We start from the raw sequence: 64363 nt of genomic DNA, 5'->3' as shown, positions 1-64363 counted from the left end.
AAAAAAAAAAAAAAAAAAAAAAAAAAAAAAAAAAAAAAGAGAGAGAGAGAGAGAGAGAGAGAGAAAACAATATGAAACTCAGAAACTATCAACAGTTTGGATGCCCCAGACATGTTTTTAAATTAACTCAGTTTTTCTAATGCTGTTTTCTATCCCATTGCTGCTGTAGTTTGAAGCGGAGAATGTGGTGGACTTTAAGCACTAATAAACAACCACAGAATTCCATTTGGCATCTGCTCCCATGAGCCTTGCTAGCCTAGGACCGCAACCCCAGGCTTCTCACCTTACAGGCAGAGGGTAGCTTTGAAAGAACATAATGTTACTCAGAGCTGTGTTCTCATTTTCACTGTCTGGGAGAGGAAATGAAAAGACTCCAATGCTCAATCTTGGATAATTTATAAGAATATCTCATCTCTGCTCTGAAACTTATTTATAGAAGTTGAATCTTTATTAACTTGCTGTGTGACCTTGAGCAAGTCAGTTAAACTCTCTGGGACTCCTGATAAAGTCTAAATTATATAAAATTTACTTCATGAGACTATTGCTGGGCTTCCATGAAAAAAACATTTAGTAAATAAATGATAAATTGCAGGGGCAGGTCCAAACTTTCTGGGAACTGAAGCTACTAATATCATTTTGAGGGCCCTCTTTTAGAAAAGGAATTTAAAATTCTTAGGCAAAAGAATTTAGGAGGTGTCAATATGAGTGAGAGTCTGAATCTTAAGCTTCATGGCAATTCTCTCTTGGGGAAAACAATAATAAGATTATAATTATTATAAGAATTATTAGCACAAACTCATTGGGATTTCCTGGAAAGTATAGGCTAGAAAGGAGATTTTTTTGACCATGCCTGCAGTTGCTCAGAGAAAAGAAACTGCATTTCCTGGGATGGTCTGCATGACCTTTGCTGCCTGAAGATCCCTTTTTACTCAAGCTGGCCTCAGACTTTAAGTTCTTTCCTGTGTAGACAAATATTCTCAGAGTGTGATTTCAGTTGAGTCAATCTAGTGCATGCCTCTGGCATATACTTCAAGAAGACATGGTGGTTTTCATTGTGACTGGAGCAAGATCCAGAAGGAACCTGGATGGGCAGGGTTCCTGAACTCAAAACTTGCAGTCTGCCTGAGGAGAAAACCTAGATACACATCAAATAAGTAGAGAATATGATGCTAAGGTATCATGGCAAACTGCAATGGTGCTCATCAAATTCTCACCCTCTTTCTGAATAAGCTTAAATCACTCTTACATTATAAAGTGTGCCCTGAGTACCCAGCCCACAAATTCCCTGCCTCCACCCAACACATGGTACACTTAAGTTCAAGAATACATATTTGGCATCTTCTATAACAACTCTTGCATCATTCTCTTGCTATTTAATTGCATGTGGGGAGTGGGAGTGGTGGGGGTGGTGGTTGTGGTTGTTATGATGATGTTTCCTCAACAAAATGATCAGCATTTTGAGGGCAAGAACCAGGTTATTTACTTTCATATGATCCTGTGGGCTCTGCTCTGTCCTACTAAGTGAGGGAATATGTATCAAATATTGAACTGGACATTCCCACTTAGCTTATCACATGCCATGGGCTGATACTGATAGAAAGAGAAGAGAGGGATGCTGGTAAGAGGTATAGGGGAGGCAATCAGGAAGGTTAAGTTCAAACTTCATAAACTTCATTTTCTCAGAGTTAGTGTACTTCCCCCTAGCTCTGCAGTTCAGCATCCCCATTTTTCAGCCTCATGTACCAGTTAGGGCAGAGGCAGCAGGGTGATTTGCCAATATAAGAAGGGAGGTTTTTCAAATAAGGAAGTGACTACAGAAAGGTGGCAGCAGTAGATATTGGAAGAAGATAGTTACTACACTGTTTTCATCTTCTTTGGAGAAACGGGGATAAGCCAGCGATCAAGAAGTCGTGAGACTTTAGGGGGTCTGGTGAAGGCCAGCGGTGAGACTATGGCTGATGCCTTAAGGGCAAACAGCTGTGAACTCAATACCATGCTGAACAGAAATGAAGGGCCAATTGCGTGGCAACCAGGTGAAGATGGATTTTAGGACGGCAGTGATCCACTAAAAGCAGCCACAGCCACAGCATCCTCAGTGACTGCTGCAGATCAGAGCACAGGTGCCAGAGGCTGACTCAGTCATCATTCCTGCTGGCTCCTGAGAGGACCTCACCCTCCAGGCAGAGCCATGTCCTGCTTATGGATGGGCCTGGCTGCAGGTAGCCTTTGTACCTCCTGATGTCAGTACCAGGAATGCCTTCTCACCTCTCATGGTCACTCTCACACCTCCTGAGATACCTCTTCTGATGCCCAGCCAGTCCATCTCAGTCTCTGCATCCTGCATCGTCAGAGGGCTCGCAGGGAAGCACAGCTCCCATAGCACTTACCTAAGATGACCCTTTGCTCTCATGGAATGGTGCCCTCTGTGAGCAATGGAGCAATAGAAAAAAGAAAGGGCCACCAAGCCAGCCAATTAGACCAGCTGGATAATCAACCCTGGCAAAGACGGCATGACTGACAACTCTGTAAGATGAAATCCTTTCCTATCTCGACCCAAGATTGTCTCTGCCCCTCATATTTACACGTAATACTACACTTATTGGTATTGTTGTCTACATATCTTGATGCTTAGGCACATAATAGGCACTCACCAAATCCTCACTGCCTGAATTGGGAGTAGGGTTCCATTAGCTTTTCCCCAACAGGGGAAAGATACAGGATGGAAACATCCCCTGTTGTGGGAAAGATTCAATTTCTCAGAGGGATGATTTCTTTCTGGGTACAGAAAATCCTGCTGCTGAGACAGAGCCTCCTTTTAGACCCCAGGGCTAACTACCACTTCATGGACTCCACCCCAGAAGGGCAAAACTGTCCTTTAATGAAACCTCATTTGGCATTAGGGAGCCCTGGACATTCCCTTTGCAGTATCTTCCTGTTCTGATTGTCTCTTCCAAAGGGACCACTGGGGACTGCAAGAGAGGACTGTCGACAACTGATAAATGCAGTCTTCAAAGCCACTCATCCATTCTTAATGGACAGCCCGTTAATTTGAGGTCTAGGTCATGAATTTGAATGCTATGCACTGAACACCTCTTCAGCAAGAAAACCTGGTTTTGCCTCAGGGTAAATGGTGATTCATTAATTGTAATTAAATTAGGCTGGTGGCTTAAACTGGATGTGACAAAATGAAAATCCCCATATAAAACCTGAGATGCATATCGCAGGCCTTCTGTCAATAACATCTAGTTTTTGTCTAAGTGGATTTAAAGGGAACAAGATGCCTCTTCTTTAAGAAAAAAATAAAATAAACTGCCTTGGTTAACTAGGGAAATAAATAACTTCTGAATGTTTCTCTATTTCTTATTCATTCAGGTCCTGGTATAGAAACCTCAAAAGACTAATAATAAGGGCTTGAAGTCTTCCCTGCCCAGCTGGGAATGAGCAACGTCTCAAATTTCACCCTTGTGGGTAGGTCAAGAAGTTGATTTTTCTGCTCTTGAGTTATAATCTGGGTTCTATTGGCCCAACAAATACAATTGCCTCTTAAGACTGTGGGTGTATGGCTAAATCTTTAGATGGAAGTCTGCTGTCCTGAGATCTTATTGGACCTCACTCAGTAGGTAGGTGTCAACTCTGAGACCCTTTGTGCCTGAATTTCCTCATCTGTGAAATGAAAGGGTTAGACAAGGTCTTCCTTTACAGAAAAATAAAGTTCAGCAGAAACCCAACATGAAACAAGTAATGGGAAGCTTCTCTGGTTGAACAAAATGGAGGAGCCTCACCTGCTGACACCCACAGTCTCATCTCCAAGACCAGAAGAGTCTCAAAGGAAGTCAGATGACAGTAGAGCAAAGTCTGAAACTGGCCAAGTGGGTATTGTCTCAAGACCCTTCTAACTCCAAAGCTTGTGAAAAGCATAATTTCCATCATGCTCTTTTATTGACTTAATGTTCTCCTTCTGGGGGAAGTACCTGAGTTTGTTCACAGTGAATGAAGTATGGGTGTGATTCTCTGCCTACTAAGGATGTAATACTAACTTTAATACAGAATAGTTATATTAATGAGATACTAGAACTTTGTCACAGGTCACTCAACCAACTTGAAAATGTTGTTTGATCTATGTCAGGCAATAGAACAGAAATCATACCAGACCTTTAAAGAATGTCTCCAGTCTAGGAGTCACAAACCCAAATGATTTGGGGGATCAGACATAAAATATAAATGAGTGAAAAGGGCCAGTTGGGAACTGCAGCAAATGGACAGTGCTTGCATCATCCTGGGGAACAGGTGCTACTCTCCTCCAGCTAATTGTGGCCACAGCCACAGGAAGTGTGGGATCAGCATGATAAAGCCTTCTGTCATGAAAAGCTGTATATTCAGATTATCAAATTTTAAATAAAAAGCAAAGAAAAGTGTATAAGTCAGAGTCTGACCACAGAAGCAAAACCATTCTCAATAGTGAAAAACATGGGATTTTTAACTGGGATTAGATCTTACACAACTCTGAGAAGTGGTGAAGAAGTCTCTGCAAGGGTATTGCACCTGGCATTGGGCTGAATTTACTACTGGTCAGCTGTGATAGCAGCTGGGGAGAAAAAAAATGTACATGAAATAAGAGAGAGCAAGGGCAGACTGGAACTCATGTCTGGCTTTTAATGACTAATCTTGATGAGGTGGGTGACCTGCAGAAGGTGGCACCTTCAGCCCTGGGACCAAACCCATACCTGACCCAGGAAGGTGAAGGAGGAGGTCTGCCAGGAGGGAGGGAGGCCTGCGTGCGGGCCAGCAGATCTGCAACAAGGTGCAGGAGCTGTCTGGCTCCCTGCAGCCACTTTTGGTGCTTGAAAAAAGGCTGCTGCTTAAATTCACCTTCCAAATCTTATGTAAATATCTCTTGTGACCAGCCCTAGTCCAAAGTCCTATAGGACAGAGAATTCTGGGAAACAGCTCCAGCTTAGCAAAGTTGACAAAATACAAAACCACCTTGTCAACATGTCCATACATATTTCCTTAACCACACATAACTTCCAAATAAAGACAATAGCAAAATTTTATTTACAACTAACATGATGCAACTATTCTTCCTGCAATCAAAACACACTCTCTATACAAAGGGAAAACAAAGTCATTCTACTCATAGTTTGGCTGATGTTCTTTCCTCTTCTGAGTCACATTCCCCTTTTGATAGCCTGACATTTATACTGAACTATAAGGTTAACTATTGTTAACACATTTTTTTCTATTCTCATTGCGTTATAATTGACATATAACATTGTCTAGTTTTAGGTTTACAACATAGTGATTTAGTATATGTGAATACTGTGAAATGATCATCACAATTAGTTTGGTTAACATCCATCACCGCACATAGTCTCAATGTTTTTTTTTCTTATAATGAGGTGAACACATCTTACATTTGAGAAATGGGAAAGGGAAAGACAGAATTGGCTAATATATATGCAAATATATTGAGACCAAAATATGGAAGAAATGTTCATAACCATTATAGTCTTTGTTTCTGTAACTCGTCACATGGTTACACTTAGTATTTAGAACTCCGTTATCCCACTACCCTTTTCATGTTTTATTACCTTTGATAAGCACCTTGGCTAGAGGTGTTCCTAGTCTGGTGGGGTGACATAATTTTTCATGCCTGAAGAGTCTGGGTCCTGCCTCTAGTGAGCTGTCACTGTTTTCCATTGACTTTTGTCACAGAGAAGTCCAGGAGGGGGATTTACAGGATACATTTTTGGCAGTGCTGCAAGCTCCTTCCTCTAGGGGATTCAAATGCTACTTCATTCCAGGGACTCCAGGTCTGCACTCTGGTTCAGGTACAGGGTGTGGTGGGGTTGACACTTTCCTGCTATGGTGATTTCACCCAACTTTCAGTTACCAGGCTCAGGATGTTTCCTCTTACACAAATTAAGTAGACTACTCATCCAATTCAGCACTAGAGAGACACCATAATCAATTAGCCAAAGTCAAAGACATCCTGTGTTCTACATTTACAAACAATGTAATGATGAAAATCCTTATGTATGCATCTTTCATACTTGCATACTTGTGCAAGTATAGGAAACATTTATAGACAGAAAGGCATAGAACATTTTTGTTCAGCCCCTCCTGGTTTTATCATACAATGCTTAGCCATTTGTTCATCTATCTCAAAGTTCATTCTTCTAGGTTGATGGTAATAATTTAAAAAAAAATAATAATCATTGCTATTTTTAACATTTACTGTTGGCTAACTAAGCTTTTTCTCCCTGGAATCTCATTTACTCCTTAAAACTAGGCAAGTGTTATTATTCCCAATTTACAGATGAGGAAATGTTCACAATTCCAAGAGCACACACAGGTATAAGATCTGTGATAAAAAGGATGCAAGAGACTTGAGCCAGATCTCACAGTCAATGATTGACATAATCAAAGTTTAAGCTTTCTTTTTCCAAAAACCATTTTTTCTCTATATTGTGGCCCAGAGAAAAGATAATGCACATATCTGTTTTAATAATTTTAAAAGTTAGTTTTATGCCTTGTCATGGGCACAAACCAGATACCAGAGGAACAATGGGAATTTTGAAAGCATGTGGACCAGACAGTTCAGATAAATGGTTGCACGAGTAGTTAAAGATGTTCAGAAACTGGGAGGTCTCTGGGAATAAGGGGAACATAACATGGTGGAAGAGAAAAACTGCAGCTGATCACTACTGGTGTAATTTTAGCACATCAGTAAACCTTCATTGCCTCATCTGTAAAATGGGGAAAACAATAAAATATATTTCATAAGAATGTTGAACAGAGTCAACAATATGTGCAAGGGCCTAGTAGTTATTGCCATAGTTCACCAGCAAACCAAATAACCCAACCTCAAATTAGCAGTAATTACAGAGGCCATACGTGTATCTCCTAGATTGGCTAGGGTATTCCTTATTTAATACTCTTGACACAGGATTCCATTTGGTTTAACATTTCCATGCTCTGAAAAGTAGTCTGAATTGAACAATAAGTTATATGAAAACCAAAGGATCAGTGTTGGAGCAAGCCAGCCAAGGTGAAGTAGCCTGCTAGCACAGTTTCTACTCTTGGTTACTCCTCTTCTCCTTGGAGAGAACTAAATCTAAGTAAGCCCAACCAAGGATATGGATTTCAGAAAGCATGCATGGCTAAAAGATAATTCCCTGACAGTCTAGCTGATTGCCCACTACTGGTTGGTAAACCAGACCTGGCAAATAGCATGCATTACCAAATAGCAAGTGCTTATGTTGAACTAATTATATGCCAGGCATGGTTGAAAGTGCTTTATATTATCAACACATTCAATCCTCACAACAGCCCAGTAACACAGGTTATCATCCCCATTTTACAGATGAGAAATGGAGAAATGGAAAGTTAAGTAAAGTAGAACCTTGGTTGTGAGCATAATTTTTTTTCAGGAAACATGCTTGTAATCCAAAGCACTTGTATATCAAAGCAAATTTCAACAATCATTGGCTCAGTTGTGATCATGTGACATTCAGTGTCACGTAGGACTCCTATTGCAAGACATCACTCCTGTATCAAGTTAAAATTTATTAAAAATGTTTGCTCATCTTATGGAACACTCACAGAACAAGTTGCTCGCAATCCAAGGTTTTACTGTACTTTCTCCAAGATGACAGAGCTAATATGTGGCAGAGACCAGAGTTTGGGCATAGGCAAACTAGCTTCAGTCTGTGCTCTGCACATGCAGTAAAACCTCTCTCTCAGCCACTTGAGTCTAGAGAAGCAGAGTAACAAAGGCCACACAGGGAACATACTAGAAGCAAAAACTCTTCATTTCTCCCTAGGGAAAGCATGTAGTGGAATTTCAACTTTTGAATAGACAGTAGAGATTCCTTCCCATTAGTGGGCTTAGTACTCTGCAACATGTGCTCAGTACCCCCATGTGTAATGAGGTGCTGAGGTGTCTTACAAGGATTTGGAGCACCATGAGTAGGAGGATTTGTGAAAATCTTTCCTACACTGATATAAGTATGTCAAGGTAGGCTATATTTCTAATCACATCAGTTTCAAGAAAACTTTGTGACTCATTACTGTGGAAGGTCTTGTAGACAGAGAATGGAGTAGAAGGCAGATGGACAGCCCATTACTTGGTGTCCAGATCAGGAATTATTTGGACAGGAATTATTTGGGTAAGATGGATTATAAAAGAAATGAGAAAGGTGGTCCAGTCTTGCTAAATTTAGATCCTGAGAGTCAGGGCATCTGGGGAATCTGGGAACATTTGGGACATTTGGGACATCTGGGTGATTGTTGATTGGCCATGTGGTATCAGATACCCTGTGTCAATCATTCAAACTCTCTGTGTACTTCTGTGTACTTCCTAGCCCATAGGATTTTTCTGAAAAGCAAGGACAGAATAGATGAAAAAAGATTTGAAGAAAAATCTTAAATGCCCTAGCAATGTAAAGACTCTGGATAAAACTTCCAAGAAGGGAAAGAGGAAAGATAAACTTATCAGAAGAGTTGTGTTAAAATGGATCAGAAGAGGGGCGAGTGGGTGGCTGAGTTTAGTAAGGGTCCAACTCAGGTCATGATCTGACAGTTCATGAGTTCAAAGCCCTCATCAGGCTCTATGCTGACAGTGTGGGGCCTGTTTGGGATTTTCTCTCTCTCTCTCTCTCTCTCTCTCTCTGCCCTTCCCCCATTCATGCTCTCTCTCAAAATAAATAAATAAACTTAAAAAGATTAAAATGGGTCAGAAGGAACTGGGGATTGAGTTAGCATGACTGAAATCCAGAGTGTTACATTTTCTTTTTAAAATGTTTACCTTATCAGGCATGCTTGGTGCAAAGAAACAGAAATTTCTGGTAATGTCACTCAGAGCAATGACTCTGAACAGAGCTCCATTCACCAAGCCATCTTGGACTGCCTCCCAGTTGACAGTCACATCCCTCATATTGTCAGACCACACCTCTCACACAGATAACCCCTAACTCTCCTCTCTCACCATCAGCTTGTGTCAAAGCAGCCAGGATGGCCTTCCTACCAAGAATCCCCCCACCTCCACACTACACCTACCTTTAGTTAGAATGAAGCATTTGCAGAACTCTACCTGAGGGACCTGTGAGAACAGAAGGCCAATGGTGGGGCAAAATGAAGCAGCACCCCAGGATTAGTCATCTTGCATGTGAGCGGCAGGATCAGCAGGCAGTTCTGGAAGAGGCTGAACAACTATGAGCATGCCTGAAGCCAGGTGGCCACCCAGACCCCCAGCATCAGCTTGTTGCTGGGAAGTGGCTGCCCAGCCAGGAACTATGTATCACAGTGGCCTGGCATCTAGATGTGGCTGTGCAACTAATTTTCATGAATGGAATGTGAATGGGTCTCAGTGGATAAGAAGTAGGTATGTCTTCCCCTTGCTTTGTTCCCCACCTTTCAGTGGCTAGGGAAGACTCTGAAGCCCTAAAAGAAGCAGAAACCACAAGGTAGAAGGAACCTTGGTCTCTGAATGATCATGTGGAGTAAAGCTGCCCTCCAGACAGGAACATCGGACTTTTGCATATATGACAAAAATGTATGTTGTGCTAAACCACTCAGGGCTTTGTCTGTTATTGGGCTGAGCTACTTCAGTCACTAACACTTAGGAACTGAACCCTGTAGGCCGCAGTGGAATTCTCACCTTTGCCTTTGAAACAAATGAGTTCTGGAAACCTAAAATCTAGCATAGGGATTACTTAACCACACAGAAATGGCAAGGGCCTGTATTAAAGAATCCCCATTTTCTAGGGTGCCTGGGTGGCTCAGTCAGTTGAACATCCAGCTTCAGCTCAGGTCATGATCTCATGGTTTGTGGGTTTGAGCCCCACATTGGGCTCTCTGCTGACAGTGAGGAGCCTGCTTTGGATACTCTCTTTCCCTCCCTAGTTGCCCCTCCCCCCTCAAAAATAAACATTTAAAAAAATCCCCATTTTCTCTAGCCAATATAATGCCCCTTCTCTCAAGCTTCTGTTAGAATCTTTTAACCCATTCTATGCTGCATAATGCAGACGGCAGAGGAGAATGTGGAGTCCTCACACAGGAATACTCCAAGAGGAACTTGAACCCTCCTGATTACCAGGGTCCCCCTGGGTCTGACAGTGTATGCTCCTGGGCAGCCTGCATTAATATTCTGGCTGTCCCTGAGGGAAACCTAGGTGAAGATCATTTCTGTTAAAATCTTTCCCATTCTCACTAAATAAGCTGTTTGGGGCCCTATCTTTTGGGCGTAGCTAATTGGAAGTGGAACAGACCACCAATTATTTTTTTTTACTTGGTTTGGAGAAAAAATTAAGCCTAGATGGAAGAATATCAAAGTGTGAAGAGGATATAATATTATTCTTCTGAGTTGATTTTGATTTTGAAAAATGTCCCTGCTAGGGAAGATGTCTAAGCATCATCTTTCTCGTTTCACCTCCAGCTCCTGCAAGGAGTACAGAAGTGATCAATACCCTTCCAGCTCCTTCCTGGCATAGGCCTTTCTCTGCAGTGCAGCTCAGACCCTGGGTGCTGGCCCGTGAGGCCTGTTGGGGCCAGCACAGTTTACATGTGTCCAGGTGTATGGGACACCCTCTTATTGCAGCTGCCCATGACACTCAGGGCAGAGCAGCTGCCTGACTTTTCCTTACTAATTTCTTCTCCATGCTGAGCTACATGGAGGAGAATAATTGCCTTCACTCTGAGCTCTGACATTCCCGCATTCAAGCACCTGCTCTCCCACTGTTCTCCCAATAGGAAGACAATCTCTGCCACACTTGGTGTTTCCTTCACAGCAAACCTGCTTATTAGAGAGACTCACATTAGAAGGGACAGTTGGGGGCCTGTGGATGTGGCAAGGGCCAAAGTGGCATTTTGAAAGTCTCACCAGTATTTTTCCCCAGTGAAATATGAACTATGGTGGGAATTCCCCTGAGATGCTGGGCAGAAGGGAGAATTTTCTGGAGCTGCTCAGACCCATCTCATTCTCTGAAAAGGTCCCAGCCCTGTCAGCAGAAACAAATCAGGGAAGCCTAAATCCAATGAAAAGGAAAACTAAGTCACCACCATCCAACGATATCATGTTGAACTTATCAGAAGCGTTCTCAAGATTCTCTGAGTTATTTTACTGCTACTAAGAGGGTGGGATCAATTGATTCCTTTTAGAATGTGTATTTTCATTCTAGATTATAAGGTGTGATACTGTAGCAGTTATTAGTCTCCTCAGGGTCAGGGGCCAGTATAGCAACATCTCATGGGGGGAGGGGTAGGAAAATCTTAGACTCTAAGATTCCCCTCTCTAGAAGTAAGCCACTGCCTTAAGAAAATATCTCTTATTGTCTCCTTTTATCACCCGCACAAGAGCCAATCACTAGGTCTTAATTAAGATTACCAGGTTGTCTCAACTTCTTAATCATATAGGTATTAGACTTTCAGTGTAGAAACATTTTAAAGCAGAGGTTGAGAGACTATGATCTGCAGGTTAAATCTGGTCCTCCAACTGTATTTTTAAATAAAGTATAAATACAGCCACACCTATTTGTTTAGTATTGTCTATGGCTGCTTTCACGCTATAAGTTGAGTGTTGAGTAGAGTTGAATAGTCGTAACTCTGGCCTGGAAAGTCATATATATTTACTAATTTGGACCTTTACAGAAAAGTAAAATAAGAAAAATAATAGAAAAATAAATCTCTCATAATCCCACCACTCAAAAATGGCTAATGCTATATTCTTTCCTCCCTTTTATTCCTGTGGAAGTGACTCTTTGGAAAAACAGGATGGAATGTTATGAATTTGATACAGATGTTGAAACTAATGATGCCACACACGCGCGCGCACGCACACACACACACACACGCACACACACACACCAAGAGGGTATAAAAGCTTTATTATTTATATATTTGAGACTTTTCTGCGAGAGCAGGAAATACCTCCCAAAATGGGCTGACAATCACTTGAGAGCAAGAAGAGGAGACCTGCTGGGGGTTTCACAATGGTTGGGGATGGGGCCAGGGTGGGAATTCCCACCAGAGGGATATCATGGCCTGAATCTTCCACTGATGCGAGCCTGCTCAGATGTGGGGCAGAAGGGAAAGAGGTAAACAGGTAAAAGCCGTTTACAGTCAAACATCAAAAGATGGAGTCAGACTCCTAATGACAAGGCTACATTCCCTGTCACACTGGTTCTTCTACTCTAGGCATGTTTCCTCCTTCTGAAGAAGGAAACCTTCTGGTTTATAACAGAAAGCAAATACATGGTTTTAGCCTAAGCTTCCATTTCTTCTGGAAAGAATTCAAGGTTCCTCCCACTGCCATCCCCTGATGTGTTGCCTCCTCTCAGGAAGAGGGTAACAAGAATTAGAACATTGCCTCGGCTGCCTCCAGGTGGAGTGAGGAAAGGAGGGAATAAAACTCAGAATCTCTTGAGGAGTTCTCTCATTTACTCCTCATGGCTCCCACACTCCCCCATTTTATGGCTTGTTTCTTGAGAGCCTGGTCCCTGAGAAAAGGCAGGCACTGTCCCCTTTTGGGGACAAGGGGCCATCTCTGTGGCAGTCAAGAGTGAGCAGCTGAGCAGAATTCCACTCTAGGCCCTAGGGAAAAATTCTTTCTTTCCCTCTTCATTCTCTTCAGTCTGTTTTTCTTCATCATCAGAGTTGAAGTATCTACCTATTCAAAATCAGGATATGAGCCCAAAGGAAAGACCCAAGAAGTTACTTAGCTGGCTGAGGTTTTAAGTCTGCCTCTGGCCTATGGAAGGTGCCCTGAAGACTCCACAGAGGGCCAGGTCCCCGGTGCCTTCACTGGGGTCTGCATTTAGAGTCCTGAACTTATAACAAGAACTCCTTTGTCTGATGGTGTCCACCTTTCTAGGTCTTCCTTGGGGTCCTCACTAAGGAGCATCTGAGGGTAATGCAGAGGTCCTGGGGTCCCAGCTATATTTCAGTCACTCCCTACCTGAGGAACACCTACCTGAAGGCTAGGAATGACTAACCATGAAAGCTCAGAGGATGAGAAAGAGAGAGAAGATTGAGTGGGAAGGAAAGAATTGTCTGCTATGTGCTAGGTGCTTTATACACATTCCCTTTTATAAAAAGATTTTTATTATGAAAATGCTCAAACATACACAAAAGCAAAGAGAATAATGCAAAGAACCCTGTGCATTCATTATTAACTTAAGTACTTAGCATTTAATAATACTTTATAATTAGTACAACAACCCTGAAATATGGGTATTAATCTTAGCCATTTTTAAAGGTTTGGGGACTTCAGGTTACTTGCCTAAGGCCACGGAGCAAGTATACAGCAGAGAAAACAGTGGTTCTCATCTAGCTCTAAATGCCACACTTCCGAGGTCATGCTGCCTCCAGGTAAGGCTTTGTGAAAGACAAAAAACTTAACCTGAGCCAGAAATGTCACAGAAGTAGGAGGACATATTCAGAAGGACTGAGAAGGTGAGTCCAGGTCCAGTGGCAGTGATCGAGAGGGAGGCTTGGCATAGACACTGGCTGGGAGCCTCAGAAAGAACCTTCTGGGCTTTGCTGCTATAATGTTTCAAAGACTCCTCTCACTGCCCCAGTCACCATGAAGACAACCAACCATCAGGTGGAACCAGGAATGGCATTCTTTAGGCCCCCACCTCCCTATTGCAGTACTGTTTGCTAAGTGAGGTTAACCCTTCCTTTTAGATGGAAAGACACACTAATATGAGCCTTGTTATAAAGTCCCAGAGTGGATGTCCTTTCTCCACTTCCTGAGTGTATATGGAAGTGGTGTCTCATCACGAGCCTAATTTTATTTATTTATTTTTTTGCCACCAGATTGAATACTGCTCAGCCATTTCAGAGGGGGCTGTGTTTGCTGCTTCCTGCTTTACTATTAAGTGCTTCCAAATAAGGAACAAGTGTCTACAGGAAAGGGAAATGAGTCTTTGAATCTGCCAGAGGATGCCAGAGGACATCTTCAGCAATTTTAATAATAGCTTTGGAATAGATGCCTGCATGATCTTGAAATGATGACCACTAAAATCCTAAAGAGCTTTACTGTCTCAGGGAAGGAATAGTAAAATTGGGGAGGATGAACATAAAATAAATAGAATAAGAAGCTGAAAAGCCCACTTTTGTGTTGGCTTTATTAATTTGTTAAATAAATTAAACAATAAATAAGGACATATGTCTACTTTTAAATTCCAAGATATAGATATCTTACATATAATTCATGTATAGTGTATATCATTTAAAAAAATTGGCCATATTTATGTTTACCCTAAATATGTTCAAACTTTGAATTCATATATGAAAAACAGAAAAGCAAACAGTCCTTTACTTTTTAAATTCTGGGATAAAGTTGGGGCGCCTGGGTGGCTCAGTCAGTTAAGCACCTGAGTTCAGCTCAGGTCATGATCTCATACTTTGTGGGTTTAAGCCCCATGTCAGGCTCTGTGCTGTCTGCTTCGGATTCTGTGTCTCCCTCTGTCTCTGACCCTCCCCACTCATATTCTGTCTCTCTTTCTCTCAAAAAAATGAATAAACATTAAAAATTTAATTAATTAATTAATTCTGGGATAAAGTTTTGTGGGATGTGGGGTGCATGGGTGGCTTAGTCGGATAGGCGTCCAACTTCAACTCAGGTCATGATCACACAGTTTGTGAGTTCAGACCCCTCATTGGGCTCTGTGCTGACAGCTGAAAGCCTGGATCCTGCTTCGGATTGTGTGTCTCCCTCTCTCTCTGCCCCTCCCCCACTCACACTCTGTCTTTGTCTCTCAAAATAAATAAACATTGAAAAAATCTGAAAAAAAAAAAAAAAGAAATTGTGTGGGATGTGACTCCTTGGCCACATTTATTTTTATTTTTTTATTATAATTTCTTTCTTTTTTAATGTTTATTTATTATTTTGAGAGAGAAAGAGAGAGAGGGAGTGTGTGTGTGTGTGAGCAGGGGAGGGGCAAGGAGAGAGGAAGACACAGAATGTGAAGCAGGCTTCAGGCTCCAGGCTGTCAGCACAGAGTTGGACGCAGGGCTTGTGCCCATGGACTGCGAGATCATGACCTGAACCGAAGTCGGACGCTTAACTGACTGAGCCACCCAGGTGCCACTCCTTGGCCACATTTAAATGAGAAACATCTCTGAGATCCAATTTATTAAAGGCATCAAAAAAAAATCCTATTAATCATCTGCCAGCAGAATTTAAATTTTTTCAGTACATTTTAGTTAATTTCTATTTGGAAAGTCCATAAACAAGTCTAGTCAAGTTTAGAAATGTACATTTTGGAGAAAAGTATGAATATCATTTTCAGAAAGTGAGAGGAACCTCCATGCCCATGTCTCAGGGAATGTTAGTTGTGCAAATGAAGACAAGTGTCTCTGTAGTGACAGGATTTGGGCTTGAGATGGATGAGACATATATGGAAGAGAAGTACACAGTAGGGGAAGAAAAGGAGAATAATGTCAGCTCCAAAGTTTTCTTCCTTTACGGTTCTGACCAAACAGAAACTTGTGAGCTGCCAGCCATGGTTTATTGCTCATCTTTTTACCCTAATTAGAAAGGAGGCATATGGTAAAGGACAATGCTTTTTATGCAAGATTTCAATCTTGCTTGGGTATTTAGGGATTGTGTATGTCCTTCAAGAGGGCCTTTTCATATATTTCTGTAAGGACAGAAAGAGAAGGATGGCAGGTTGAACAAAATGCTATGAGCCAAAATGACACACAGGAGGCAATTTAGCATCAAGCTTGTAAGTTTTCTGGTGGGACCAAGATATTTGACATAGACACAGAGCCACATGGGACCAGCATAAATGAGTTTCACCGCCACTGCTCCAAATTGCCAAAAAGCTGCAGTATGAAAGAGATTGAGCCTTTGCTACGATGGCAGTAGATAGGTATAACTGGCAACACACCAACTCCCAAGCATATCCAGAATGTTTAAGGAGTGTGGTGGCTTGGTGGCTTGGCTCCAGAATCCTTGAAGAAATGATAATCCAAATGCTGTCCATTTACATGAGCTAGTCCTTAATCTTACTCCAAATAGTACTGGTTTCATGTTCCTGCTGTTTTAGTGTCACTATGACCTCATGGTCACATCTTAGTATGATGTGACAAACACAAAAGGCTATATTGAAGTTGATATTTGAAGTCAGAATTCAGTAATTCTTAGGAAATATACTACCACTATCAAATGACTAATGGCATTCTGCTTTACTGTATCAATGTGTGTTTGTACTTTTCATTTCCTATGGAAATAAAGATTCTACATTTTTAGGCCTCCCGTATTGAATTTTTAAATATGGGCCAATGTGGAAAAACTTTTAGATTTCTAATTAAATGTTTATGAAATGTTTAAATGTTTCAAAATATTGTTCTAATACAATAGAAGAATGAACAAAAGACAAGAACAAGCAACACACACACATATACAAATACAAATGGCTACAATGCATATACAAATATGTCTAATCTTAATAGAAATCAAATAAATGTAAATCAAGACAATGATAAGTACAGATTTTCCTTATCAGATTGGCAAACATAAAAAAGAATAATACCGGGAGATGGTAGGTGTTGAGAGAAATGGATATTTCTTTCTCTGGTGTTAGGAATATAAATTGTACGCTCCTAGAGGATGATTTAAAAATACATGTCAAAATGTAAATATACATACTTTTTAACTTAGTGAATTTGCTTTTAGGAATTAATTATAAAAATAAAATCAGACAATATGTTAACACACTTGTTTACAAAGGCTCAATATAACAATGTCTATAACACAAAGTAATAGAAACAAGTTAAATGTTTATTAATAGAGGATTGCTTAAATATATGGCACAAGCCAAACAATAGAATACTATGCAACCAATATAAAGCTATATTATGGAAAACACAGGCTTGTGAAATAGAAGGCACAGATTAACACATTCACTTTTTTGTGGAGGGAAGGATATGTACCAAAAGGAGCATTGTTACAAGTGTCTTATGCAGGTAGAGAGAAGGATTCAATAGATGTTTTATTTCTCTTCTTTATATCTTTCTTAATTGTTTAGGTTTGTTTCCTTACTTGTTTACCTCTATGTTCTATTTATTCACAAAATTAACTGAGCATTATCGTGTGCCAGGTACTGTATTAGACAATGAAGACAGAGCAGTGAACTGATACTACTAGATACAATTCCCTATCTTCTTCATAACATTTGCATTTTATTGCAGGGAAAACAGAGAATGAAGAAAGTAAATATAAACGCAATGCTATGTTAAATGATGTTAAGTACTGAGGAGAGAAAGACTTTGCTAACACAAAGGCAAGGAACAAGGCAGAAAGCTTATCCATCTTCTTCTGTACTGGCCCTGGCCCTGGCACAGTTTATGGTCCAGAGTAGCAGTCAATATTACTTGCTGAGTGAATTTAAGCAGAGGATTCCAGTCAGGGCACTCTGTGGCCAGGGTACCATGCTGAAGATACACTATAAGACCTCTACCCTTGGGTTCTCCTTTCTTGGGTATATGCAGATGGTCTGTCTTCCTTCAACCCACACATTTTTTTTTCTCCAAATCCAGGTAACATTCAGCTCGTCTTATCCACACCTTTCCTTATTTAATAACATTCTAGTCTGGCTTCTCTCAGAGTAGTATATGTTCCTTGGACTAACCTGATTCTTTCACATCCGGTTATTTCCCAATAATTTTGAAGATGGGATTATCTTATTGCATAGCCAACCTTTTTCACTATATGCCGATGCTTCATAATGTCACATAGTCTACTTACTTTGGGGATGTATCATTAAGTTTCTCCACATAATTGCCACAAATCAAACACATCTGACATTTATAAATGTGTTCTTTCTGGGTGCCTTCCCTTATTTCCTTTGGCTTTAGCTTGTGTTTCTTTGAATTCTGCTATGGTTAATTCTCTATGATTTTCTGTCCCAGGAAAAATTAGTCAGAGTATACAAAGGGGCTACAGCAAGTTAGAAAGGCAGAAGAAATAGTAACTAATGAGCATCCCATTATATATATATATACATATATATATACACACACACATATATATGGTATATATATATATATATATATGGTGTATATATATATATATGGTGTATATATATATGGTGTATATATATTTAATATATATATATATGGTTTCATCTGTTAGTTCTTATGTGCACAGAGATAAATGTCAAGGGCAATTTGGGTCTTTAAGCATGACAATGAAATTTAGGATATAGAGAACAAAGAAATAAACATTTGGCATTATCTTCCACCTGTCTTCACAAATGAAGTGAGTGAGATCTTAATGAGGGATTCAACTGCTAAGAGTGGCAGATGAAGGACTAGCATATACATAGATTAAGATCAGAAATGATCATGATAAGCTTAAAGTATTAGTAATGATCACAACCTAATGCCTTTTTAAAGTAGATAGACATGAATTCAGTTTTTGGAATTGCATAATGATGACTAAGGATATCCTCATAGGAAATTTATTGTTTAAACATTTGAGGTTTCTGCCACAAGAAAAACAATAAACGAGTACTTTATCAGATCTTAGAGCCACGCAATGAAATAGTCTATCAGTGGTTCTGGTTTGCAACAATCACAAGTCCCCCTAATAAACGCAGGAGGGTATGTCATATTGCCCCCAAATTCCCTACAGATTCATTTTCAAGTATGTCACTTCTATCTGAGTTTGAGTTTCATTTATTCTGAGAAACGGCTTCCTTACCAGTATAATATATGCATTAACATTTGCCACCAAACCAGCTCTCAGAAATGATTTGTGAGGTAGAGCGTATTCTCACTAAATTTCCTGAGTTTCCCTGCTTAAAAAAAGATTTTATTTAATTTTTTTTAACGTTTATTTATTTTTGAGACAGAGAGAGACAGAGCAAGAACAGGGGAGGGGCAGAGAGAGGGAAACACAGAATCTGAAGCAGGCTCCAGGCTCTGAGCCATCAGCCCAGAGCCCGACGTGGGGCTCGAACTCACAGACCGTGAGATAGTGACCTGAGCTGAAGTCGGACGCTTAACCGACTGAGCCACCCAGGCGCCCCCAAAAAAGATTTTAAAGCACACATGATGAGCTTTTCAATAGCTTTGTGACAGGCAAATAAGCTTCAATGATGAAGCTTTCCATTGGTCTCAGAAAATGATGCAGATATTTTGCATACATTATTTTACTTAATTATCACCACTCTGTGGAAAAAGTAACTATTATCGTAATTTCATAAATACAATTGAGACTCAGAGTCATCAAGTATCTTGTTCAAGGTCATGCAGATGGGAAATGACAGAGTCAGAATTCAAACCCTGACTTCATTGATGCTACTTTATGTTTTTTTACCTAAAAGAACAAACTTTGTTCCACTCAAAATGATGTTCCTTTGGGCTGTGTCACCTCCCCATATTCCTATCCTCAAATTTTAAGTCACCCACCTCTATTAGTAGGATATTTGAGGCTTCCAATTAGTTTGTTAGGTTATAAGCACAATCCCAAGCCTATCTCAGCACAAGGACTTATCCATTTTACCAGGCAGTTTTCTTCTGTGTCTGAGTACCTTGTCTCTCCTATTAGAGAAGAAGAGGTAGGTACAAAGACAGGCATCAACCCTAAACTTCAGTATGCACTGATCCTCAAGCAAGCATGCCAGTAAGATGGAACAAATAGAAAAATATCCCCAATTGAGAGGCTAGCTCTGACTTGGAAGCAATATTAAGTACATCTTGTTCTGTGTTTTGAGGTTTCAAGGGACAGATGTTCATTCAAACCAGCTCCAGACAAAGAAGGAGACATTTTTCAGAAGTTCCATGAGAAAGAATCTGAACAAAGCTGAAAAACTGTGGCTATAAAAGCATGAGAGCTAGGGCTGCTTTTTCTCTCTCTTTCCCTTATAGCACGTCCTGCCTTGTAGCTGCATTCTCTTGTCTTTCTGAGGGTAAGCTGTTTCATCTTACACATGGTCAGTAATGGCTGCCTCACCATATCCCTATAAAACCTCTTGCCTTGAGTACATACCCCACAGGCAACTTCTCATTCATCTCTCAGTTCCATATTTCAGACAAAGAGTCTGATTTACCCAGCTCTTCTTTTCAAACCAGAACACATAATCCTATGTCACTGACTAGTTTATGGGTGGGTCACCTCTGGATTAGAGGCCCACACCTATTCCAGTTGGCTGCAGGGACAGAGGGTACAAGTCTCCTTGTCTACCACCCTCTCTTTCTGAAATTAGAGGCACAGATGGGCAGACATCATGAACTCTAATGCACATATGTTCAAGTTCAAGTCTCCCTTGTTATGAGGTATCCTTGCCATCTCTTCTCCAAAGCAATGGAGACAGACAAGATCCATTTTCAGTGAGGATGTTTATGAAAGAAATAGTGTCACTTCATAAAATAAATAGTAAAGTCATAGAAGCTAAAATATTAAAATTAAAATTAGAGAGTTAGGGAGGAAACAACTGGTATATGGCATCAATTTTCAATCTTGTTCTAGTAAAAGGAATGTCAGGCCATATCTGTAGAGTGCCACTCAACTGAGCATTTGGAAGGCAATCTGGAATTTTTAGGTTGGTACAGGCTGAGACTTGATAAATGGGTCAAACTCCCATAGTTTGAATTTAGTCAGGAAAATTGTCTGCAGAAACTAGCTGCAATCCTACAATTTGGGGTTATTTTAGCAACTAAATTTGATGAACAATGTGTTCATCTGTTAACATCCAGGGACTTGTTTAAAGAATCATAATTGCCTCCCAACACTTCAACCATTAATACTTTATCAATATGGCAGTGAAGTGAAGGGGACTTAAAATACATTATTATAACCCAAAATGTGCATGTCTCACATCCTTTTCAATATTCACTTTGCAATTCCATTACTGATTGTCTCTGACAGCAGGTATAGTACAACTTTATGGGCAGTCTTTTCATTTTATGAAGCTCTCCATCTGAAATATTAGAGAGTTGGGATTAGCGATTTCATAGACACAAGTTCCATCATTCATAAATCTTTTATCTTAAAATGGAAAGCATTATCTTTAAACATCTTTTACAAATCTTTCATGGGAATAGAAGGTCATTTATGAACTATACACAAGGTGAATAAAAGAAGTATACTTTATGAAGTTTTTGGACCATTAAGTCTAGATTTTGCTTTTTTTTTTCATTCAAAAAAATTGTATCTTTGAATGTTTTGAGAGAGTGATGGGAAAATCAGCTTCAATGAATTTTCTTTTTGTGGCCACTGATGTAGGTCACCAAGGTGATTGAAGTCTCCCAGCAGACTTTTAAATATTTGAAGCTGAAAATATTTAAGAGTGTACCAAATGAATAGTGCTTTAATTTTATTTATATTCTATTTTTGGTATGGTTGTGATTATAGCCTCACCAAGACAGGTGATCAGTAATGAATGTGTCCTGTTGGCAGATCCCTCCAGGGCTCTGATTCAATCTTTTGAGTTATGGGATGAGGACAAAATGAACTATTTTTCAAGCTTGTAAATATGTGACAAATGACAGTGCAAGAACTATTGATTCCAATCACAGTGATACAATGTTTCATAGTCAAGACTGACTCTGGCTTTACAAATTACTTGCAAGTTGAACAGTAAACCCATGCACAACACGCTTCAACCTGGATCAATCTTCAAGAATATTTGTGTCAGTATTCGCCTCCAATTTGAATAAATTTCCAAAGTGAAACGGACTTTTCTTTTTTTACATTAAAAGGTGCTGTTGGGTTTACCCTAATCTTCAAAAGGAAGAGGAAAGCAGAAGGAACTCTTGTAATATCCCCAGTGACTCTATACACAGGTATCTGCTTGTATCTTTATTAAATAGTCATAATCAAATGTAATTGTGAAGTGCCACTCAAGAATAGGAATCTTACAACAGCTAAAAACTTGTAAGTATTGCCTAGTTCAGCACTCAAATCTTATTAAAACATATCTGGAGACAAAACAAATACATAAAACTCATTCAGTAGATTAGAATTTGATACCACAGTAGCCATTATGTTCCTGTTTGGGACAATTGGATCTGATTATTTTCGAAAAAGCCTCTCAACATGACATAATTATATATGAAGACAGACCCTCTTAAAATCCTCCTTACTTGGATCATGAGCACTCCTGTGTGTGAAGAAAACTTTTCCTAAAGAACCACTACACAAACCCAGTAGAATATAGTTTGGGGGGGCCAGAATTTTGCAGCGATTGTGAGAAGGCAGCATCTCTACTGAACCCAGCCCCACCCCCACCCCTACCCTGTCGTGGAGCACCATTTTAAACTTGCCCTCAGGTTGTCACGGTATATTTTATGCAGGACTGACCTTAGCGGAGACTCTGCATGCTGATGTATTATTGACCTTCTTCCCCACTGCTTACTCAAACAGGCCATCTGGGTACCAGGACGGTACAGGGAATATGTCCAACTTTCCAGACCAAGATAAAAATAAATAAAATGCGGGGGCGGGAGGTGGGGTAAAAGGAAGGCTCTTAGCTTGTACTATGGATTTGTTTATTCAGACATAATTGGCGTGGATCTGGCCAAGGCACAATTTCATTCTTTGTGTAATCCACAGGCCTCCTGGCCCCTCCCCTCATTGTTCGTCTCCATTAAAGTGTGATGAGCCACTAGGCAAGAAAGGAGGGCAGGGAGGCTGCAAGGCCACCACCAGCCCCTCATTATAGAGTCACACTTCTGGAGAGGCTGGAATTAACCAGGGTGTGAAGATGGACACTGAGCAAAGACAGACCCAACCTCAGCTCAGTCCACCATGGTGAGGGCTGCTTCTTCCTCCCGTCCCTCTACTGTGCTAGGAGTGAGTGCTGCCGATCTGGAGCCTGGCGAGCCAGGTTGTCATTGCTAGGGGTTTATCTGGCCAGCAGCCCTCAGCTGTCCCCCAGTTGAATCACAAAGAGCCCAAACTTGCCAAGACAGGCCAGGCACATTTACAGCTTCCCTGGTGAATTTTTCCTAGGCTGGAATCCATTTTTAGCGGCTTCACTTGGTTGATCAATGGTTTCCTTTCAATGGTGATATTGACTTAGGAAAATAGCTCAGAATGTCAGATTCAGTTCATACTGAACTGCTCTCCGGGACCCAAAGATAGTTGTGAGTTCTCCATAGCACAGAACACTACCAATGACGGGGAGGGGGGGGGGGGGGGTGGTCTGCTTAACCTCTTTTCTTCATCATCAAAAAGCTCTTTCTCTCCTTTTCTGGTGTTAAGTGTGATTTGTTTATAATTTAGTTAAGGAGCATAAAGGTTTTTGTTTTTTTTTTAACGTTTATTTATTTTTTTGGGACAGAGAGAGACAGAGCATGAACGGGGGAGGGGCAGAGAGAGAGGGAGACACAGAATCAGAAACAGGCTCCAGGCTCCGAGCCATCAGCCCAGAGCCCAACGCGGGGCTCGAACTCACAGACCGCGAGATCGTGACCTGGCTGAAGTCGGACGCTCAACCGACTGCGCCACCCAGGCGCCCCAAGGAGCATAAAGGTTTTTAAAAATATATAAATTTTAAATATTTTATTAAGAAAAAAACATAGTAATCTTTTGGACCTCAACCTTAACAATATCTTTCTGGATCTCTCTCCTTAGGCAAGGGAAACAAAAGCAAAAATAAACTATCGAGTCTGCATCAAAATAAAAGGAAAGTGAAGGAAATCATCAGCATAACAAAAAGGTGAGGTCCACAATAAAAAGGCAATCTACTGAATGGGAGAAGATATTTATAAATATGAAGAGCTCATACAACTCAACACCACAAAAACAAATAATCTGATTAAAAATAGGCAGAAGACCAGGACAGACATTTTTCCAAAGACATGGACAACAGAAACATGAAAAGATTTTCAGCATCACTCATCATCAGGGAAATGCAAATCAAAATCACAATGATGCATTAATTCACACCATTCAGAATAGCTAGTATCAAAAAGACAAAGAAATGATAAACGTTGGTGAAGATGTGGAGAAAAGAGGACTCTTGCACACTGTTAGTGGGAATGTAAATTGGTACAGTTACTCTGGAAAATATTATGGAGCGTCTTCAAAAAATTAAAAATACAAGTACCATATAAGCCAATAATTCTATTCCTGGGTATTTACCTGAAGAAAACAAAAACACTAATTCAAAAAGATAAATGCGCTCCTATATTTACTGCAACATTATTGGATATAGCCAAGATATGGAAGCAACCTAAGTGTCCATTGATAGATGAATGGATAAATAAGATGTGGTATATATATATAATGGAACAGTAGTCAGCCATTAAAAAGAATGAGATCTTGCCGTTCACATCAACATGAATGGACCTAAAGGGTATTATGCTAAGTGAAGTAAGCCAGACACAGAAAGACAAATATCATATGATTTCACTTACATGTGAAATCTAAAAAACAAAACAAGCGAACAAAAAAACAACAACAAAAAAGAGAAACACACTCATAAATATAGAGAAAAAACTGGTGGTTACCAAAGGTGAGGAGGGTGGGAGGATGGGTGAAATGGGTGGAGGAGATTAAGAGGTACAAACTTCCATTTATAAAATAAATAAGTCACAGCACAGAGAAAAGTACAACATAGAGAATGTAGTCAATAATATTGTAATACATTTAATTATCATCAGCATTTCATAACGTATGTAACTGTTGAATCACTACGCTGTACACCCAATTTTTGGACTAAATATTCAGCACAGTTTTGTGTGGCATAGAAATGCAGATGTTAGCTAAGAACAAGTCCCCTCCTCCCTGAAGCCTTCTCGCCCAACTGCTCCCATCTAGTTCCTCTCCTCCCTTCATTCTTCCACTTTGTAGAGATTGTTATAATATCCTCCATAATATAATGTGTTGTTCATCCATGTCTACCCTTTCCAGAGTCTGAAAGGCTAGGACCACATTGTAATTATCTGTACCAACTCAGTACTGTACCTAGCACAGGGGATAAATTCAATAAATATTTGCCAAATGAATGACTAATTATAACTAGTTTCCACAGATTTTCCTCAATTTACAATGGGGTTACATCCCAATAAGCCCACTGTCAGTTGAAAATATCGTAAGTCAAAAATGCACTTAATGCACCTAAATTACCAAACATCATAGCTTAGCCTTACCTATCTTAAACATGCTCAGAACACTTACATTAGCCTACAAGTGGGCAACAGCATCTAACACAAAGCCTATTTTATAACAAAATGTTAAATATCTTATGTAATTTAGTGAATACTGAAAGTGAAAAACAGAATGGTTATATGGCTACAGAATGGTTATAAGTGTGTTGGTTGGTTACCTTTGCAATTGCGTGGCTGACTAGGAGCTGTGGCTCACTGACACTGCCCAGAGTCATGAGAGAGTATTATTACTGCATAAAGGTAGCCCATGAAAAGGTCAAAACTTAAAATTTGAGGTACAGTTTCTACTGAACGTGTATTGCTTACCTGCTGTCGTAAAGTCGAAAATTTTTAAACTGAACCATCATAAGCTGGAAACTGTATTTAGAATTTAGAAATGTACCTGGCAATTTAGTTAATCATCTCAATTTGAGGAGGTGGGTATTTCTCTCATCCCCATTGTAAAGAGTGGGAGAGAGAGGTTAAATAGTAGCTAAAAACCTATGAGTCAGTTTGTACTTGGCTTGATTACAGAGCTTGAATTCTAGCTACCACACCACATGATAACAGATGAATGTTTATCCCTCCCATTGTATGCAAATGAGAAATTTGTGCTTCCGTTTGGGGTTAAATAAAAACAGTTTTACACAATCACTGGGTATACTGGGTTGTGACAGTTATTCAGAGCCTTTGGGGAGACCTAACACAAATTGTAAAATGCATTGAGGCTCTGTTATATTTGTTGAAACTTTTTTGCATTGGCAAAATTCAAAATGTGTAAGCACAGACTTTGGATATACATTAATTTTGTCTTCAGAAAAGCGCATCAATCTGTGGTATCCAAACCCACAAAGATAGTAATAATGTTGTTTTACCATCCAGGCTCTGCAATAGACAAAACTCTTCCTAGCAGCTTCTCTTATTAGCCATGTGCCTTTGAACAGCCAATACAATTTCTCTGACCCTCACTTTCCTCCTCTGTAAAGTGGAAATATTAATAGTGCCTTCCTCAGAGGGTTGTTGCAAGGAATAAGTGAGATAACACTTAGGAAAAACTTAGCACATTAACTGGTACATGTTTAGGAGCTTAATCAAAGATGGGCATCTACATGACATCAAAATACCTAAGTATCATTGAATACCTATTCAAAGTAAATAAAAATTAGCAAGGATAATATAGAGAACACACAAAACATAAAAGAGAAAAAAAAATCTGTTCAATAGCACTAAACTGTACATTTAAAAATAACTAGAATGGGGGGCGCCTGGGTGGCGCAGTCGGTTGAGCATCCGACTTCGGCCAGGTCACGATCTCGCGGTCCGGGAGTTCGAGCCCCGCGTCAGGCTCTGGGCTGATGGCTCGGAGCCTGGAGCCTGTTTCGGATTCTGTGTCTCCCTCTCTCTCTGCCCCTCCCCCGTTCAAGCTCTGTCTCCCTCTGTCCCAAAAATAAATAAACGTTGAAAAAAAAATAAAAAAAAATAACTAGAATGGTAACTTTTATGTTATGTATTTCTTGCCATAATAATAAAAAAAAAATCTCTCCATTATCCTCAGTGTATATCATAATGAGAAAACAAAAAATAAAACAAACCTTCTATCACTGTAGAAATTTCTAAACTATCTAGAACAATATATACTATTTATTTTCATGAATGTTAAAATTTAATACAGTGAAAATTTTTCATTAGAATATTTTTGTGTGTCAAATAATGATAATATCTAAACAAATTTTTATTGATGTTTCTAGGACTTTTTCATATCTTCTTTATATTCTCAAGAATTAAGTAGGCTCCCACTAAAATTTTTACATATTCTAATATTTAGGATGTTAATTTTTTCAAAGCACATTTTAAAATCACATTTTCTTTGCAACCCTTCTAAATTGATATTTCACACAATCTGTAACAAAACACAAATCTGAATCTGAGGCGGTGCCTTGCTGAGGGTTTGTTGGTGCCTGTCTAAGAAAGGTGGGCTTTCTTGGGCTCAAAAAAGAAGAGCAGAGCTATAGAGTAGGAGCGTGGCACAGGCAAAAAGCTGGCTGGTTCCAGCCTATGGCTATGGAGTCCCCATTTCATGTGCCCTTCCTGCTTCCCCTCTAACACAGTGAATTGCCACAAAGAGTAGCATTTGCCATCCTGATATTTCTGAGACCTGTCCTTAAGCCTGACATCAGGCCATGTGGGGGATGTTAGAAAGTTCAAGAGAACTTTCAGTTCCTCAGAGGTTAAGGCCAAGAGGTTGAGCATGGATAGTTACAGTAAGAAGGGGGGAGGGTAGCCTCCAGGCATGTTGTCTAAGAAAACAGACAGAAAGTATAAGACAGAAAATATAGACTCAGGGTGCCCTCATGACAAGCACTTAGCAATGTCAGTGGCCTTCTTTGGCAGTGTGGCCTATGGGACCAATGGCACCTCTACTTACCCTCTGCCTTCTCTTTTCTTTGCTTTTCAAACATGATGTAGACCTGAATGATAGTGGCTGTTCCACTTCCAATGGGCATTATCTTCAGGAAGCTTGTGATCAGCATGGTGTGAAAGAGTGATGTTGCCACCCATGGTTGGTCAGCCGCAAGGAAATTTGACTCAAGGCCATTGAGTGCCTCATAAAAGAGAAAGAGAATGTGTGTGTCCAGGGGTTGGGGTGGAGGTTGGTCATTACCACCCAGATATGTGGTATCTCCAAACCTGGCTGGTGAGCAGAACTTCCTGGGGAACCCTATACATCCAAAGCCAATATATCAGATTCTCAAGAGATATAGCTCAGAAACCTGTGATTTGAAAAATAACAAAAAACAAAAAACAAGTTCTGATGATGAGCCAGTTTAACAACAACTGGAATGGTATCTACATCCAATTCAACAGATTCTTCATCATAAGAGTGAATGTGCTCAAAGGAATGATAGGATTCCTGATGGTACTTCCTAAACATATCCATTTATTTACCAGTATTATGGGACACATTTTTATTGAGGACCTATGTGCCAGCAATCGCAGTAATGAAAATAAACATAGCCTTTACTCAGACTACTTATCGTAGACTAAAAGAGACACCATGTATTCTAGGGCTCTTGATTTTGTTCTTCTGTGTGAGGACATGGAGACAGTATACCCATCCTTTTCTTGAATAAAGTCAAACCAACTGCTTAGCAAAATGTAAATCAAATGGCTTATACCAACTGTATGACAAATACTAAGTCATACATTTGCTAAGTAATATGGGACATTCAAACATTAAATTAAAATACTATATATGATTTAATGGCAATAACCATAATTTGTTAAACACCTACTCTGTGCCAGGCATGGTTAGACATCTTCACATTTAATCTCCAAAATAACGTGGGGCCTGCCTGCCACCAAAGCTCTTTGCAATGCTGCTGTTCCCCCTTCACAACCATGTGAGTTGTCTTACATATCCCTGCTGACTGCAGATCTGTCACTCAGTTGCCTTGCAATCTTGGCCAATTTACCTAATTTTTTCTGAACCAGTTTTCTCACCTAGAAAACGAGGGAATGTACAACTTACTTTGCAGAGTTACTGCAAAGTAAAGTGAAATACTGTTTCTAAGGTATCAAAACAGCTGCTTGATGCATAGCAGGTGCCCAGTCAGTGCTAATTCTTTCAGGTCCCTAACTATTCTCTCCTGTCAGCTGGCACCCATCTTGTGAGATTCATTCACACTAAACAGGAATTGGAACTGAAATTCTCAGAGTTTCCCAAAGGTTATATATATCCGCCACAGGTGACACATTTATGTAAAGGAGACATGCCACAGATGTAAAGTTCTGGCATCACACAGCATGTGAAAAACACCAAATACATGGCCACAGGCATTAGGTGTTGGGAAGTTTGGGGAGGAACAAAGACACTGTGGACTTGGTAGCGTCAAAAGTTCAGAGTAATAGTGAGATTTGATGACAGAGGTTTCAGACACATTTTAAAAAGGGAGAAAGTAGGCAGGTTCTCTTACATCAACCACCTAAGAGTTGTGCTGTGCTGTATAAAGCAATGACTCTCCTTTTCCTCTCTGCTATCTGCTTGGAAGCTGCAAAGTAGCAACCATACGTGAATGCATCGCCATCCATGTTAGCCAGGCATGTCCAAATTGGCAATGTCTGCTGAGAGCTCTATATTGCCTGGAACATGGCATCCAGCCTGATGGTCAGGTGCCAAGTGACAAAACCACTGGGGGGAAGAGATGACCCTTTCAACACCTCCTCCAATGAGAAGAAGTCCTGGCAAGCATGTGCCCAGGGAAGTGTTTGTTGATCTGGAACCCACAGTCATTAATAAGTCTACACTGTCACCTACCACCAGCTCTTCCACCCTGAACAGCTCATCACAGGCAAGGAAGATGCTGCCAATAACTATGCCTAAGGGCACTTCACCATTGGCAAGGAGATCACTGACCTTGTTTTAGACCAAATTTAGAAACTTGCTGATCAGCACACAAGTCCTCAGGGCTACCTGTTTTTTCCATAGTTTTGGAGAGGAACTGGTACTAGGTTCACCTCCCTGCTAATGGAACGTCTCTCTGTCGATTATGACAAGAAGTCCAAGCTGGAGCTCTCCATTTACCCAGCCCCCCTTGTTTCCATAGCTGTTAAGCCCTACAACTCCATCCTCATTCCCCACACTACCCTGGAGCACTCTGATTGTGCCTTCCTTGTAGACAATGAGGCCATCCATGACATCTGTCATAGAAACCTCAATATTGAACTCCCAACCTACACTAATCTGAATAGGTTGATAGGTCGAATTGTGTCCTCCATCTCTTCTTCCCTCAGAGTTGATGGAGCCCTAAATGTTGACCTGCCAGAAATCCAGATAAAGCTGGTGCCCTACCCCACATCTACTTCTCTCTAGCCACATATGCCCCTGTCATTTCTGCTGAGAAAGCCTACCATGAACAGCTTTCAATTGCAGAGATCACAAATGCATGCTTTGAGCCAGCCAATCAGATGGTAAAATGTGACCCTTGTCATGGTAAATCCATGGCTTGCTGCCTATTGTACCATGGCAAGGTAGTTTCCAAAGATGTCATGCTGCCATTGCCACCACCAAGGGCAAGTGTGCCATCCACTTTGTGGACTGGTGCCCCATTCACTTAAAAGTTGGCATTAATTACCAGCTTTCCACTGTGGTACCTTGTGGGGACCTGGCCAAAGTATAGTGAGTGAGCTGTGTGCATACTGAGCAAAACCATATCCATTGCTGAGGCCTAGGCTCACTTGGAACGCAAATTGACCTGATATATGCCAAGCGTGCCTTTTTTCACTGGTATGTGGGTGAGCTAACAGAGGAAGGAGAGTCTTCTAAGGCGAGGAGGAAATGGCTGCACTTGAGAAGGATTATGAGGAGGTTGGTGTGGATTCTGTTGAAGGAGAGAGTGAAGAAGAAGGAGAAGAATCCTAAAGTTAAAAATGTCACAAAGGTACTGCTTTTATAAGGAAGCTTATTCTGTTTTAAACATTGAAAAGCTGTGGTCTGATCAGTTAATTTGTACACAGAAGTATATATTCTCACATACAATTACTGACCTATGCTTTAAAACATGACACTTTGTTACAGACTCAAGCTATCCATTTCTCTTATGGGTTTGAATAAAGTATTGCCTATCTTAAAAAAATAAAAATAAATAGCAAATAAAAAGAAAAGCATGTGATTCAAGATAGACATGGAGGTGAAAAAGCCCAGGTGTGCTCAGGGGTCAATGAGATGCCAGGATTCGGGGGTATAGGATTTGTACAGAGGTTTAAGACAAGCATAGGACTTAAAAGTTCAGACGGGCCAAATTATCAGTGATCTAGAATGCTGGTATAAGGAGACAGGTGATAAGGAGCCATGGTTTCTTGAGCAGTCAAATAACAGGGTGAAAGCTATGTGCTGGGGAATATTTGTCTGGAAGTTATATACCTGATGGAATGGGTGGGGCAAAGTAGAGGTCAATTGCAGGTAGTGGATGTGCCCATATTTAAAGGATTCTCAGCTGGACTCCTTCAACACTGACTTTATGATTTACTTTAAGTCACCATTTTGGGGTCTGCCTCCATTTATTCCCTATCCTTCATCCAAGCTGAGTATGGCCAAGGCCTTTGTCCTTCAGACTCAAAGTTTTATGATCATCTTCTACTCTTTCCTATCCCGTAGTACCCATATCCATCTAATTGCCATTCACATTGACAACCTCACTCATTCATTTCATTTTAATAGTGTGCTTGGCATCATACCATAAACATATGTCATCTGTGTACTGGCGTCTCCATCCATGATGCCAATCCCTTCTTCTAGACTTGTGTCATTTATCATCTGGTTGACTTGTGCCTCTTCTATTTGGGAATCTATTTATCAAATATCACTAGCATTCCAGCTAATGAACAAAGCACACAGAAATAGACTATTAGTGCCAGATAGAGCCTTAAAAGTCATCTAGTCCAACACTTACAATTTATTAAAGAGGAAACTGAGGCTCTGAAAGGTAAAGTCACTCTAGACAGTAGACGAACATTTTAAATCCAGGTCTGCTGATCTCTGCAGCTGTTCTTAACATTTGTTATATTATCGCCATAAGTGATTACGGTGTATGACAATTCCACTAGCCAATAAAGCACAAAACCAAGACCTGCAGAGCTGGAAATAGAGTCTAAACTTGATGCTTAATAAAAATAAGAAATCCTCATTTACATTTACAAGAAGGTAAAATACTCATCAGCCTCCTTCCATTAGAGTCAACAGCCACAATCCAAAGAATCTCACAAACAGACTAATAATCAGGGAGTAGGAAACTATCACCCATGGGCCAAACCAGCCAACTGCCTGCTTTCATAAACCATGTCACAGTGGGTGTGGCTTGGATCACAGCCACACCCATTCATTTACATATTGTCTATGGCTGGTTTTGAGCTAAGATGACAGAGTTGAAGAGTTGTGACAGAGACTGTATGACCTACAAAACAGAAAATACTTACTTCTTTTTTCTTTTACAAGTTTTCTGAACCCTGGATTAGAACATTTTAGTTTTATGCAAAGCAAAAATGAATTCCATATTTGGGTAAGGGTTTTCTGGGAAAGCTATCCAAGGTGGTAGCTGGCTGGCCTAGAGTTTAGCACCACAACTCATTGTAGTTCTTAATTCCTACCTCTTTGGGTCCTAAGTTTTGAGCTCCTTTGATACCAATTCAGCCCAAGTCTTTTTCTACCTGTTCAGGCAGAAGCCCATAGATATAATTCCACCTGTCAGCAATCCCTCATAACCTAGTAGTCTCCCAACAGGCCTCCCTGCCTTCAGTCAAAACGTCCAAGCTGCACTCCCCACAGCTCCCAGTGCTCCTCACTGTAAGCTAACTACAGGGCACATGCCGAGCCAGGCCTCCCTTCCCATGTAAATTGTTCCAGTGGCCTCCACTGCCTAGGGTAAGGCTGCTTCACCCCAGCTGCACATCAGAGTCTTGGGATGGTTTTTATAAGTATAGATGTCCTGGTATCACCTCAAAAGTACTAAATCTGCAAAGTACATACTCTTTTGAAGCCCTTAAGAGAGGGCTTCCCTGCCTGTCCTATCTGAAGGAGAATGCTCCCATTGGTCTCTGTCCTATTCAATCCTATTACCTTGTTTTATTTTTTTAATAGCATTTATCAGGGTCTGACAGATTAGAGCTGCTTGCTTCTTTATTGTCTGTCTTTTCATCAAATAATATGAGCTTCCTGAGTGTAGACTGTGTCCCAAGTATCAAGAACAGTGTCTGACCTACAATAAGGATCCAAAGATATCTGTGAAATTTTTTTTGGGTAGTCTTCCTTCATCTGTCCTTGGCTAACCTGTCCCCACATCCAGGTTCCTCTAAACCACCCACTTAGAGTGGTCCCAGTGCACAACGCTGCTGCCTCAGTACTGTCATGCGCTGAGTTGCCTGGAATGTTCTTTTCCCTCCACATTTGCCTGCTGAGTACATGACTGCTCTTCCACAAGCCACTGCAAAGTTGCCTCTCTGTTCCCTGACTCCGGTAAGCAGAGGTGAGCCTACACCTTTCAGCTTCATTACACATCTTCCCACTGTTAGGATTATTTAACACATAAAGACCTCCTACCACTTAACTGGAGGCTCCCTAAGGGCATTCATTTTTTATTCCCAGAACCTAATACTTTACTCAGCAATACCAAACCTTAAATAAATGTTTTTTGAATAAACTAATAGATGGGTGGGAAAAGAAGGAAAGGAAGCAAGGGAGGAAAGGGAGAAGGAGACAAGGAGAGGAAAAAAGGGAGAGAGGGAGGAGAAAAAGAGAGAGAAGAGAAGATGAAAAACCACCTTGTGTTCACGGTGGTTTGTTGCTAAACCAGCAGATGCTGTAATGTAAAGCTGAGTGGTCAGCCCCAGACACATGATCTATTCAGTGATTTCTTTTGAAGACTCTACTGTTTGCTACTGCAACGTTTTCTTGAAGATGCTGCCACAAGGAAGAAAGGATGGGCCTTCCCAACCAGACTTGGGGGATGTTTTAAAAGCCTTTATTTGGGCACCTCCAGTCACAGACTTGGTAGTGTGGTGGAGGAGAGCAGCAGAGAAAACAGTTAGTGGGGACTGAACAGCCTCAAAATTACCTGGTTTCAAATGTGTTTATGCATCCCCTGCTCCTTTCCAACACATTTTCAAGGCCATCTGTGGCACTGAATGTTTTAAAGTAAAGGTTTTATGACACCCTTAAAGTATACCTATGTGAGAGGCTAATACAGGAATATTTTTCTAAGGTGGGGAAGCGATCAAAATTGTTTTTCTCTATAATGAAACATGGCCTTCTCTAGTAAGTAGTAATTTTCACTTGGGTTAGGGATGCATAGAAGAGGAGAGAGAGACAGCAGTTGAGGAATTTGCATGTACTTCGAAAGGGCATTTCGCATATGGCTATTTGTGATGATGTGCCTTTAAAAGTATAGCCCTATTATGGATGCATTTCAATAGTTAAAAGGGTGACATTTCTTCGTATTAATAAAATAGAGTTAAGTTCTAATGAGATGAACCTGACATAAATATCCAATTTTAACTGATAGAGTTTTTACATTTTTCATTGATGATAAAAAACGGCTTCCTGATTAAATGAGAAATTCTAGCAGCTTCTTAGAAGAATAGTTAGGAGGAAAAAGAACATAAAATAAAGATGTATTGCAGAGGACAGCAAAGCTATGCAAGATTTCACATTTTTCTTAAATGCACATGACAGGGCACCAGTGGAAAGCGCTGTGTGAAATGATGTACAACGAGTGAAACTAAAGCTCAGATAAGTTAATTGAACTTGCCCCCAGTCACTCTGCCAATCTGCGGCAGGAATGGGATTTGAACCCAGAGCCACTGAGTTATGATGCCGTTTCTAACCTCGGGAGCACACACATTTATAGAGACATCAGGAACATCATTGCAAAGCTTAACACCAAAAAAAAAAAAAAAAAAAAAAAAAAGAAAAGAAAAAGAAAAAGAAAAGAAAAAAGAAACCCAAAACACAAAAAAGAACAAAAACCAAAAAACCAAACCCTGGCTGCCAAAGCTGATTTCTGTTGTTAATTCTATTGGGCTAGATCCCACAGCACTATGGTCATCTGCTAGGTTGTACCACTGACTGATCATTCTCCTTGCAAAATGTGCAGTAAGACTGCAGTCATCTATTTTTAGAGTTTATTATTTCTTTTAAAGCTATTTATGTCTTTGTAATTTAAAGGGAGAAAAGCTTGCTGAATCATGTACAGTTAAATTTTTCTAATCTAGGCCTCATTAAATCCAGGATTTGTGTTAATTCCATCAAACTGAGCTGAATTGTGTGCTATTTTTGAAGAAAAGACGAATAAGCAAATTGACAGCATAAAGAACATATTTAACCTACTTAAATTAATTATGTGTTTTTAGGTATGTTGGTAGGGAATGATTTGGAGTGAATATGCTAAATGATAGTAACAACTGCCAATATGCCACATGTCTGTGGCCAGACCAAGAGTCAAGAGATAATGTGACATATTATTGACTTTGATCTCAACGACAAACTTATGAAATGGTCCTACTTTACAGATAAGGAAACTGATAAAGATGTTATTTCATGTGTCCAAGGTATCACAGTAGGGGAGAATCAGCATTTAAACCCAGGTCTGGCTGGCATCAAAGCCTGTGTTCTCACCTTCATGCTCTATTACGATAATTCCTGGTCATCTGGGAGTCCCAGGCTTCATAAGGATATGATGAAAGGTGAGAAGCAAAATATGTTCCAAATGTTACATATGATCTCAAAGAGGCTTTGGCTCAAGAATGCCTATCTTACAGCCTATTTTTAAATCTCTTCTGTTCATAAAAGTGGGGCATCTATTCTAAACCATTTTGCTAGCAGAGTGTTTTTTGGATAACTGTATCAGAAAGCAAGGCAACCTTTTTATTTGCAAATAGGTTAATTCTGGCTTCTCATCAGTTCCTCCTTAGTTGATGTTAGAGAAATTTTGTTGTATAAGGATGGAGTTATCTTAACACTAATTGATAAATTATACAATCATTTTATTTGGGGCAGTATCCTAGTTGTTCCATAAATTGGTCCAGTGCAAAGCTGGCAATAAGCCTGGCAGTAGGTGCCAGCACTGTGTTAGAGTCCAGACAGCTGCTAAAGGCAGTGCCGCTCAGAGCTATGTTGGAGCCTGAAGTGGAAGGAAAAATAAGCAATACTGATCATGTCTTAATTTAAGATTTCAATATTTTCCTCATCATGGATTTTTTGCTTTAATTTTTATTTTTAAAATAATGCATTAAGATATTACTTATCTTAGGGCACCTGGGTGGCTCAGTCGGTTAAGCATCCTGCTCTTAGTTTTGGCTCAGATCATGATCTTATGGTTCATGAGTTCAAGCCCCAAGTCAGGCTCTGTGCTGGCAGTGCAGAATCTGCTTAGGATTCTGTCTCCCCTCTCTCTGCCCCTCCCCTGCTCATACTGTCTCTGTCTTTCTCAAAACAAACAAACAAACAAACTTAAAAAAAAAGATATTACTTATCTTAAAAAAGCATATTACTTATCTTGATCACTTCTGAGTTTTGATCACCCCCTTAAATGCTGCATCTGAGACCAGTACCTCACTTGCCTCACCTTGCTCCCAGTCCTGGATGGTCTGGATGTGACCAACAGAGTGTTCTTAAAAATGGAACATTTCCCATGAAAATCAGTATTTCTAGCATCCCTTGTAAAAATTGGAAAAAATGGCAACATTGGACTTGCCTTTTCATATGGCACAAGGTGGCTTTATCTGAGTGGCAGCTGCCTCGACTGGAGAGTAACTGCTGATTTCTCAGCATCCCCCACCACTTCCTGACCGGTTCAGTTACTGCCTAACCCCTGTAGGACTTGAGTTGAGCATTCTGGGGCTAGACCAAATGTACAAATATTATTCTCTAACATTCAGGAAACATGTTTTGCCATAGCCTATAATATTCCTTCAGGATTACCAGTGTGCCACTCTTGACATTAAATCACAAGTTAAGATCACTGTCAGCAAAACCCTGAAAATAACTCCATGTACCAGCACTGAGGATCATATATCACAACGCTGAGGGTGCACTTCATGTGTTTCCTATGCAGAGCCAACTACTTTTTGCATATCAAGGACTGAAGTAGTTTCTATCATCGCTAATATTTTTTGAGCACTTAACAATGTGCCTAACTCTATGCTGAAAGCTTTACATATATGATCTTATTTAGGCATCAAAAAACCACATGAGATATTCATATCCCCATTTTACAGATGTGGAAACTGAGTTACTAAAAGGTTGAGAAAATTGGCCAAGAATACATAGCTGGTACACAGAAGAACTTGCATTCACACCCAGAGGAATGACACCAAAATCCTACCCTCTTTACCCACTACACACACTCATTCTGTGGCCTTCTGTTGTCTTTAATAACAGACATTCCACTTGTTAAATTTGCTAATTGCTCTTTGCTATCAATGGCACTAATATTTCACAAACACACGGAATTTGAACCAAGTGTACACAACAGCTGCCTATTGTATTAAATTAACTTTAAGAGCCTATCTTCCTTGTTTTTGTGTCTTTTTTTCACACCAGATTAATTTTTCAAAGGTTAATCACATGACACTTATTTTAATTATGCTTCTCTCGTCATGACAAATGACAGCATTTGACTTCTCGTTGCCTTCCTTTGTATTGTGTGACCAATGAGATTATTAATAAATGCCTTTTTATTATGTAGTCATGCTGTAGGTGCCCACAGGGCATGGGCCAGCCTCATGTATTTTATTCTGGGTGCAGTGTCAGCAGGGCCTTGCGGACTTGCTAATGAGCTAAATCCGGTTAGTGCCACATGCCCTGGACTGCCAGGCATCTTTTAAATACATCACTGCTCTCAGAGACTCAGCTGGGTTCAGTTTGAGAGAGATTAACTTCTCATTCCAATTAGCAGAGAGTCATATTGTTAGAGGGGGAGCTCCTTATGTAGCCCCAAACCCAGAGCCCTCTTACTGATGAACCAATGGCTGGTCAACAACAAACCCAGATTTAGAGAAGGATGGCCTCAAGAAAGGATTTTGATGTTGTTGTTACTGTTGTTGTTGTTGTTGTTACTATTATTTAATTACTTGTTTTGTGTATGCCTTAGAGGTCACCAGGGAGAGGCTTTTTCTTTTCAATGTGGAAAACATATTGACTGCTATCCAGCACGATGGAAAATTGAAAGGCAAGGGACTGGGGAATTTAAAATAAATGTAAAATTGAGTATTTATAATCCTTGACCACATTCCTCTACCTCAAAATACTGGGTATAAATGTTATTCTAAATTCCATGTTTTATTTTTTCAGATAATAATAATAGCTAACAGTTATTGAGCACGTATAGAGTCAGACCTTTATAACTGCTTTATGAGTATGAATTAATTTAATCCTCATAATAACTCTTGGACAGAGATATAATTATCCTCCCTCTTTGTACTATTTCAGACAAAACGTGTAAGATAATGTCTCTGCTCATCTTGTGTTTTTGTCCTTTCACTTATCTTGTTCTTGAGTTGAATTAACATTTTAAACTATGAATATTGTAGTCCATGATTTTGTCCAAAGGGCAAGTGGACAATTATTTTAAAGTGCAATGTTTTGGAGGATGAAAGCCAGGCCCAAATCAGGGCCTCTGCAAAGATACTACAGATGTACAGAAAAAAATAGAGAAGTTCCACAGACATAGACAAGCAAGAAAAAAAAAGGTGCCTCTTCTCAAGTACAATTTCTGATGAGAAAAAGATGTGCAAAAAAATAGCCTGAAAATCAAGAAAAGAGTAGAAATGCACATCTTTCTTTCATTTAAGATTAAAAATGATTCAGAAAAACAAACTTGAAAATATGCTCAATAGTAAAGAAAAAAATATCCTTTTTAGATTAAAATTATCTCACCATAGCTCTGTAGTAAAACAAGCACACTGCCCCATCTAAAAAGAACTCCAGAGGTATTCCTGAATAGAAATCAATGTGCACACCCTAACCACAAAGCCCATCTAAAAATCAATGAGGTTTTTTAAAAGAACTTGTTTTACAAGAGAATGTATTCTCTGCAAGCCATGAAAACCGAAGGAGTTATATTTGGGGGTCGGATAAATCTTTTTTTGAAAGTAATACCCCACACTTTATTATAATCTTTGTTTTAACAGAAGGCAAAGATAAGAAAGGATTCTAAATGTATAAATGCTCTCTGAAGCTGTAATTGTACACATATGCACACACACACACACATACACACACACACACATACACACACATAATGGCTTTAAAATGGCCTTCCTAACTAGAGGCAGCCACAGGCAAGACATGCTATGGGAAAGGGCTTGAATGGACATGTAAAGTGTTCATAAATGTGCTTTTTCAAGAGTGTAATTGCTTCCTTATCCTTATTGTCTGCCAGGGAATCAGAATGGCTGGTACTGGGGCATACAGCAGAGCAAACAAAGGATCCACTTGAAAAATTATAAAAAATTTGATGGGTGTGTGTTTGCATATAGGCAAGGGGTGGAGCATTGGTTTGTGTGGTAGTTGGAGGTAGGGGCTACGTGCACCAAAACTAACCAAAAAAAATTCCCACAGATCCCAGAATCTCACTTTTGCTCTCTTATAACCCATAGTTAATTTTACCAAAGAAACCTATTAGTTCCCTGTATTTCTGAAATGGGACTTACTCATCATTTGGGTCCCAATGACTATTACTCATCATTTCTTTTTTCCTTATTAAAAGCAGCCTCAGAAGGATTTACCAAGTGAGAAATAAAAATGTCTCCTGTCTAAGGGTTGGCACTCCATCCACTCTCTGGCCCCACCTCTCTCTTGAACTGGGCCGTGGCTTCTCCTTCATGCTGCTCTGGACTACACAGGGGACTGATAACCACCTCTGGCCCTCTCCAAGCTGCCTTTGGCTCAGTGGCCTGTGGGCCTTTGGAGGGCCACAGCTGAATCTTGCTCATCCATGTGTTCCCTGAACAAAGGACACAGATGCTACAAGGTTAGTAATGCTTTGCTAAATAAAGATCTAACTCCTAAAAAATGTGTTTATTAAAACTGATAAAGAGGAAAGCAGAAATGTTTATGATAGCCATTAGTCTGCAAAACTTTATTTTTTAAATCAGGATAATTTTTTTCATCATTAATATGTTGCAAAACATCATTTTTCAACTAATTAATAAATATCTAAGGTATGAGTAATTTGCCTGAAGTAAGTGTTCAGGAAAAAAACAACATACTAGTGCACAGGGAGGTATCTTTGATGCCTTAAAATTGAAGAGTACAGTGCAGTTGATGAAAACAGATGAGCTTATAGGCTTTCAGGCTGAGTCCTTGAGCAAGGAGATTCAGCCTGAAAACCTTAGCGGGGGTGATGGCAGCACAGCGATTGGCCTTGCAGGACTAGAAACTTCAGGTTGGAGTCATCATGGGAATAACTAAACTTTGGGACTTAGGTTTGCCACCCTCAAACTTATGTAACACTGATTTCTATCAGAAATTTAATGTGTTAATCTATAATACAGTATCTCTTAAATGTCCAGTATGTGCCAGACATAGTATTACCAATTGGCCAAGACAAGGCCCGTATCCTTCACAGGGTTTGCAGTCCAGAGGGAGACGGTAGGGAAATCACTACCTTAGATTCTCCAGGTGTGGTTCCCAGATCAGTAGCATCAACATTGCCTGGGAGCCTGCTGGAAATGCATGATTAGTCCCCACCTGAGTCATGCTAAATCAGAAACTCTGGGGTGGGCTAATTTGTAGTCTAATAAGCCCTCCAGGTGATTCTGATGTACTTTACAGTTTAGAACCAATGGCCTGAAGACCAATTACAGGCAGTGGTTTTTCAACTCTGGCTGCATATTAGAATTGCCTAATGCACACCTTCCCATACCAATTAAACGGAATCTCTATTCATTAGCACCATCTTCTTTAATCACCTTTTCCATGTAACTGGGTTTAATCATACCATTATAACTATGACCATGTCAGAGATGCTACTGACATTTACTATGTCCAACACTCTCCCTGAAATTTCTTCCATTATGTTTTTCTTAGATGCACTTTCTATTTTTAGCTCTCAGTTTAACTGAAGATCTAACTTCATAAGAATTATTTCAGATGTTCAAGAAGTTCCAAATGTCCCTAGACATCTTTCATTAGCAACTGCCTGATTTTCCCTTTTGAGTTTTATTTCTCTAGCTTGAAAGTTTTTTCCCTGTTCAGATGAAAATCTGCTGACAGAATAAACAATAATCAGTAGTTGCAGTTTATGAGTAAAGATTCTAATATAGAAGTGCTGAATGGAAGATATTAATAAGGATTCAAAGGGTAATTACAATTTAAGTTTCCTTGTTTTTGGCTGGAATGATGCTATCAAGTCAGTGTGGTAAGCCTGGTTATCTTGTACTGATAAAATCTGATTGGAAAGCAGCTCTGCTCACCACAATGCCACCAAGGCAACTAATCACCAGGAAATGCAAATCAAAACCACAGGGAGATATCACCTGACACCTGTCAGGATGGTTAGTATCAGAAAAAGAAAAAAAAAAAAAAAAAAAAAAAGACAACAACTGTTGAGAGGCCATGGAGAAATTAGAGCTATTGCACACTGTTGATGGGAATGCAAAATGGTGCAGCCACTATGGAAAACAGGGTGGAGGGTCCTCAAAAAATTATAAATACAACTACCAGGCTCCACATCACTCATCATCAGGAAAATGCAAATCAAAATCACAATGATATATTACCTCATACCAGTCAGAACAGCTAGTATCAAAAAAGACAAAGAAATGACAAGTGTTGGTGAGGATGTGCAATCCCACTTCTGGGTATTTATTTGAAAGAACTGGTAGCAGGATCTTGAAGAGATATAGAACTGCTGCATTCATTGCAATACTATTCACAATACCCAAGATGTAGACACACCTAAATGTCCATTGGCAGATGAGTGGATAAACAAAATGTGGTATAAACACCCAATGTAATACTATTCAGCCTTTAAAAATAAGGAATTCTAAAATATACAACATGGATAGACCTTGAAGACATTATACTATGTAAGATAAACCAGTCATGGAAAGACAAATACTACTTGATTCCACTTATATGAAGTATCCAGATAGTCAAATTGATAGAATCAAAAAGTGAAGTGATAATTTCTGGGAGCTGGGAGGAAGGGGAAATGGGAAGTTACTTACCAACAGTCAAGTAAGATAAATAAGCTTTAGAGCTCTGCTGACGATATTTTATCTATAGTCAACAACTGTATTGTACACTTAAAAATTTTAAAGAAGGTAGATGTCATGTTAAGTGTTTTTATCACAACAAAAACAAAAATTTGATTTGAATTTATGATAAATAAAGAAGTCTAAAAATAAATTAATAAAGCATGGTACATTAAAAATCTTTCAAAACATGGTATTTATGGAGGTGGGTGTAGTAAGTCGCGTCCTTGGTGGTTAAAAGTTTACAAAACACTGGTGCTATCAGTCATGTGAAACTGAAAGAAAATGGCAGTTCTGAGGGTACTGGGTGTGTATGGAGAAGGAAGAAGGGGCTAGCTAAATACTGAGCCACAGAGAAGAAGAGGGTCCTTCCACCCTGCTCCCCTTACCAGAACAAATGAAGGTTGGAGCTTATGTGGAACCTGACCAATGCAGGGTTCCTGAGCTGGGCCATGTTGGGGAAGTCTGTTGCCTGAGGTTTTAGTAGGAGGCTCCAGGGTATAGTTACTAGTAGCAGGAGCCCATGGGAGCACCAGGTCAGAACAAGGAAGAGAGGTCAGGTCACAAGTTTGTATAGAACTGGACAGAGAGGAAGACCCTAGAAATGAAGTCAAGGAGGGATGATAATAAAAGAAGTTTAAATTGACTCTTGGAATAGCAGAGCTAACAACTCTCTTAGGGAAAAAGGTATAGGACTACTCTAGATCCTAAAGAGAAATTTATCAGTTTCCTTTATGAGCTAGCCCTGAATGGCTAAATCAGACACCTTAACACAGAAGAGCCCTCCTCAATCTGGGAAAGAAGACCTATACAGACTTAGGCCCCATTTGAGTAGCTGTGGACAAACCTACCAAGATGTGAGCCTTGTGTCTGAATGGATACTATTGCTCACTGGGGATTTTACTAAAATGACCAGATTCATTTTGCTTGGGTTTGCAATTCAATAATGACATTATTTAAAATACCACCCATAAAACAGCTATCATCATCTGATTCATTTTTTGACATGTGCTTATATTTTGTGGTAGTTTGAAAGAAATAGCAGTGAAGTTAATGCCTCATTACCTGGAACCTCTAAGGTTAGATCCTCCAACCTAAATCAAATCACAAAAATACATTTACAGCTAATTCACATATTAGAACATCTTCCATCAATCATTATTTGTGCACTCAGAGATTTGCATACATCTTGTATACCACCCAAACCCCTCTCCTATCGAGCCATCCAGTTTTAAGCAAATGCTTCACAATCAGAAAGCAAAAGTACAGGAAATATGGCTGGAAACTGCAGGGTGAAAAAGAGCCTGACTTAAACTGGAGGCATTCCCTCAACCACCATGTGAGGGCCGGCATAAGGTGAAGTTTTAAATCTAAAGGGACAAGGTACACAACTTAATTTCTCTGTGTCTCAACTTTTTCAATTGTTAAATGAGAGTAATACTTCTGCATGTACCTCATAGGCTTAAGTGTTAACTAAGAATTATCATGGTTCTACATAATGATGGTAATACACCTTCAGTTGGACTCAAAGAAGTTGTACTCTTTCAGCTCTTTTCCATCACAATGTTATATGAAAGAATTCTGACTATATTTTGGAGGACGTGGTGACCAACTCACATAGAGAGCTTAAGGTTAGAGAGGTAGAAAACATGCCATTTTGTAGGATGCGCTGAAAGAAAACGAACCTCCTATGGAAATCAATATGAATTTCTCAGCTACAGTCAGCAAACACAAAAGTGATGTCTGAGAAATAAGGCATCAGGGACAAGATTGTATATGACCATGTGGAACAAACTGTATATAGCTCTTATTATAGGTTACAGTAATTATAGAAGTTGCTCAATGTTCATTACATAATGTTTATTTAATTCTTCCATCCAATCTAGGAAGTAAGTATGGGGTTGTCCTTTTTAGACATGAGGAAAGTGAAGCTCAGAAAGGTAAAGTGCCTTATCTAAGGTCACACACAATGAATGAAATGAATAAGTGGCAGTGCTGGGGTTTGACCCTGGATCTTTCTGACTTCAGAGTTAATGCTCTTAAATGTTATGGAAGCTATCTTGAAAGTATGAAGTCACCTATTTCCAACATATTTTCTTCTCACCTTCAGAATGCCTTAGCTAAAGAATCCTTTCACATATAGCTATATATATGGCTATTGGAACTGGGAAGAGTACGCAATGGACTTAATATTTGTGTCGCCCCAAATTCACATGTTAAGACCTAATCCCCAAAGTGATGGTATTCAGAGGTGAAGCCTTTGAAAGCCGGTTAGCTCATGAGGGTGAAGCCCTCATGGACAGAATTAGTACCTTTATGAAAGAGGCCCAAGAGAGTTAGTTCCTTCCATCATTCTGCCAAATGATGATGCAGTAAGAAGACCAACATCTATAACCAGGAAGTAAGTCCCTACTAGTCACTGAATCTGCTATTACCTTGATCTTGGACTTCAGCTGCCAGAATTGTGAGTAATAAATTCCTGTTGTTCGTATCCAGTGTATGGTATTTTGTTATAGCACCTGAATAGAGTAAGACACTCTACCCAACCATTACAGTCAGGATTCAGGTATATAGAAATTCTAGTTAAAAAAAAAAACAAACTGGATTGACCCTGTGAATTTATCTGTTCTTCCTCTAGAAATCTCACTATCAGAGTAATAAAGGAAAAAAAATAAAATCTTAAACAACTAAGAAAATGAGAGAGTTCGTCAGTGGGAAAAATGTTTCCACAAGTTAAACAGATGGAGAAGTGGTACCTGATGGCACAGGGGAAAGTCCTAGCTTAGGATAAGCACAGAGGTTTACAGCTAAGAATATCAATAGTCTGGCAAAAACACAAAAAGGTTGAGTCTCAAATACACCAAGAATAATGTAGATGAGAGCCAGATTAAGATGTGGTACTGGAAACACTGTAACTAACTGAAAGTTTGTCAAAGGAACAGTGAATCATTACCTCCAATTCCTCCTCTGCTCTTGCATGGACCACCTTTAAGACAGTCAGGCATCTATCCCATAGACAAAGATGTCAGAAGGTTCCTCTTAAGAAACTCTTAAGAGGGTTTCAAGAGAATATCTTCAGGGGTTTCTTTGTGGTTTCTTAGGGCTCCCCTGTTACTGTGAGTTCTGCACTTATAACACAACAGTTAAATAAAATAGTTCTGCTGGTATACAACATACATTATCAATCAGATTTTTTGTTATATGTAAGTAAATGTAAGTAAACAAGCCAAGGTAACTAGACATTTGAGGAACCCCCCTTAGAATGTTAGAGAGATACAAAAATAAACAGTAAGACACAGCCCCTAGAAAAAATAATTGGGAGAACATAAGAAACTTTAAAAAAGAAAAAACCTCTAATCAATAACCTTACATGTGAAGAGACAATGAATCTATAGGTTGATATATGAACAGAACAATCAGGCTTCAGCTTTTGGAAGTATGTTAGACGGAATATTTTAGGAAGTCCTCCTTTTATAAAACCCCTACATGATGTATAAACTTTAACACATATGCTTATCTATTGCTGAGCTCACTAAAAAAGGAAAATACCTAAAAGAGAGTTGAAGCCATAATGTTAAGGGAATAGATTGCACAAACCAGAGTGTTAAATGAGTACAGGTTATCCTGATGGCAAATGCCATTAACCAGAAGGTAGAACTTGGGGGCTAATGGTAATATGTGGAGAATAAGACTATTTTATACCAGTGCCAAGTTGGAGCTGAATCTGAAAACGCCACATAAAGCCAGTATACTTTGATACCTGGATAAAAATTTGCTTGGTACCAAATGAGACAATATAGAAACTTGCCATCACCACATTTCTAGATAGAAAGTAATAGTAATGACAATTAATAATATCATCATCATCATCATTATCAACATCATTGTATCTCCTGAGAATTTTTAACCAAAGACCAGCTGACAGATAGGTCTGAGCTCAAATTTCTATTGTGTATTTAGTTATGGGAACAACATGCTAAGAAATTCAGTAAGTGGTCCTAGTTTAATGCCCCCAACATCTGACAGAACTAAACACTAATTTTACTTTGAGGAATGCATTATCAGCCCAGGTCCCTTGAAATATCAATTAAGTTTGACAAAATATAAGCTCATAATAAAAAATAATACCATGAACATAAGGAGGTAAGCCACCCTGACTAAGAGCAGAACAAAGCAGCCACAAAAATTAAAGTGACAAATATCAGATATTGGAATGATCACAGACTTAATATGACTGTACATAAAATTATTGAAGTTGGTATAAACAAGGAAAAAGGATTATAAAAAATAATCAAGTGACTTATAAATAAACCAAATTAGCTTTTAACAATGGAAAACAGAATAGGTAAAATGGATTAAATGGTAAAAAAAAATTCCAGTTATAAAATAAATATGTCATGGAGATGAAAAGTATAGTATAGGGAAATATAGTCAATAATTTTGTAGTAATGTTGTGTAGCAACAGATGGTGACTACACTTATCATGGCAAGCACTGAGTAATGTATAGAATCATCAAATAAATATGCTGTACACCTGAAACTAATATGACATTATATATTAACTATACTACAATTAATAAGTGAAATAAAATAAACTCATGGAGTAACTCACAAACCAGATTAGCATAGTGCTGGAACAAGTGGATATCCACATATTAAAAAAATACATATTGGGACACAAACATTACATACTTCACCAAACTTAACTTAAATGTATTACAGACCTAAATAAAAACATATAAAATTCCTAGAAGAATATAAGATAGAAGACAATCTAGATGTCATTGGATTTGGTGATAATTTTTTAGATACAACACCAAAGGCATGATCCATGAAAGAAATAATTGATAAGATAGAGGTCATTAAAATTTTTCAACTTCTGCTGTATCTCCCTCCAGAGATCACTGTCAAGACACGGTCAAAAGAATGAGAAGAAAAGCCACAAGCTGAGAGAAAATATTTGCAAAAGACCTAGCTAGTAAAGGCTAGTATCCAAAATATACAAAGAACTCTTAAAACTCAACAATAAGAAAACAACCTGACTTTAAAATGGGCAAAAGATGGAGCGCCTGCATGGCTCAGTTGTTTAAGTGTCCAATTCTTGATTTTGCCTCAGGTCATGATTTCACCATCCTGAAATTCTAGCATTGAGCCTGCTTAAGATTCTCTCCCTCCCTTTTTCTCTGCCCCTCCCCACTTGCATGCATGCATGCACACAAAAAATAAAAATAAAAATAAATTTTTAAAAAATGTGTAAAAGTTATGAACAAAAACCTCACCAAAGTAGGTATGCAGATGGAAAACAAGCATATGAAAAGATTCTAAACATGATATGTCATCAGGGAACTGCAAATTAAAAGAAGACACTACACACCTGTTAGAATGGTGAAAATCCAAAACACTGATGCCAAATGCCAGAAGGAACTCTCATCCTTTGCTGGAAGAAATGCAAAATGGCACAGCCACGTTGAGAGATAGTTTGGCAGTTTCTTACAAAGCTAAACACATTCTTACCATACCATACAGTAATTAGGCTTGGTGGTATTTAACCAACTGAGTTAAAAACTAAGGTCCATATAAAAACCTTCACACAGGTGTTTATAGCAGCTTTATTCGTAACTGCCAAAACTTAAATGCAAACAAGATACCCAGTAGGTAATGGCTAAATAAACCATGATACATCCAGACAATGGACTATCATTCAGTGCTAAAAAGAACTGAGCTATCAAGCCATGAAAGAACGAACATGGAGGAATCTTAAATGTGTATTACTATGAAACAAGATGGTCCGAAAAGGCTACATACCATATGATTCTGACGGTATGACAGTCTGGAAAAGGCAAAACAATGAAGACAGTAAAATGCTAGGAGCTGCACGGAGGGAGAGATAAATAGGCAAAGCACAGAAGGTTTTTATGGTTGTGAAATTATTCTGTATGATACTATAGTGGTGGATATATGTCATTTACATTTGTCAGAACCCACAGAATGTACAACACCAAGAGTGAACCTCACAGTAAACTATGGACTACAGGTGATGTAGATTCATTGATTGTAACAATGTACCACTCTGGTGGGGCATGTTGATAAGGAGAGAGGCTGTGTTTGGGGTCATGAGGAGTATACGGGAACTCTTTGTACTTTGTAAATTTTCCTGTGAACCTAAAACTGCTCTAAAAAGTAAAGTCTATTTTTTAAAAAAGTGATTACTTTTCTTTTAGGGTGGACTTAGAAAAGACCAACACTCCCACTGGGAACAGCTGCAAATCTCAATAAATTATAAAGCTCATATTTTTAAGGCATTAGAGAGCTGTGTAAGCAAGAAGACTGGAGAGATGGACCTGAAAAAGAACAACCACATATCAAAACATGTGGATGAAATTAATGCAGTACTTTTGAGAGGAATATATAACTTTAAAAGCTTATGTAAGAAGACAGGCTGACAGGTAACAGTGTAAGCGTTCAAACAATGAGCTAAAAAAATAATATAGAATAAACAAAAGGAACTAGAAAAAATAGAGATAAGGTTAAAAACTAATTAATTAAATAGAAAATAGACCACCAACAAAGACAAAATTTGATTTTTTGAAATGACAAATAGATAAACTTCTGGCTAGACTGATCAGGAAAAGAAAGAAAATACAAATATTCCAGCAATTTTTTAAAAAAAGAAACTAGAAATATGTTAGGGAATTAAAGCAATCAGAATAAAATAGTTTCTTATCAAAAAATTTAAAATTTACATAATTTAAACACTTAAACTATTTAAAGAAATTACTAGAAAAATACACTTTCCAAAGGGAATCAAGAAATAAAAAGAAAATGAATATGTAATCTTCCAACAATGAAAACCCCAAGCCCAGATGATCTTAAAAATAAGCTTTAAAAACTTTCAAGAAGTATACTTTCACCTATATGCAAATTCTTCCAGAAATTGGAAAATAGAGTGAATACTCCCCAGTTTTTGAAAACAGTATAATCTTGATATCAAAACTAGGTAAGGGCACTACAAGAGACAATGATTATAGGCCAATTTCATTTATAAACATAGACGCAAGGATCATAAAAAATTGGCATATGGAAGGGCACCCGGGTGGCTCAACTGGTTAAGCATCCGACTCTTGATTTCAGCTCAGGTCATAATCTCAGTTTGCGGAGAGAGCCCAGCACAGAGCCTGCTTGGGATTTTCTTTCTCTCTCTCTCTCTTTCCCGTGGGGCCCCCCCCCCCCCAGTTCAAGCTCTCTCACTCTCTCTCTCTCTCTCTCTCTCTCTCTCTCAGAATAGATAAACAAACTTTAAAAAATATATTAACAAATTAAATTCAGCAATATATAAAAAATATAATAAATCATTACCAGGTTGGGCTTATTCCATTAACTCAAGATTGGTTTAACTTCAGAAAAATCTACAAATGTAACTCACTACATTGACAGGTGAACAAGTAAAAATGAAATGATTTGAGTAGACATACAAAAATTATTTTGTAATATTTAAAATACATTAATTTTTAGTGAATTACAAGTTGAACAGAATTTAATCAACCTACTAAGGGATATCTATTAAAAAAAAAACAACTGCAAATATCTTATGTAAAGATTTCCTTAAACACCAAAAATAAGAGACAGATGTCCAGAGTCTCTGCTTTATTCAACATTGTATTACCAACAAACATAAAACAAGAGAAAGAAAAAGACATAAGGGGAAAAAATTGTCAATATGCACAGACAGTAAGATTGTCAAATAGAAATTCCAAAAAATTATTATTCTAGATAAGAGAATTTAGCTAGTTGATTAGATATGAATTAGCATATTAATGCAATTATGTCTATATACTGGAACAGTTTGTTACAAATAATATTTTTAAATGTGTCATTTCTAATAGCAACAAAAATAAAAGATACCTAATAATAAATATAAAAAAGTTATCCAAATCTTTTATATAGGATTTTAAAAAGAGTAATCTTTTAATAAAAGATGTTAGCTTGTTAGTTATATGTTTCTCTATTCTGTGCTTAGTGGTTGCCATAAAGAATATCACATGTATCCTTGAGTTAATGGAGATGAATATAAGTTACTACTTTCACCATTCCATGAAAATACAAGGACCTTAGACACATTAATTCCTGAACTTTCTGTTGTATTTTTTACATGTATTTTAATTTTCTTCAGATTTTAAACTCTAGAAGGCATTAAAATTTATCGTTTTGTACAACCAGTGTTCATTTAGATTTACACACAGATTTGTCCTTTCTAGTGTTCATTTCTTCCCATATTTCCATGTTTTTCTCTGAGATCATTTTACTTTTGCCTAGACAATTCCATTCAGTTTAGTATTTATTTTTCTTCTTAAATTAGGTTTATTGAGGGGCGCCTGGGTGGCTCAGTCAGTTTAGCATCCACCTTCAGCTCAGGTCATGATCTCATAGTTTCGAAGTTCAAACCCTACATCAGGCTCTGTGCTGACAGCTCAGAGCCTGAAGCCTGCTTCGGATTCTGTGTCTCCCTCTCTCTCTGTCCTTCCCCCACTCATGCTCTGTCTCTGTCTCTCTCAAAAATAAACATTAAAATAATAATAATAATAATAAATAAATAATGTTTATTAATGTGTAATTACATACTATAAACGTTACCAATTTTAAGAGTATTTTTTCAGAATGATGGATGCTGTCAAATAATCGCCAAAAACTATGTGAACATGATTACTATAAAGGGCAACAAAGTCAAAGTAGTAATCAAAATAGTTCAACCCACAGAGATCAGTACTGGCTAGATAGAATTGAAATAGATAGGCAGACAACTCTAAGTCTAGTAATAAGGAAGTCTGACTGGAATTACCACAAAAGAGAGTCAAAAATTCCCAGGATTGGGGCAGTTTACAAACTAAAAGCCCCTTGAATGAGGGGGAGTCTGGATACCTTTGAGGAAGCATCCCTGTATACCATCAACAATTTAGAGTGTGTATCTTCTCCTTCAGTCTTCTCCACAGGGGCTGTGGCCATTCATGACAGTGACTGTGCATTGAGGAAGGGGAATACTAGAGAATAGCTCTAAATTGACACAGATTCCTGGAGACTCAAAATGCCAGTCTGTGGGACACCAGTCACAGTAGGGGCTTATGGAGGTCAGATGATCAATAAATTTGGACTCAGATCCATATCACTGCAGACATGGAGTGATCTATAGTGATCCACCTGCTTCCCACAACCATTAACGTGTGTGTGTGTGTGTGTGTGTGTGTGTGTGTGTGTGTGTGTATTAGCTGGTGAAAGCATCCATACTTAAAAGTCATTTAAAAAAAATAGGACAAGTATAAACTAAAGCATAGAATACATGGTTATGATATAATAGGAAATGTTAAACTTAGTCAAACATTCATGACTCTAAATATCTAAATGATGAATTTTGTATTAGTAAAACCTTTGTGTGTGATGCCCTGCATTGTTCAACTCCCCACCAGACCAATCAGCACACTGATTGATAGGAGCTCTCTTTTGGGGAGCAAAAGAAAACACCAGAAATAATTATTTCAGAGCTCCACCTATATTTCACTGTCACAAAGATAGTAAAATATGCCAAGGATAGGAAATGAGATTCTAACTCTTCAGTGAAATATGAGAGATGAAACTTGATCCTTTCTCTTCAAAAACTGTGGGAACTACCTTGTCTTATAGTAGTAGGGTATTTCAATGATGATTCCCAAATCTGATGCTTATTTTAAGGCACTGTTTGAAAATTTACTTTGTTTCCTTACATCTTTCTCTCCATAATAAGTAGGAAGTCCATATATCCTAGTTTGTCCATGACAGTCCTATATTATATCTATGTCCAGATATCTCATCCAAGTTGAGCACCCAATACTCTATCAAAGATAGATATGAGGGATACATTAAGCAATCACCCTATACTCAAGGGAGACTTTATCCATGTGAAGTTTCATGATCTTTTTTGAAAAAATGGAAAATAAGAAACAAAAGTCTTTTCTATGAGACTGACAAAAGATCAAGTATCTTTTTAGTCAAATAAGATAAGTTGAAAGACTTAACTCTCATCCTCAGGCTTTTTAGCCCATAAAATGTGACACAGGATGAGATTCTCACCCCAGTTGTCCATAAGAGTGATTTCTTATTACAAGAGATGGACTTCAACCTATGGTAAATTAGAAAAAACAAATGCTAAAGTCTATTTTTGCTCTCACTTTAAAACCAGTTTGGCAATAAATTAATCCCATGCTTGGCCTTTTGGTAAGTTATCTCCAAGTCAGAAGAGTGAGGGCTCTTAAGTGCCGCAGAGGTGCCAGGAGTTCATGTTCAAAGGTCTCCTTTTCACTAATATGTTGTAGGTCTTAAAGTGACATTACGGAGAACCTATCACTGCCCATTTCACAAACTCTCATATATCAACATCTGGAGCAGAAGCAGTGAGGTCAGATGCTTCTGGTGGGGAGGCAGCCACCAGGTTCAGACTAGAACACTTGTCAGCACAAGTGAGCCATTACACGAGACGGGGACCTTCAAACTAAGAGTAGCTGAAGGGTAGTCATATCAAATTTAGCTTTGTTTTCTTTCTATAACAATGTGCCCCTTTCTCCTTCCATTTCCGCACTTACATCAGTGAAATCTCTTCCCATCCTTCAAGATTCAGGTAGACTGATATCAAGCCAGGAAGCCTTCTCCCATCTCTTCAGTTATGACCATGCAATATTTTAATGACCATGGAATCTTTCTTAAAGGATACCTAGTCCACACATAACTGCCTCACACAACCAGCAAGTACAGGCACCTTGAGAGTAGGAGCATGTCCTGTTCATCTTAGAATCACCTCAGCTCCTGTAGCACTGTCTACTATAAAAGCAAATATTTATTTGACTGATGTTCACAATCTGATGCCCTTCCTTTTATTAATTATTCTTTTATTGCAAGTGGAACCAGTGTGCTTATAATTATGGCATAAATGTCAGCCTACTGCTGAACCATTTGGAAAGATTCTCTCAGGTATCTAGTTGAGTACTCAAACTAAAGGCACTTCTCAATTATAAAGCAGCTACTCCTAGACTTCATTTCAGTGTTCAATGGTCTTCCAAATATGATTCACAAGACATCCGAGGAAGCAGAGTCCTTAGATGGTAACATCCAGTGCATTTAAAACATTGTCATTAAGGGGTATATAAGTGGCTCAGTTGGGTGAGTGTCCAACTTTAGGTCAGGTCATGATCTCATGGTTTGTGAGTATGAGCCCCACATTGAGATCCACATTGAGCCCCACATTGAGTCCCCAGTTGGGGCTCTCCCCTGTCAGCACAGAGCCTGCTTCAGATCCTCTGTCTCCCTCTCTCTCTCTCTCTGCCCCTCCCCAGCTCATGCTCTCTCTGAATCAAAAATAAACATTAAAAAAAAAAACAAAAAATAAATAAAACATTGTCATTAAGACAATCGCGTAGCATTTGACTTAGCGTATGATACATGACAAGTAAAATCACCAGGCTCTGCTACATTCACTGCCCAAGGCAAAGTATTTTTTATATTTTTCCATTATTGATATATTATAGCACAATAAACAACAGAATGCACTATCTTTAAGTGTGCTATTGGATGAACTTATATATAAGAATACACTCATGTAGCTATGATCCTGATCAAGACAGAGATTATTTCCATTGTAGAAGGCTTCCTGTGTTCCTTCCCTTGGTCAGTAACCAAGGTGAGAAAAGTAGTTACTCCTTGCCAAAAATAACCACTCACCCTTATAGTTCTCACCCTTATAGTGTAGATTGATTTTGTATTTAATTCATATGAATTAGTTAAGAGTATATACTCTTTTTTTCCTGACTTCTTCCATTAAACTTTATGTCTGTGAGATGCATTCATGTTGTTATACATCGCAGTAGTAAGCAGATATTATCAAACAGTTTTTGATAAAGTAATTTAAAAGTAATTTAAAAGCAATTTTTACCATTTTATACCCTTTCTAACACTGTATGAGAGTTCCATTGTTCTGCATCAACTTGCTAACTTGATAACACTTATTATTGTCAATTCTTTTAATTTTAGCCATTCTAATGGGTAATATAGCTATCTCATTATGATTTTAGTTTATATTTCCCTTATAAATAATAAAGTTGATCCATTTGCATTTGTAAATTAGCTATCAAATGCCCATTTTTGTGAAGTGTCTGTACAAGAAACAGAATCAACGTTGAGGAGTAGGGAACTAGAGAAAGGAAAGAAGGGAAAAAAGAGAATTCCTGTAGTGGGAGGCATGATCACCCCCCTCACTGTACAAATCAGACAGAAGCAAGAATTTCACTATTTATCTTCATTTCTGCAAAGTCAAACATGTATAACCACTTATATATAAAGCTCCTAAAAATTATAACTGTTGTTGCTGTTTCTAAAGGACAAAAAAAAATTAAAGAAATCCTCCTGAATCTACACAGGGGGAAGCAGAAGAAGAAATTTTCAAGAAAAACATTGTGGACAGGATTTTCAAAATAGTGGAAGAAGAGAGACTGTGACAAATATGGCCCATGGGAGTTTGATGAGAGCAAATGAAAATGATTCTCCAGTGAGCCATTCCATCCAAGAGAACAAGTGGACTGGGTATGGAACCTTACTGTGTCGTTATTTTCCTGAACTTTCCTTCTCCAGCCCTTCAATGCGGTGTCTATGCTAATTAGAAACTCACTGTGTCACTCCTTACCAGTCATAACTGCCATTTAATAATTTCAGGCTAGAAGTGAGACGTAGGTGCTGGAAGTAATGAAATAAACAGTATAGACTAGCAAACTGCTTTCCTAATTATTGAAGGAGAGAAAAAAAAATTGTTCTGGGCGAACAATAGGTTTGATTTCCAAGCTTGAGCCACATAAAAAGGAGACTGCCTGAAATCTTGTTCTGTGTGTGTGTGTGTGTGTGTGTTTCCCTTGTATAGTCCTTTCAACTCTTTGGCCCTGACTTGCTCACAAGCAGCCTGAGCTGCCTCTTCTGATTAGATCTCCTCCCTCAGAGTTTCATTGCTTGTCTGAAGGCAGTGATGATTCCCTTGGGTCTAGCTGCCTATCTGCTGAGATGGTCACTTCCCCTGGTTCTGCCACCTCTTTGGTGTTACTTACTTGCTTTCCCAGTTTCACTCGTGAAAATAGATTCTTGTATTCGAGGGAATGCTCAATCATTATCTGCTTTTATAAGATTTCCCATATCCCACAAAAATGTACAATGTCAGAGCCAACTGCTCATCCGGTACAAGCCCTTCATTTAGCAAATGCAGAAACTAATGCCTGGAGAGGTGAACTGAACTGAACTGCCTAGAAATTAGTGACAGCTAGGACTGGAACTCAGATAGCCAGGCCTCTGGGTCTCTGCATTTGCCTCTCATATTATGGTTACATTTGTTTTGCTCTTAAATTCCTCCCACTCTTCCCAAGCCTTGCCCCAACAACTTGTTTGCAGAAAGTAATATAGATTGGAATAATCATTTTATGGTTTAGAGTCTGTTTGGTAAGTACGGGTAAATCCAACCCTAGCTTCCACATATGGAAGGACCTCTGAAAATTTGCTTCCTATCTGGAGTGAGAGTTTTAGTTCCTCTATGTGGTTGCAGAAGAAAACCCACTTCAAAACATATGTATTTTATGCACAAAATACAATGGATATTTTGCTGAGTTATTCCTTAAATTTGCCTTGAATTTCGAGGCAGAACAGTATCCGCCTAGAATTATTTTTGAATTCTGAATTGGACAATTAATAAAAATGGCAGTTCTGAAGGTAAAGCTTGAAGCACATCAGATCATTTCAATTCAGCACTTCTTTAAGATTTTATGCATACCAGCAAAGTATATGGAATAGTCACCACCATTTTTTTTGTTTAATCATTGTGTACTTGCCTTGGTGCTGAAGTTCCCGCAGTGGAGGGAATTATGGGTTGGGGAATAGAGTTATTTTAATAGCAAAACTAGTTCTTAGATGCTGTGGCAAAATAATACAACTCTGCATAATTAGAACCAGCGATGGACACCAAGGAGAAGGCGATAACTGAAGTGAGAAAGAACAAGGAGAAATACAGAACAAGTCACAGAATTGAAATAAAGTTCAGTTCATCTCATTATCAAACTTTGGTGCTACAGGAGGTGTTGTAAGTTTATACCCACAAACACTGCTTCCCCTCGCTATTTTCTATAATATGACAAATAACCACAGTTTGAAGAAGACAATATAATATGAGGTGCCTCCGCTGGGAAAACATCTGCTGACCTGCATGTGAGTAATTAGGCTGGTAACCCCCTTAAACAAAGAAAGGATGGACACACTGAGTTCTTCCAGCCAAGAATCCTAGGCCCACAGGGTAACCATTAGCTTCCTCCTTTGGCTGGATTTTATTTCCCACAGATGGCTCCGCATCTGGATGCTCCCCAGTAGTTCAGCACATCTATTAAATTAAGGCTGTTGGCAGCTATTTCTTGAAACCCTTTAAAGAGATGTTCCCTGGTGAACAGGGCAAATGTCACCTATAGCAGATCAGACTGTAGGTTACTATTTCTTCCTCAATTAAGTATAGACAGTCCTCATTCCAGCTTCATAACGCATCTTGGGTAGTGGGACAGCCCAGGGCTCTCAAATAAAGGGACAAATAGCACTCTCTGCTTTGGAACTAAACTTTCAATGCATTCATTGGATTTCTTTACCTCTATAAAAAATGTGTGGGTCAGTTATGAGTATTGTTTCTATTTTCAAGATTATTGATTGTAACTTTGAAAGTAAAGCAACTTCTCTCTCAAACAAATGGACAAATGAGATAGACTCTGCTGATTTTTTTTCTTAGCAAAGAATATGAGAAAAAAAGCCAAAAAGCAAAGATGGTCACTATTATTGTTTCTAAATATTGTTGTGATAGGCATAACTGATGTTCTGGTTTTGCTGTTGTGAGACTGCATTCCTGGTGCTGCATTAACACTGCCTTCACATTTATCTGAATGGCCAGCCCATTAGAGAAAGGCTCATCCACTCCATTTCAGTGAGCATATGCGCAGCTTTGCGCAGGACTGGTTCTGACTGCTTCTATGGTCTTCTCCATTTAAGAGCTGAGTAATTGGCACGTTCAGTGTAAAATGCAGTCTCTTATTATTGCATAGCTTGGAGCACAGCAAAGAGCATTGGGTTGAGAGATAAAAGAATGGAGAACCCTACTATGTGTTACTACTATGTTACTACTATGTGAACACTGAATGTGGCTCAAATATTCTGAGCCTCATTTCCTTCATCTATGAAATGTGGATGAGAATACCTTTGAGGATGAATTATGTATGTGACAATGCATTCTGAAGTCTAATGTTCTATAGAAAGGAAGTGTCAGTATTATTACTGCTAGTGGTCATTCCTAGAAAATTGATGCTGCTAGTGAGTATGATCTTGAAGTTCTCACCTGCATAAGTGGGAACAATGAAGTCCCAAGGTCAGTGATGTTTGGGAAGTGCAGATTTTCAGAACCCAAATGGGATTAGAAAAAATGAAAAAGTTCAAGGCGAGGAAACCAGTTATAAGTCTGTTGAGGGTGATCCAGGAGAGTATATCTTGCCATTTGTTTCTGTTTTCCTTAATTTCTCTCTGCAACATTTTGAAGTTTTCATTGTATAGGCCTTACACGTGTTTTGTTATAATTATCCCTAAGTATTTCATTTTTTGATGCTTTTATAAATGTATTGTTTATTGTTTCAATTTCTAACTTTCATCACTAATATACAGAAATATATTTGATTATTGTGTAATGTTCTTGTAGCCTCACCTTATGTTGAATTGTGTACCTCCAAAAAGTTATGTTAAACTTTTCTGTCTGTATTTTATTTTGCATAGCTTCTATTGCTATATTTTAAAGTTCATAATTTTTCCCTTCTGTTATGCCTAATCTGTTTGTTAATTCCCTGCAGTGCATTCTATTCTTGTATCAGGCATTGTGGTTTTTACATTCTATATGGTTTTTTTTTTAAATATATTTAATGTCTCTACTTAACATGTTCAACCCTTCCTCCAGCTACTTGGCCATATGAAATATAGCTATAATAACTGTTTTAGTGTCCTTGAATATACTTTTATCATTTGAGTTATTTCTGGGATGGTTCGGTTTGATTAATTTCACTCCTCATTGTGGGTTATGTTTTCCTTCTTCTTTGTATACATGGTAATGCTGGATTGGAATGCAAATATTGTGAATTTTACATTTTTAAAAGCTAGGTTTTTTGTACTGCTCTAAATATATTTGAATTTTGTTCTGGGATACAGTGCAGTTTCTTGTAAACAGTTTGATCCCTTTGGTTTTTGCTTTCATTTTCTCTCATCCAAGTACTAAACAGGTTCTATCCTGCTTAGCTTCCAAGATCAGATGAGATTGGGAGTGTTCAGGGTGGTAGGACCATAGAATAGATCTTGCTTTCAAATTCTGTTAGAAAGCATCAGAGTACACTTTGGTCTAAGACTGTTTTTTTTTTCCTCCTGAGTACTCTCACAAATACCCCATGAGTTGTGATATTTTCTTCTCTGGCTTGTGGGAATGAAATTAGAAACCAGTGCTACATTATGTGCACTCAGAAGATTATTTCCTCTAATCTTTTTGACTGGTTCTTCCCCAAGCCTCAGGTAGTTTTGTAACATGCATATACGAATTAGATTTGAGGGAGCCTCTCTTTAGAGAGTCTCTTTCTGTGTAAAACTCTCTTTGTGATCCTGTCTTATGAACCTCTAGCCACCTTGGTCTACCTGGGTCCTCTCTCCCTGCACCACAACTTGGGAACTTTCTCCAGGAAGTTAGCTGGGGAATCATACACTTCATCTCATTTGCTCCCCATTCTTCAGGGCTCCCTGTCCTTTATTGCCTAATATCTAATGTCTTGAAAACCACTGTTTTTAATTTTTTTCAGATAGAAGGGTAAATCCATTCTGTGTTATTTCATCTTGTCTAGTCAAAAATTTAAGCAGCAATGTGTTGGTACAACATCAATATCAAATTGAAGTCACCCTGAACAACAGCAGGAAAGGGATGGGGGAAACAGTTAGGTGTCCCTGTTTTCAATAGATAAGGAGTAAGTGGAATATTGGTAGGTAACAGTAATGGGGAGATGGAGAGAGTGGTTAAACCAAATGACACACATATCAATGAAAAGGGGTATTTATCAGGAGATTCTGGCCTTACCTCCTGATTCTGAAGCACTTGGAGGGAAAGAAAATTATGCCTCTCCTTAAGAGGCTGAAGAGAGTAAAGTTTTCAAGGAGAAGCCAGATTTCTGACAGGTAAGGAGGTGAAAGAAATGATCAATGAAGTTGGCAAAGGAGTTTGTTAATCCAAAAACAAGGTTTCTGAGATAGGAGTAGAAAGAATGAGAGGGGGGAAGACTGGATTGGGAAGAAACACAGAAGGGGCTGGAGAAGAGGACCTGTGTCCAGGACGGTCACTTGGCATTGAGGAATGTGGAACATGGTGGGTGTAACCTGTTCAAGGCTGCCAGCAGGATGCACCCACCACATCTCAGTGGGCACCCAGCCATCCCAGGAGTTATATACAGCTTGCAAAGACTGCAGTGTAAGAAAGTCTCAGGAACAGATGAAGAAAGTGACTTTAATCTTTCTTCTAGGATCCTATTGATTGAGTGAATCCCAGCAAGAAAGCCTCAGCATCACACAGGGAATTGACGTCTATGCAGTAGTAAGCAACCTGGTCTGAGGGTAAAGACCAGAGAGTAAAGATCTGAGTAATCACAGGGGTCCAGGAACAGAGGGGGAGCATAGTCTGATATTTGCTAAAAGCTGGCAAGAAACTGGACTCTAAGCTACCAGGGAGCAAAAGAAAAAAGGGAAACATGATCAATCACACATTTATCTATAAAAACAAAACAAAAGAAATACTTATTTAGGACAGACACAAATGTTCCCAATACGAGGACTGGATAGAAATATTTCTCATGTCTTTTCTCAGAATAAAAGAAGTATGTGATGTCCAGGTACAGTCATGTATCTCACAGAATTCATTATTAAATCATCTCATAATGTCAGTTAATTATTTGGCCTTTTAGTTCATATATATATAAAGGAGTCCTTTCCAATAATAGGAAATAAAGAGGGCTTCATCATGAGGCAGTAGAGTTCCCGGTTGGAGGCAGTTTTTACCAGCCTATAGGGTTTGGCATATAGACTAAGCTGCTCTATGTATATACATATAGGGGTGTGTGTGTGAGCGTGTGTGTGTATAAAACCTTACCCAAAATCATGGAAACCATTTCAATTAATCTTTGAAACAACCAGAGAATATTATGAATAACTGAATGAATAGATTAAATACAAGTCAATTGATAATCAATTAGAATGAAAATAATAGTATAGCTCAAGTTAATGGGAAAATGGGATTTACTATATTTCATCAATTCAAAGATGTGTATTTTTTTTCAAATTTTAATATTTCTGAAATCACACTGCTTCTTAAAACAAAGTCTTAGAATGGCTGTCAGCATGGCAGTAGTTTGGTTAAGACTGCTTATACCAATGGTTCTAAAAGTGTGTCTGCTCCCTCACCCAAGCAGCACTAACATCACCTAGGAATCACAGAAATGCAAATTCACAGGCCCCACCCCAGACTTAACTAAAGCAGAAAACCTGATTCAGCAATCTGTGTTTTATTTTATTTTTTTTTTAATTTTTTTTAAACGTTTATTTATTTTTAAGACAGAGAGAGACAGAGCATGAACGGGGAAGGGTCAGAGAGAGAGGGAGACACAGAATCGGAAACAGGCTCCAGGCTCTGAGCTGTCAGCACAGAGCCCGACACGGGGCTCGAACTCACAGACCGCGAGATCGTGACCTGAGCCGAAGTCGGACACTTAACCGACTGAGCCACCCAGGCGCCCCCAGCAATCTGTGTTTTAATAAGACTCCAGGTGATTGTGAAAAACTCAGGTTTCAGAACCACGGGCTAGCATGCTTGAAAGAACATAAATGCATTAATATCAAAACGTACAGAATAGTTATCAGGGTTGGAAGAAAGTCAAGGGGACAATAATGAAGTACCCTTTTAATCTCTAAAAACCAAATGTTTGTGTGCTGGGAAAGAGGATAATTAGACATGTTTAGCAAGATTCCCAAAGCTAGGCAAGCTCTACTTAATTGCAATGCAAGTCTAGGAGCCCAAAATGAATGGCTTTTAGTTTACTTATGGATTTCTTTCAGAAATGCTATATCTTCAATGCACTTGATGGCATAAAGGATGATACTGTATGGAAAAGCACAGTCATAGCTAGGTAAAAGAGAAATTCAGATGAGTGAGACTATAAATGTAAGGGAGTTTTAAAAATATATCCACTTTTTAAAATATTTTTCTTTTCATGTATACATTTGGATGATAAGCTATAAAAAATTATGTTTCCTGGGGGCTGAATAAATTGTTCCAAGAAGTTTAAAATAAAAATTCTAAATGATAAGAAAACATAGTGTCAACTTAATTGGTTGCCTTTCCCTTTTCCCAAAGTATATAAAATAAATGGTGCATCTTACAATCTATGTGTCTTAGTTGGATGAAATATGGTAAGTCACATAAGTATTAGCCCCTGCTTGTTAGGACCCGTCTTTGCCAAGTACACTTTGTTTTAGGAAAGGTCCAAATTTTATAAAAAATATATATATACACTCCTGATTTGGCAGTTTCAGAGAGAAAGTGGGCAGAGTCAGAGGAGAAATGAAAATTCTTAGAGAAACAAACAAGTTTTCTAGGTTTCTAAATACCCCTAACACATTGTATACTAGAAGAAGGTACAGCACATTGGCCAAAAAAGTATGTTTTGGATTCCAATGATATCCTGACCCTATCATGAGGCCTTGGAAAACGACTGGATTTATAAGACTCAATTTCGTCTCCTGTAAAAGGGGGTAATTGTTTATAGGGTTGTAGTGAGGGTTGAGGCAGATAATTCATAAGGAGTACCTATAGAATATCTATGCATAATAAATACTCAGGGATTAGGAGCTGATATAACTGCCTGCAACCTGCAGTGTAAACTTGCAGGCTGTTCTCAGAGCAGCTGCCCAAGGGGGCCTACCCAACAGAACAACAAAGGGAAGCCCTTGGCTAGTGATTTAACTGCTTGAACCCAAATAGGGAAGGTCAACCCAGCTTTTATTTTGAGAAATAAAATTCTGAGAAGAATTTCAAAACCATTTTAAAACTCCAGAAAGTACGTCAATTAAAGAGTCTTTCTAATCCAATGTTACATTATCAAAATGAAAATACTTTTTCATTAGGGAAAAACATTTCAGAGGTTATAATTCTTATTGACGGTTAGGATCTTTGAAGAAAATGACTAGTAGTCAAAGACAAACATATTTCAAAGCGGCTCACCCATCCCCGATTGAATCAACAAGGAAATCATTTTTCTTTCCTGAACCAGTGTCCAGATCATCACAAAAAACTTGCATCGAATTCTCAGAGAGCCTCTTCCTTGATAAATAATGTAGGCACAGAAAGATAAAGAGAGCAGCTAGAAGGAGTGATGTCACACAGGTTTAGGATTTATTCTTTTCCTCTGTAGTATGTTGAACGCTGTCATGAGGTTAGAAACTCAGAGTTGTGGGCTCTGATCTGAAAGACAGGAAGCATATATCCCTTTATCCAAATATTATCTGCCTCCTGAATCTTTTGCTTTAGTTATTGATCTATAGACTCTCTGAACTATAATTTTAAGTCTGTGAAGTCTAAAAAAAATGTGCTTAAATCAGGTACGCTCATGCAAAATAGATTATAAATAGATAGAGGTACCCACTGTCCTTCCTTTTTCTTTTTTTTTTTTTTTTGCTGATTTTTTCAATTTTTTTTTATCTTGAAAAGTTGTGAGAACCCACTGTCCTTCTTGTGAGTGTTACCAGGTTTGTAGATTCCCTAGGATGAATTTTTATCTCAATCCACTGTACCCCGGTCCTACTATTTCCTTATTTTCTCATTCTCTCTTGGTTAATAGTGAAATAATAGATATTATGAAAAAATAAGTTCACTATATATTTAAACCCTGATGAAAAGTGTACTCCTCAGAATGTTAATATGCTCCAAAGTCAAATACAGACTTTTATAAGAGAGAGTATGTTTTGGGTAGTGGAGTGTATTGAAGATGAAGCTAATACTGTACCACAGTGTTATTAAACACGAAGTTACTTTGCCAATCCAGGGTGAGCTTCAGATGTGCCTATCCACAGGGTCACCATGGGTCCGAGGTCTCACCTCAGATTTTCAGATTTAAAAACTTGTTTTAATGTGTTTCATCAGGAATGACCACATGCTCATGTCTGACTTATGTTAGCCAAACTCCTAAGTGGCTAATTTGTAAACGTAAATGTGAGGTTGCTTACAATGTGGAACATCTTTCCAGTGACCAGAGCTCTTGTGCCAGTTCCCCATAGTGTCCCTGTTTTCTATATTAAGATACCCTATTAACACAATAATTAATCAGAAGGTTGTTTCTATGTTACAGAAATAGGGTAAGGATGGCATTGAGGCATTTTATATCTCGTTTTCCCTGTAGTCCCTTCCTTGTCCAATATCAATGATGTTTATTAAATTAAAGCTATTATATATCATCCAAGGTATAGTCTACCTAAGAACACACCTATTAACCAGGACACACATTCCAATCTCCTATGCACAATTTCTTTGTAAGAATCAGGACACTGATTTAAATACGTGTTGGTTTCTGTTTCCACTAGGAGCATATATATATAAACCGTCTTCCAATGAAAGTCACTTTGCTGATATTCTTATCTGTGTGTTCTATTGTCACTAGTTTCGGTTTCAAAATATTACCTTTTTTCTCCTTCCCTCAAATTTTGATTCAGATATACTATATGATATTCCTGACTATAGACTATACAGAATCTTGGGATCAAGTCTTCTCTTATTGGAAAAGATTTACTTTAAAGACCACTGAGTCCAACCTCTTGTCTTATGCATGAATCCTCTGAGGCATGTCAGCCTTTGAGGTCTTTTGGAGATTATTTATTTATGCATACTTATGGGAAAACATCCTATTTCTGCTGAACATGAAATCCACCAAAGACATAAACTCACTGTAAAATTAATTGCTTTTTTTCCCTCAAATAATATATTCACCATGAAGTTTCTGACTCTTCAGTTAAATGAGAAAGGAACCACAGTTTCTTTCCAGCTACCTGCCTTAATATGTTTTCCTGTTTGGGGCAGCTGTTTTAAAATAAAAAGTGTCCTGTTGTCAATATTTTCTTCCTGAAATTAACTGCTTTTGAAGGGAAAGCGAGTGCCAATGTTTGAACCAGCACTGACCCCCATCAGTCAGGCAGTCTGGCCAACTCATTAGGTCCTGAGGGAAGTTTGAATTAAGGATAAGTAACACAGATGAACCAAAAGTCAAGTCTTATGGCCAATGAGGAGCTAAAGTGATCATTTGCAAACAGCACCATCCTAGAGCTCCCTGCCTGAGGGTCACCTAAGAGACCTTAGAAATGGAACACATCA

The 64363-nt window shown here is 38.8% G+C and overlaps 1 pseudogene; it reads left to right on the top strand.

The window, feature by feature from the left end:
• Nucleotides 1-3767: 3767 nt before the first annotated feature.
• LOC121042078 (tubulin alpha-1 chain-like) lies at nt 3768-30578 on the top strand (annotated as a pseudogene).
• The last annotated feature ends 33785 nt before the right edge of the window (nt 30579-64363 follow it).

The sequence above is a fragment of the Herpailurus yagouaroundi genome, unplaced genomic scaffold (assembly GCF_014898765.1).
Source record: "Herpailurus yagouaroundi ecotype Mexico unplaced genomic scaffold, PumYag 184, whole genome shotgun sequence".
Taxonomy (NCBI): domain Eukaryota; kingdom Metazoa; phylum Chordata; class Mammalia; order Carnivora; family Felidae; genus Herpailurus; species Herpailurus yagouaroundi.
This window is presented reverse-complemented; position numbering and strand designations above follow the sequence as displayed.